This window comes from Homalodisca vitripennis, chromosome 6 (assembly GCF_021130785.1).
Source record: "Homalodisca vitripennis isolate AUS2020 chromosome 6, UT_GWSS_2.1, whole genome shotgun sequence".
In the NCBI taxonomy this organism is placed as follows: domain Eukaryota; kingdom Metazoa; phylum Arthropoda; class Insecta; order Hemiptera; family Cicadellidae; genus Homalodisca; species Homalodisca vitripennis.
Window position 1 is genome coordinate 129,928,012 of NC_060212.1, and position 72,089 is coordinate 130,000,100.

Here is a 72,089-nt window from a genome sequence, read left to right on the forward strand (position 1 = left end):
TAATAGGTGCTCTCTTTGTTTTTATGAAGTAGTATGACACCATTTAGATTATAAACATTTAAGATATAATATATAAATATATTAATAGTATCAAAGTTCACAATCAATCATGTTATTGAAAAGCTCATTTAATAAATAAACGTATTATTTTATATTTTTTATACTTTTGGTTTTCAGTTTTATGTATTTCAGGAATATTAAAACATTTTCTCCAAAAACTAGATGTGTTTATGCACTAAACGATAGTTTCATCCGTTTTGATAAGCTGTATATATTTATGCAAGCGGAAAGAATAGATTACGTTTTTAATCGTTCTTGTGATGGTGAGGTAGTCCTATACCAAGTGGGAGGTCTACTCACAAGATGATGAATGGGAGGGATATTCGGGTGGGTGTAGTGGTAGAATTGTGAAATGCGCACCCGCCACTGCCACTCGGTTCAGTCGCGTCCGTTACTCCACCGGCGCGTGAATGCCGACAATTTTCTCTCTTAGATCGATTTTTTAAATATAATTCATTGTATGATCATTTTAAATCAATGTTATTTTTATATTAATATAGTACACATTTTAGTAGTGATTTTCTTCTAAATTAAAGCATGGATCCTTTGAAGGTTTTGTGGGTGCTTACTAACAGCACATATCTAGGTTAGTACATTTGTTAAGTTTTACTAAGTTAATACATTTAAAGTAATTAGAGTAAACATTCATGTTAATATTGTATCATAATTTCCGTAGCTTATTCGTGTGCTAATTAACATGAATAGAAGGGGGGCATAAGTTTGTAACTATTTCTATGACTATAAATAAATATTTTGTTATTTTGTTAGTTTTAGCAACCGTCATCATTGTTTGGTTTACATCAGTTGTTACCTAAAAGATAAAACTTGCATAACTATGTACATATAAGTAAATATGAAAAATGGGAAGTTTTAAAAATATTTCTTTTGAAATACTTTTCTGTAATTATACTCGTAGTCAAGATTTTATAGTATAATGTTGCTCTTGAATAATATAATAATAATATAATAAACAAGCGCAAACATATGAGAAAAATCTATTATTCAATAGAAGATATATCAAAATTACAACTAACACGTCTCAAACATTTCAACCCAAAATACAGAAAAAGTTTTAATTTTATGTATATATTAGTTTTTGTTTGACATTATTTTAGTCGCCCCGTAGCAAAATGTAAAAACATTATGGGTTAGTTTTTCAGGATTTGCATTTTGTCGGTATACTTTAATTCAAACTTATTATAGTTTATTAATAGTTCTATAAAATTGCTTATTGCTAAATGTTAAAAACAAAAACAGATAAATAATTCAGTTTTTTAGATTAATGACAATTTAAAAATATTAATAGTTGAAAATTAGTTATTTTTTACTTTAAAAGAATATTTATACATCTTACATGACAAGGGAAACTTAATATACGAGTAAAAGGCGTGATTTATTCAAATAAATACTCAAATCAGTTCGTCTGTCAACAAAGAAGACGTAAAGGAAGGAACAAACAACTGCTGAATGAACAATCACTTAGCTAACCCACTAGAGTGGGTTTGGATGCATTTACTTTCGTGATTGAACCCCATTTACGTCAATCATAATGCATAGCTATATTTCTCTCTCTCCTCACACACACTCTCTCTCTCTCTTCCTCCCTCTTGTAGTGCACTTGTCCGATTGATTTGGCACAATATTCATATGTACGAGTACTTTTAACTGAATATCACAAAATTCAATAGTTTTATATCGTCTCATTTCGCACGTAGCGATTTATTCAATTAATTTTATTATTATTAATTGTTTGTTTATATATCAATCAAATATTTATTGATTTTTGACCTATTTAAGTTATTGAATTCTGAGTGAAATAATTATAAACTTCTTATTAAATCGGGTAGTTGACTTTCCTATAAATGTTTACAGAAGTGTTCTTCAAACATTACAATTATTAGTATATACACTCAATGTGGTCTCAGGAGGAACTCTATTGATTTTCAGTTAAAAAGGTCAAAGGTCATAAAAGTTATCCTTTCACACTTTTACTTTCATTACACGCTGCCAAGTCTTTCATGATTAAATTAATAAAGTCTAACATTAAACATCAAAAACAGCAATATTGTATTCTATAGTGATATATTAAACAAGATAAATATTAATAATTTAAAACCATTTAATAACTTATATTACTTACGTATATTATTAAATAACAAGTTCGTCTTAACTCGTGAAACAATTTTTAATATTTTAGTTGTAAATTATTTACAATTTCATGTACGATCATTATTTTATTAAAATTTAAAACTTACAACTCGATACATAATAAAAACCAGATGAGCATACTATTAATTATTTTTGCTACGATATATTTTATCGTGCTCTGAAAGAAAAATATACAAATATTTCATGTTGGTATATATCTTATGAATAGATGAATAGTACACTTTAAGAAAACTGTTTCGGATCTTTTAGTATACAATGCGTATGTTTAGCAAAGTAGTACCTGTGTGATCATAAATAAATATTATGGAAGCTCGTATAATTACATTTGCTTTTAATCGATTGAGAATACGTTTTTTTTGTCATTTGTCACATTATATTGTAACACGACATTTATTAAAATTGTTTCTCGTTTCAGTGCATGGTCTTATTGGTTGTTTATTAAACTGATATTTGTTAAAAAGTCAATGTATCCAATAACTAGAACAAAAAGATATTACAGATGAATATGCATAATTAATTGCCTTTCTAACATAACTTATGTAATTCTTTACAATAAGCTCTATTTTGTTTTGATGGTACACTCATAAACTAATAAATAGTATTTTAGGACTTACTATACTACAAAACATACTTACTATACTTACATTAATTTACTACAAAATTTAAGACGACATGTTCTTAATAAACGGGTTTTTTGGTGACAAGTATTAATTAAACTATTGGTGTTTTCATGTTTTACATTATCACTTACATTGAGTTGAAAGCGGATTTTATGTAATGGAAAAAATAATCTAGTCTAATATCCTCAAATGTGGGCCTTTCCTACTAACTCTTAAAGCAATTTGTATGAAGAAAAAGCTCAAGTATATTAAAACCAGTATTCGTAACTCTCGTAACTCATTGACTGACAAGGGATTGTGATTAATTTATCCAGAATTCGTAAAGTACATTCTTCATGGCATTACTAAATTCACACCTACTTGGCCATTCATATCAATACTATTCATAACCTAATGGTTCTTATTTATATTTATACTTACTGAATTTTATTAGCATTAATCAAAATGAATTAATCTCGTACTAAGCTTACGTAATTGTGTCGTGATTTTAGAAATATTTTTATAAACCAATACTAACAAAATAGTTCAATTAGATACAACAATAATTTTAGATACAGTATATTATTTTCCCTTATTAAACACTTCTTCTACTATTCATTTTATAAAGTTTTATCTTGTATTCTATTTAACAAGAGAATAATATGTCTAACGTAATTGATCATGATTGTGGAAATGTATTTTAATTGAGTAAGTGTAAGTGTTAATAAGTAGTTTTACAATTTCGCTATTATTTTCTTTTAAAGTTTTTTATCAATTCAAGTTTTTCATTATCATATTAAAAGCCTTTACATAATGTGAATGAAGAGATTAACTCCAGCTCACCTTCCTCTTAGTGCAACATCTGGCATATGATGAGTCCTAGAATCGAGTCATGTTCTTCATAATAGATCAAAATAGACAAAAACATTCGGCGACGAAAACCGCCGAACTGATTATATCAATTTTAACATCAGAGACACCGATCAAATATTATATGGCACAAATAATTATAGTTATATGTAATCAGGGTTAAGGGTATTTTTTTATTATCTCGTGAGATGCACAATTTACCTCATTATAATATTTCTGACATGATCTCTAAGCACAGTGGAGCAACCGAGTTGTGTAAACAAAGTTTACTTAATGTTAAGAAATGTTGCTTCACGTGAATGTTAAATCTAGCTCCAGTTCACATGTCACTTAGTGCAGCATCTGGAATCTGATGCTGTCACAGACTCAGTTATTTCTAGAACGATGATTCCAGCAGATATTTTCACGATACCTTTCTCTATGGAATTGTTTTATTCAAACTCCTACGGTTATTCATTAGCAGTATATTATTTTATTATTTCCACACAAAATATTTTCTATCCCTCAACAACGGTTTTCTACTAATAAAAATACTATTTCATGTTACTTTCTCTCAATGTGATATTTTAACTAGAACTCAAGAATTCGGGAATAATTTTGAAAACGTTCAATATTCTTTTATGTTCTTTATATATTTTTACTAAAGGTCGGGCAGAGGCAGTATTATAAGTTCATTGCTAGTCCTAATAAAAAATACATTTTCACTATTGCAGTTATTTGCATTTCTGAAAAATTTTAAATCAATTATTTCATAGGACTAATCAGATTTAAAACTTTTTATTGAAATAAAATTTATATGTAATTCAAACCAACATTTCTATTTATTTCGATATAAATTTTAAGATTTCAATATGGTGTCTGTTAAAAAACATAGAATTATACAATTGAACCGTTACAAGTGATGTGTTTTGAAATTAATTTCGAATTATATGTTACTTAATAAAATCCACGTTTTTACTTAAATAGTATAGAGGTAACCAAATTCTTTCTAATAAGGTTTAGAGATTATAGACCTGCTAAATGAATGAAAGTTGTACTATTGTATTAACACTGAGGGTAATTTCCCATACATGTTTTGTGAATGGTACATATGAACCAATAATGAATCTTCAGTTTGGTATTCCAAGATGACCTATATTAAAATCTATCTTTCTTCTGACTGAGCCAGAAGAAATGTTTACTTTTAAAACTAGTACTAAACTGATAAATTAATGACTCAATTATGGTGCCGGTATGAAATGTTATTCACTAAAGTATTTAGTTTCAACTGTCATTTTTATCAGAGCAGTATTATACTTATGAACTATTTATAATATTGTTCTGAAGAAAACTCAATACTCAATTGATTTTAATGTATATCAACAACTTTGCGCAAGTTTTTACCTTAATATTTATTGGTCATAAGGTACCATATTGTGACACATTTATTAGGGCACTATAAATATACGGATATATTAAGCGTTTTCCTTAATATTTTTATATCATGTACACAATTTTTTAATAAGTTTTTGTGTTTTAAACACTGGTTCTTATAAATTATGTAACCGTTTGTATATAAAGACAAACAAGATAAAGAGTATTTTATACAATTTGATGGTCAGACCTCTTAAGAATCATATATTTGTTTAAGTGTAATTTATTCGTGTGTTTTGCGTTGAACATAAAGAAAGGTCAGTTTCAGTTGTTTAGACGAGTTACCAGGTCAGTGCTGGTTTCCAAGTAAAACGTTCAACTTTATTTGCACGGCGTGAGTGAATTTCTAATTGCGCAGATTCTACTCTACTAAATTTTATTTAATCAGCAGATTCTTTTCCTTTTGAATTCCTGCAGAGCTTGAAAAACATTTTTCCATTACCTTTTTTCAAAAATTCTTTATAGTTATTTTGTAACAAAACGAACCACTTATATTACCATTATTGATCAGTAATTTGTGTAAATAATAAAAACAGTATTCATGTCATAAAACCTAATTCAATTTAATTCTTGTCTTCTTTTAATATACAACATACCTTTTACTTCAATGCTTTAGGGAAAAAGCTTAAATGCTCAACTTTGTGATTAACTACACAATTTTCATTTACATAAGTAAGATTTGTGTTGATAAAAACACGAAAATACTATATGAAAATATTTACTAGGGACATATATCGTTATTTATTTCATTCTGAAGACATATATCTTTGAATAGATTCTTGTTTTTCTCAGACTAAAATAGTAGCATACCATAATTATATAAACATTATTTAATATCTTAATAAATTATACGCTCCATGGGCCACTATTGCGTTATATAATTTCTTTCATATGAAAATTCTTTGTATAGCCCAACTTGTTAAAAAACTAAATTCATTTGTAAATTGAAAATTTAATAAGACGATGTATTACATTCATGTAACAAATATGCTGATAGAAGGGAAAAAAGATAAAACAATATATTTAATCATGAATAGAACAGGTAGACTCGTAAAACTGTTGAAGGAATCCTTGTTTCAGAGTTGTTTGTTGCATAACATATTTTTGCGAGAGAGCATTTATTGAAGGGCACATTATTTACCAGCTGACAGGACACCACCCTTTGACAGCAGACTGCCTATTAGAGAGGTTGTGGCCTTTGGGCAATAACAAAGGTCTCTGTGTAGAAAACTAAGCCTAACTTTTTCAATTGGTCTACTATATTAAAAGTGAGCGATGTATATTAATTATTTTCGGTAGTAAAACTATAATAGAAGGTCTTCGAATTAATATACATTTCACTGTTTTATTTTATTTTTAATTTGTTTAAGGTTTTTAATACATAGGCATTATTGGTTAACATACATACTTACTATGAAATGCAAAATTAATAACATATATATATATATATATATATATATATATATATATATATATAGGTATGTAAGAAAAACAAAAAAACATGTTTCTTCAACTTGAAAAGCTTAATATTTCGTTACTTTTCAGTAACATTATCAAAAGCCTGTATACAATAAAATATAAACAAATATAAAAATGAAGGTTATAAAAACATTGGAAACAACAAAACAAAACATATGGTATCAAAGAAGAAAATTAAACATGTAACCTTTCCTAAACACAGAGATAGATAAAAAGTTTGAATAATAAATTTAAATTAGCTGTGTCTCAAATTTAATCCAACTGGTGATTTTGATTGAAGAGCCATTATGTTTGCTTGTTCATATCTTCTTAGTAATAATTTTGTGTATTCTTTATTGTCATAATTTTGAAACTTCTTGATGCCAATTAGAGAGAAACAATTTTCAAAGGTTTTGTTGTGTTGGACAGCGTGTGCAGATACGGGTCTAAGTAAATTTTGATGTCGAACATCGGCACGATGATTGTTCATCCTCAGCCTAAGTGACGTAGATGTTTCTCCAATGTAGTCTTTAGGGCAATGTTGACAGGATAATTTATAGAACTACATTTTCACTGTTACATGTGATATCTTCTGCAATAGAATATTTTTTGTGCGTAACGCAACTTTTGTAACAGTTTTTGTAGATTGCATCATATTGCATATTCCACAGCGTGGTTTATTGCATGGATGGCATTTGTGTTTGAAATTTTGACTGTTGTCTTTATCTTTAATGTATTTTGGATGAACTAATAGATTTTTTCAGATTTGTTGGTCTTTTGAAAATAATTCTAGGAGGTCTATTAAAAAGATCCTTTGTTTCTGGTGAGATTGTTCCAATATTTTGTAGGCGGTCTTCATAATTCCATTTACTTTGTATAATCCAGGATGGTACTGAGTTACAAATTTGGCATCTTTTTTCCACGACATTTTAAAACATGGTTTGTGTTTTTAGGCTTAGCTATTTCACTGTTAATTAATTTTGCAGGGTATCCTCTGTTGATTAATGAATTTGATAATGTTGTTACATAATTTTGGAAGTCAGTGTCATCTGTACATAGATTCTTAGCTCTTAGAGCAAGACCCTTGGGTATAGATTTCTTTACATACTGTGGATGGCAGCTATCATAATGTAAATATTGCATACTATTTGTGTCCTTGACATGAATTTTAGTTTTTAAAACGACCGCTGTTTAATAAAAACGTCTACATCAAGGAAGGTCACAGAATTTGGCGATGTTTTCCAGGTGAAATTTAGTGATGAAAAAATCGTTTAATTCTTCTAGGAATTGTTTCAAATGTTCCATTCCATTATTCCAAACAAGAAATATATCATCAATATAACGAAACCAAGCCAAGGGTTGAAATTTTTGGGTTGATTAAAAAGTTTTTCTCGAGTAAACCCCATAAAAAGATTGGGCGTATGAAGGAGCCATTTTTGTCCCCATCGCTGTGCCCCTTTATTTGAAGAAAGGTTTTGTCTAGAAAACTTAAAATTGTTCATAGTCAAGATCATTAGTAATTAAATGAGTGATAAAATTAGAAGTGGGTAAATTGTTTTTCGGTCTTTCATCTAAAAATTTCCCAATTGCTTCGACGCCTCATCATGTGGAATTATTGGTGTAGAGTGATTCTACGTCAACTGTAGCTAATATTATTTCACCAGATAATGGTTGAGGAATTTCCGATAGTCTTTCTAAGAAAATGATTGGTATTTTTGATATATGAGGGCAACTCTCTAACAAAAGGTTGTAGAATGTCATCTACGTAAGCAGAAATTTTTTCTGTAGGAGCTCCAATACTTGCAACAATAGGCCGGCCTGGAGGAGGTCTTACTAGTTTGTGTGTTTTAGGTACATGTAAAAATACAGGTGACTTTGGTTGTGTTGGGATTAAAGTTTTAAGTATATTATCACAAATATTTTTGCTTGCGGCCATTTTCTAAGAGATATTCTTTGATTTCTGCACTAAAAAATCGTTAGTTAGGTCTTTTTCCAGAGTCATGTACACAGTAGAAATCTTGTAATTGCCTGTTATATAATCACTCCTATTCAAGATTACTGTAGAATTCCCCTTATCGGAAGGTAAAATTACGATATTTTTTGTTATATTTTAAAGACTTAATGGCTTTTTCTTCCTTAGATGTTATATTTTTTAATTGTGGCAAGTTTTCAATAAATTTTTGATCAGATACATTGGCTAATATTACATTTAGAAAATGCTCAATAGGATGGTCATTGGGCAGGGGGTGGGGGCTGCCATCCAGACTTTGGTTGAAATTTTTTAAGGGAAAGCGGCAATGGCTCATTGACATTGTTCTTATTTTCATGTTTACTGAAATAAAATTTGATTCTAGTATCTCGTGCAAATTCCAATGCGTCAGCAATCAAATTAATATGGTTGAACCTTGGGGTAGGGGAAAAAAAGTTAATCCTTTTGTTAAAATTGAAATTTCATTGATATTAGGTGTATAATTCTCAACTTTTACAGAAAGGTTTGTTGTGTGGTAATAGATTATCTCTCTGTTCTAAAACTGTACCTTGCTGTAATGTTTTATTATTGGATGGTTCTTGATGTGGTGAAATAAGGTTTAAATTGAAAATTTCTTCTGAAGGTTGAGACTTAGAGAGAAATGCATGAAATTATTGTATCCTGGCAAGTCATTTCCTGTATATTGTATACACAATTTTGATAACTTTTTAAGTAAACCTCTTAGATTTTTTAGCCATAAACAGTTCAGTTTGTATCATTATTTTATTTATATTCATGATTATATTAGGAAAGAGCGAAGTCATATCCTCAAACAATATTTTCAGTTCCCTTCCATGTTGCTGTGACAATAGCTGATAGGATATGGCAACCAATATTGAAAGGTCAAAACTAGTTTTTTTTACCTAAAGCAATTACATCGTCGTGAAGGGCAGGTGGGAGCCCCGAACAATGGAAACTTAGGTTGAAGCCCTTTAGGAGTAAATCCAAGGGACAAACAAGAACATATGAAAAGAATACTGCAGTTGAGATTAGCGATTTTTCTACAATGATACTTAAATTTGATCAAACTCTGTTTTCTTGATAAGATGCTTCTAGATGTATTGTGTATTCTTTATTGTCATAATTTTGAAACTTCTTGATGCCAATTAGAGAGAAACAATTTTTCAAAGGTTTTGTTGTGTTGGACAGCGTGTGCAGATACGGGTCTAAGTAAATTTTGATGTCGAACATCGGCACGATGATTGTTCATCCTCAGCCTAAGTGACGTAGATGTTTCTCCAATGTAGTCTTTAGGGCAATGTTGACAGGATAATTTATAGACTACATTTTCACTGTTACATGTGATATCTTCTGCAATAGAAATATTTTTTTGTGCGTAACGCAACTTTTGTAACAGTTTGTAGATTGCATCATAATTGCATATATATAGCATTTATATCAATTTATGAGATTATTCAAAATGTTTTATTATATTATAGGCAATATTTAAGGTTTACACTACGATTGATTCTCACATGTTAAATGTGTTTAAAATTTTTTTCTCTACACTTCTCATGTACAATTATTTATTCGGAACGGATGTTTAATTGTATTATAAATTTTAAAGAGATTATAACAAATTGTTTTAAATATGAGGCAGGTTTTAATCATTACAAGAGTATTATTTATATTAAATTAGTTATATATATTATATTATTCAATAAAAACTTTTGATAATATATATTCTAATACCTATAAACAATTTATGACTATGAAATAAACGTGTCTTAATAGTGCTATTGTTGACATAAATGTTTTGTCAACAAAAATTTTGACAAAAATTTCCCAGACTATCCACTATGTTTTTACAATGTCTTATATATAATTTTATTACTAACGATGTAAATTGTCAGAGTATTGGAAAGGCGGTTGACAGGGCCATGTACGGTCAACAAATGTGATGGTCATAAATATAATATACGCTGATTAACAAAAAAAAAAAAAAAAAAAAAACCTTTTACAAATAAGCTCTGTTACCATAGTTCATACAATAATCAAACCTAAGAAATTTCACTGGTTCAATATCGTATAAATTAAAAGCAAATTATGACCATACATATTATATGTTCATAACCTCTTTAATATCAAACATTCTATCCTTTTTTGAACACGACTTCAATTTTGTGAATTGTAACATCTAATAAAGTTAAAATAATTTCTGTGATTTTTAAATATTTTAGATACAATGGTGGGATTTATTATGTTCATATTTTTTAAAACCCGTTAAGAAAAGCTGAGCTTTTAGCACAAACATTTTATTATGAGTTTTTCAAGTTACATTTATTATATTTTGTTTTAAATATTTTTTTTTTAATATGGAGTTCCTGAAAATCCTAAAAAAAATATCTAACTTTATGGTTTTAGAAAATTCCTTACCCTTAAGTAACAGTACTGTACATTGAGTAATTGCGTAAGGGGTTTCAATATGAAATGCTTTTTAACTTTTTCTCCGCAATAGTTAGACATTTTGTAATAATAAAATATTAAAATTAATTTATATATAAATAGTAATAAATTGCACGTAGTCCTATAAGAACCAAAGCGCTGGTTCCGGAGTGACCATCCTGTGTAGGGTTAAGGGTAGGGGCCGCCTCCTATCGAGATACATGAGTAAGAATTAGGGCATTAAACTCAAAGTCATGTTCCCCCGGAAGAATGGGAGGTCACCTTTGAACCAGCCTCTCCTTTTAAAGCAGGTAAGGGGTGGCACACCCATGTTCAGGCTAGCAAGAACCCCTGATATAGAACGAACCCCACCAAACTCCATCCGTCATCTCCCGCAGTAGACTAGACCTATCGAACTGGCCCTTGCACCCCACAATCTCGATATTCGCGGTTAGTGATGTGCCGCTCCTTTACATCCATAGGGATTCCCAGTTTTAAGTGACACATTGGTTTTTGCTGTGCCACGTAGTGGGTGCAACTGGACGGTATAAACCAGCCAGAAGTGAACCCTGCTGGGTGCAATAATATATTGCTTAAACAGTAATAATGTTTGTTGTCTAATGTTTAATGTTGTTGAGTAACATCAAATGTCAGTTACTTCTACATGGACCAGGATTAAAATCTTATAATTTCATCAAATTATAAGTTCATATTACTGTATTTAATGAATTGCTTTAATAACTGACTGTAATATATTTTATTATTTATCCATCTATACTTTTGCAATAAAACATCATTCATGATGATTTTACATGGAAACTGAGTCTTTTGGCTGGAATAATAATAGCATTGATTTGTTGTTACAGTGAGCAAGTACATTAAGGGAAGTTCTGACAAGGACGAGACCACACCTTTCTTCGAACAATCTCTGTACGAGGCGGAGGTTGAGGAAACTGCCAAACCTCACTACACCGTCGTGCGAGTAACAGCAGAGAAACATGAGAAATGTGAGTTTCTAAATAGTTGTTTCTTTGGAATCAATAATAATTATTTCTTTTTATCTAAGTATCACATATATGTATCAAAACCTGTTTACACTTGGTAAAAATCCTGTCCGAATACATTCCCCAGTGAAGCATTTGTCAAAAACGTGATATACATTACATAACACTTCATCTAAATTACCTATTTTACCTTTCACCGAAATAGAAACTATTCCTCCTCCAAGCCGACCCCTTCCAGTAAAAGATAACCATTAAGTTATTCATACACTAAGAGCTGTTAAAAGGAAAAGTCGTAAGAAAATTTAATAAAGATGTTGGGTGATATACATCTTTTCCGCGAGGTAAGCTTTAATTTAGTCGTAAGTTTTCCCTATGACGAAATGTATTTGCATCAATAAGCATATAATTTTAATTTAATGAAAAGCCTCTTGAAGTTCAAAGAAGTGAAAAAGAAATCTACGTTTTAGCAGAAAGTATATCATGAATCTTTATTACTGGCAACAGCGTAGCTCTTCACAAAAGAATTTATTAAGCCTGAAGTTCAGTTGCCAGCAAGAAAATTCAATTGAGCTGAATTCTGGATAAAGTCCACAGTATTATGATTTAATATGCTGAAGATCTTTTCAAATTAGACATGCACGTGTAATACTGTAACCTTAATTATATATTTTAGTGTATTGGAAGAAATATGTATTTAGAGAGTAATAATATAACTAATATACCACCGTAATTATCAAGCATATATCTAAATGTAAGTGTTTTTATAATAAATTGGTACAACTTAAATATTTAAATAAATCAACTGAAGCTGTAACTTGAGATTGCTTTTATATTTAAAGTTGTAAAGCATTGGAAAAACTTTTCGCAATTCTTGCCGAGAATGATGAGAAGAGAAAAGTGAATTGATAATGAATTGAAAAACTGTTTGTTGCTTAAGTAAAGGTAATCGTTTTCTAGTTTATTCATATATGTTATTCCCGTTTTTTCTCATTATAAATAGGATTAAACTACAACCCATTAATTAAAAGAATTAATATAACACTTAAGTGTTTGAGATAGAAAATTGTACAAGTATTATTGTCTATAACGTAAATAAAAATATACGTAACTTAATATGTTTACAACACAAATCTATTATCAACATTGTTTACCAAACTATTCTAGTAACTACATTCTTAATTAACAAATTCTTCATGTATTTAAACAAAGTGCACCTTCGTTGTAATTGCGTTGCTTCTTCCTCATCTTTTCGGTGTTGAACATAGCGTAAAATTTTAAAACTGTTTATATTACATAGTTTTTGTATTAACTTGTTTAGAAGATAAACTCCATAAAAATTTAAAAATAACTACTTATTAAAGCATGAATGTGTAATACAAATACCTAATTTTAGTAGTCTATCAGTATCATGCCTGACACGTAAACCTTACTTTAATAGATAGATCTCAGTCATAAGAATACTAAGGTGTGATGCAAAGCATTTTGCTAATGTATTCACAAAAAACAGAATTGTACTATCAGCATAATTATTTCTTCAACTTCCAATACATACTGTCCCCAAAAAAGTCAATATTTTATTAAAAGTGTGGAGTTTTGTTACGCTTTGCATATTTTCTTAACTAGACTTCGTATTCTCATATATTTAGAAGTATGTGATTTTCTTAATATAAACGTACATGATTTTCCTGAGTCAGATTTTACATTGGTTCAAGTGTTCAAATAAAATAGTTCAGCGTGAAATGCAATTAAAACGGTAGGGCCCCATGTGAAAAATTTTAAGTGCTGTGACAAGTTAAATTCCCATTGTTGCCTTGAAACCCGAACAGAGTAGTAAAGTTTATTTGTGAAGTTTCAGACTATTCACTGGTTAATATTGCAATAAACACATAAGTAAGGCTCCATGTGTAAAATGTTAAGTGCCGTAACAATTAAAATTCATGTTGTTGCCCTGAACCCAGAACAGAGGGGTAAAGTTTATTTGTGAAGGTTTAAGACGACTCACTGTTTAATATTGCAATAAACATACAATTAGGTTTCCATGTGTAAAATATTAAGTGCTGTGACAAGTTAAATTTACGTTGTTGCCTTGAAACCCGAACAGATTAGTAACATGTATTTGTAAAGGTATAAGACGACTCACTGTTTAATATTGCAATAAACATACAAATAGGTCTCCATGTGTACAATGTTAAGTGCCGTAACAATTAAAATTCGTATTGTTGCCTTTAAACCCGAACAGAGAATTAAAGTGTATATGTGAAGGTTTAAGACGACTCACTGTTTAATATTGCAATAAACACACAAGTAGGGCTCCATGTGTACAATATTAAGTGCTGTGACAAGTTAAATTTACATTGTTGCCTTGAAACCCGAACAGAGTGGGAAAGTGTATTTGTAAAGGTTTAAGACGACTCACTGTTTAATATTTCTATAAACACAAATGTAGGTCTCCATTTGTACAATGTTAAATGCCGTAACAATTAAAATTCATATTGTTGCTCTAAAACCCGAACAGAGAGGTAAAGATTATTTGTGAAGGTATAAGACGACTTACTGTTTAATATTTCTTTAAACACAAAAGTAGGTCTCCATTTGTACAATGTTAAGTGCCGTAACAATTAAAATTAATATTGTTGCCTAGAAACCCGAATATAGTAGTAAAATGTATTTTTTAAGGTATAAGACTACTCACTGTTTAATATTGCAATAAACACACAAGTAGGGCTGCATGTATAAAATGTTAAGTGCCCTAACTATTAAAATTCATATTGTTGCCTTCAAACACGAACAGAGAATTAAAGTGTATTTGTAAAGGTTTAAGACGACTCACTGTTTAATATTGCAATAAACATACAATTAGGTTTCCATGTGTAAAATATTAAGTGCTGTGACAAGTTAAATTTACGTTGTTGCCTTGAAACCCGAACAGATTAGTAATATGTATTTGTAAAGGTATAAGACGACTCACTGTTTAATATTGCAATAAACATACAAATAGGTCTCCATGTGTACAATGTTAAGTGCCCGTAACAATTAAAATTCGTATTGTTGCCTTGAAAACCCGAACAGAGAATTAAAGTGTATATGTGAAGGTTTAAGACGACTCACTGTTTAATATTGCAATAAACACACAAGTAGGGCTCCATGTGTAAAATATTAAGTGCTGTGACAAGTTAAATTTACATTGTTGCCTTGAAACCCGAACAGAGTGGGAAAGTGTATTTGTAAAGGTTTAAGACGACTCACTGTTTAATATTGCAATAAACACACAAGTAGGTCTCCATGTGTACAATGTTAAGTGCCGTAACAATTAAAATTCATATTGTTGCCTTGAAACCCGAACAGAGAATTAAAGTGTATTTGTGAAGGTTTAAGACGACTCACTGTTTAATATTGCAATAAACATACAAGTAGGGCTCCATGTGTACAATATTAAGTGCTGTGACAAGTTAAATTTACATTGTTGCCTTGAAACCCGAACAGAGTGGGAAAGTGTATTTGTAAAGGTTTAAGACGACTCACTGTTTAATATTTCTATAAACACAAATGTAGGTCTCCATTTGTACAATGTTAAATGCCGTAACAATTAAAATTCATATTGTTGCTCTAAACCCGAACAGAGAGGTAAAGTTTATTTGTGAAGGTATAAGACGACTTACTGTTTAATATTGCAATAAACACAAAAGTAGGTCTCCATTTGTAAAATGTTAAGTGCCGTAACAATTAAAATTCATATTGTTGCCCTGAAACCCGAACAGAGAGGTAAAGTTTATTTGTGAAGGTTTAAGACGACTCACTGTTTAATATTGCAATAAACACACAAGTAGGTCTCCATGTATAAAATGTTAAGTGCCCTAACTATTAAAATTCATATTGTTGCCTTCAAACCCGAACAGAGAATTAAAGTGTATTTGTAAAGGTATAAGACGACTCACTGTTTAATATTGCAATAAACACACAAGTAGGTCTCCATGTATAAAATGTTAAGTGCCCTAACTATTAAAATTCATATTGTTGCCTTCAAACCCGAACAGAGAATTAAAGTGTATTTGTAAAGGTATAAGAGGACTCACTGTTTAATATTACAATAAACACACAAGTCGGGCTCCATGTATAAAATTTTAAGTGCCCTAACTATTAAAATTCATATTGTTGCCTAGAAACCCGAATATAGTAGTAAAATGTATTTGTAAAGGTATAAGACGACTCACTGTTTAATATTGCAATAAACACACAAGTAGGGCTGCATGTATAAAATGTTAAGTGCCCTAACTATTAAAATTCATATTGTTGCCTTGAAACACGAATATAGTAGTAAAATGTATTTGTAAAGGTATAAGACGACTCACTGTTTAATATTGCAATAAACACACAAGTAGGGCTGCATGTATAAAATGTTAAGTGCCCTAACTATTAAAATTCATATTGTTGCCTTGAAACACGAACAGAGAGTTAAAGTGTATTTGTGAAGGTTTAAGACGACTTATTGTTTAATATTGCAATAAACATACAAGTAGGTCTCCATGTGTAAAATATTAAGTGCTGTGGCAAGTTAAATTTACATTGTTGCCTTGAAACCCGAACAGAGTAGAAAAGTGGATTTGTGAAGGTTTAAAGCGACTTACTGTTTGATATTGCTATAAACAAAAAGTAGGTCTCCATTTGTACAATGTTAAGTGCCGTAACAATTAAAATTCATATTGTTGCCCAGAAACCCGAACTTAGTTGTACAGTTTATTTGTAAAGGTATAAGACGACTCACGGTTTAATATTGCAATAAACACAAAAGTATGTCTCCATGTGTACAATATTAAGTGCTGTGGCACACAGGTGTATAAATGCTTCTCACACGGTTACCGTGACACACAACCGATCTAAGTTTATTTGTTCCAAACGTGAGACGACTCTCTAACTTCATATTGCAAATTAATTGCAGCTGTCTGAACGATATAAATCTTGTTTTAGATCAACCTAGATTTTTTTTATAATGATAGAAGGATTACTCCTGATCATCTTTTAGATATATTTTCTAATACAAACTTTTCTTAGTTCGAACAAGTACAACCAATCGTCATTCACAAAACTAATGTTATATTACTCTCCTAACGTTTTTGTCCATCATATAGTCTTCTTAAGATTTGCTAGCAATGATTCAAATTATGTTTGATGGTGTGAGAAAATAAATATCTTCATATTTTTAACTAAGTTGATCCGGGTTCGCGTTCCTGTGAATTAACTTTATTTTCGGTTTTAATCTTAATGCAAATACACTATTCTATTGGAAATTATAAACATATAGTCAAAATTAAAAACTATTTTACGGGTATTTAGTATTTTGATATCATGATAGTTTGCTTATATAAAAACACTGTGAAAAGGAAACTTCAGATAAGTGATTTGCTTTGAGTGATAGCTCCAAATTAGCTGTTAGCATTCTTGCTTGACATATGACATTCCCGTGATCATTGCGTATCATGCACTTTTTGTAATTTTATTCTTATTAATATGAGGTTCTTCCATCATTAGAAAAGCCATTAACAGATTATCAAAGTTAAGTAATAACATAACAATTTATGAATATTTTACATATTTTCGTTTCACAACACTCTAAAACGGAAAAGTGAATCCAATTTTATGTGTTGTGTGATACAGTGAAAAATAATTAATTTGCTTATCTAATCGTCCTGGGTGAAAGGACTAACTTATATGTACTCTGATTCTGATTTTAATACCATGAGGGTCGCATTTATAACAATAATGTGTTATTCCATCCGCCTGTATGTCACAAAATCACTGCATAGAAAAGTTTGAGACGTTGTAGTTATCCTGATCTTATTTCATGAAGAACCCTGTTCATTCTTTCTATCCTTCGATACACTGTTGTATTGCTTTACCCTCTGCAGGCATGCTTAGTGAAATAAAAACAAAATTAAAAATTAAAGAAATCAGGTATTTTCATTAAAATTATGTTTAACATAACATTTAAATTTAAAGATTTTCTGTGTAAGAGTTTGCAGGCATTTTGAATTTTTGAAATTTTTTTTCTAGATACTGCACTTTTCTGGTTAGGTGAATGAAAGTAGAAATTGTAGTTATTAGCATTACATTTTCTCCAATATGTTTTATAAATATTAAAATTTCAGATTGTTTGTTAAGTCTAGATCTGTGGGTTTTTTGTTGTCACTTTTAATTTTGAAGTCTTTTTAATGTATAAAGCAACTGCTATGTGTACTTCGGCAAAAAAAATGTTTAGTAAGTATATTGATTCACCAAATTAAGAATGAATGGTCTCTTCGGGCGGATAAACAATATTTTTTTTAAAGCTCAATTTATCGTATCCTAATAGTGCTCCTAGGATTAGGCGAGTGAAGAAGATATCTCATTGCCTAATTATTCTACATTTGGTTGTCTATTGTTCGTAGTAACCTTTTACAAAACTCAGTTCTAGAATACTCAAGTAAAAAACTACTATTATTATCTGTAATTTATTATTATCTCAAAACAGCGTTTTAAAATTACTGTAATTCTGTAATATTCGTGTACTAAGTAACAAACACCTTTATGTATTAAATTACTTTAAAAACAGTAACGTATTTTATTAATGTTATTTATCAAATAGTAGCATTGGCACAACAGCATTGGTATATTTGTGCCGTGTAGTGGGTAAAGCGGTTATAGCAAGATAACTGGATCAAGAAACGTCTAGCGTGGCTATGCTCGGATGAGTGATCGCTGAGCCATCCTGTCCTTGTAAGGAGCCCGCCTGCCCAGCTGTTGTTGGTGGTTCGGGTGTCACATTTAAGCCGTTGGTCTCTACGTTAAGTGCTAGAAAGGGCTTCTTCGCCCTAACTTAAAATAAGGCACTTTGACTTTAGTTTAGTATTTTATTTTTGAAATCCTAATGATTATTTTTTAGTTTCAGATATAAAGTACGAAATATCTGGTGGAAATTTGGGCGTAGCTTTTGCAGTTGATGTGAGATCCGGTGACATTTACGTAGAAAACCCACTAGACTATGAAACCCGACAGAAAGTAAGTATAATGTAGTTAAACATATCTAAGAATACTGATACCATATGTAGCAAAACAATGTTTTTCATAAATGCCAAACTTCATAATATTGTTTACTTGTCCAGTTCGAATTGATCTACTCTGCTTCAGTGAAGGAGGCGACTAGTTACACCAACGTCGTGATCCGTGTCAGAGATATGAACGACAACCCTCCTGTCTTTGACAAGTCACTCTACACAGCTGAGATCACGGAAGAGGATGACAGGAATCTTCCCAAAAAGATATTACAGGTAGACATATATAATGAGTTTAGTAATACAATTAAATTATTGCTATGAATGAATATTTTTAAATTTATTTATATAAATGAAAAGTATTAAAATTTTAAGATGCATTACAATTTAATTACGTAACTAAGTACTTTAATACAAAGGACCCTACAATAAGTAACTAAATAGTGATAGCAGAACCAGGTGGATTGTTGTTTGACATTTTAATCCTAAAATAAGTCAAATTCTTCCTTATACTAATAGGATCCTGTGTGCCAAGTCTTAAGCCAAAATAACCATAAAGAGTAATCACATAGACGTGGAGATGAAAAGACGGACAGACAAGGGCATTAAAAATGCCCAATCGGATCTAAAGTACTCATTCCACAATAAGGGTTAAATGAGTTATACTATATCAAGCTATATTTTATGATACAACTCCGCACTGTTTCGGTTACAAGACAATGTCAACAGTATGTAATACTGTTGATATTCAGTATGTAATATATGTCTACAGTATATAATGGAATATTATTATTATATTTACTAAGCTTTAAAATATCTCATTTTCTCTACCAATTAAACTACAAACATATTAGGAATATTTTTATTTACGTATATATTCAACATTTGTTTAAATGTATTACTTAAAATAACTTATTAATAACTACCGTTTTAAATTCAGTACTTGAAAGTAGTCTAGATGCCTAAAAAGATAGAAATACAAGAATACTCTGATATGTAGTTTACCGTTTTTCTAATTATTTAAAGATATGAAATTTTATTTTTTTTATTGAAACTATGGAGGTTGAAGCAACGGATGGAGATAAGTTCCAGCCTGTTGACATTGTCTACTTCCTGGCCGGCCAAGGCATTGACACTGACGATCCTGCCACCGGAAACTTTGCCATCGACAAGACCTCTGGCGAAATATTCGTCCTCAAGGTAGGTACGTCAAAATCAATGTTTCTCCAAGCTGCAATCTGTGTTTTAAGAAACTTGTAACCGAAACGTAACTTGTTTTAATGTTCTTCCGGTAGCCTCTTGACCGAGATCCGCCCCTTGGAAAGGCCCAGTGGAGGTTTACCGTTTTTGCTCAAGATGAAGGAGGTAAAGGACTTGTTGGATTTGCCGACGTCCAAGTAAACCTGAAGGATATAAATGATAATGCGCCTCAATTCTCACAAAAGGATTATGTGGGGAACGTCACAGAAAATGGTCCTAAAGGTAACCTTTTGTGTACACCTGAACGAATTATACAATATTTAAACTATCACTCGAAGATCTCCAATGTCCTTAAGGCAATGCATTAGGAAGAATATGACCTGGAGTTATACTTACCATTCACTTTAATTTTTTTTCTTCATTATTATATTAATAATCTTTTTAGGAATGTTGGTTATCACATTGGATGCCGAGGATAGCGATGATCCTGCAGAAAATGGGAACGCCAAGGTTAAATACTCCATAGAAAAAAATGCAATTGAAGAAGGCAGTGGTTTGCCAATATTTGAAATTCACCCGAGCACTGGGGAGATAAAGACCCTTATCTGTTGTCTGGACCGAGAGCGCACGCCAGACTACTCTATTCAGGTTATTGCAATGGACGGAGCTGGTCTGAAGGGTAAGTAAACATACCTCAATAATCTGAGCACTTTAGATTTCATAGTTTGGCTTTCTAAGCATATATTTCCACGTAATTCAAAGAGATTTTACTACTACGTATTGGAAATATATTTCAAACATTTTTATTCATCCTAGACTTGAGTTTAGAAATATTTCTCGATTTTTAGTATATATATATATATATATATATATATATATATATATATATATATATATATATATATATATATACATTGAAATTGAATATCAACATTTGTAAAAACTTGTTACATTTTTAGATGTCGATATGTTTTTATAATATATAATGCAATATTTACACTATTCAAGCTGCTATCTTGGTTTCGATAAAAAACCTATTTCAAAAAGTCTAACTGTTAGAGCAAAAAGATTGTTCTAATAAATCTGATTATGACTATCACACTCAAAAACTTAAACGAGATTTTAGAAATAGAGGATATCTTATAAAAGTTGGAGATTATAGCATACAAAAAGCGTCAGTGTTATTACCTAGTCGCAACAATGTATAACATAATGTGACGTCGAGGTAATTAAAATAATTTGCTCGCACCCTCATTCAATGGTATTTACTTTTACACGTGAATAAAGTTTCTTAGATTACATAACGTTTGTATCGAAATATGCCTCTAATTTATAAGTTAGAGTAAGATATCAGTTGTGTAAATTGTTTAATAAACTATAACAAGGTCTCATTTCAAGCTAATTAAACTTATCATTTGGTTGAACACACGTTGACTGGTCTTTAATATTAGAAATAGTTTTCCTCTAACGTCGGAACGATATTTTGACAGCGAACACTGTCAAATTCATTAATTCATCAGTGGCCAAAAATCACTGTCTTATGGTATACTCAATATTTTATCTCATGTATAAACTACTGTTGGAATATCATAAAGAGATTAGATATGTATATTTATAACAATAATTTTATATATATATATATATATATATATATATATATATATATATAAATCTAGTCCAAAGTAAGATGACATAGACATGAAATAACGACATTTATAACCACATTTTCCTATTATTACAAAGACCTCATATATAGTGTGCACCCCTTTAAATTACTTTTTATCCGACTGTAGTAAAAGAAATGGGTTTGTTTCTTAATCGTTTGTTTGATTTTTAACTACTTCACTTTAAAGTTGTAATATGGTTAGTTATAATAAGAAAGTATTCTGTATAATATTGTAAAGAGAGGGAACACCAAACGTTTAGTACAGTATAGTATATAGTTATCACAATCAGTACACAACCAGGTACTGCAAGAACACAAATCTCTACCATCACCTGAATTTACGACACCCACAAGGTTTACACTATACTTGGAGGTAGAGGAATAGAATCAAGCCACGAGCTTAATCTCAAACAGTTAACAGCTGCGGAGCGTAAGCTGAGATCTTCCACAAACAGCTATTGTTAGGCTAGCTGGCGTAATTAAAACTGACACCAAGGCACAGCGCTTAACGTCATTTAACATTAATGAAATGAACCTCATTTAAACACACCATATACTTGTATAAATCATATGTACTTACATTTAAAATTTGCGATTTAGTTCTAGAATGTAAAATTTATATCAACTTTAAGAAAAAGTCAATTTCATAAATAAATAAAATTTTCAGTGTGACTTAGATCAGTAAATAACTCGTATATCGACTTGTCATTTTAAGGTTACTTTCGTGAGCAGTTCATTCGTGTAAAATGGGATTGTGGGAGGTGGAAAGAAATACTAACATTTAAGATATATTTTTCTGTTTTGTGTTACGGAGCAATTACTTTGTCTTGTTTTAGCTCAGAATTATCTTACAACTAGTGCATATTAAAAGATGAGTCATATTGCAATGTAACTTTTTATAAGGTGGTTTGAGTAACATTCTAAATATTATATTTGGGAAGTCAATTTACTGTTACTGTAACGACGAGTAAAGTCAGAGAACATGCCAATAAATATAAACAAATTTTAAGCCTGCTTTTTTTTACTAAACTGTATTTTTCATATATTTGAATACATATTAAGTGAATTTATAATAACTTCATGCAGTGGGATTTTTGCATTATTATTTCATCGATTTAAAAGTACTAAAAGTAATTTTTTAATCAAGTTTAAACTCATAAACTCTTTTATTTGAAATGAGTAAAAAGTGAAGACTTTTTGCTGGATATAAAAAGCTCTAAATATCATTGTAATTTGTAATTCGTGGATGAATAACAATGTTATTTGCATTACTTCCTGCTTATCAAGAGAAGGATATCATCAGATAATCTTAAACAATTTTATGTAATACTTTCGTATAATTCTTACAAATTCCGATTTGAAATTAGTTTTATTCGTTTAATGTTTGGTCTAACAGGACATTCCATTAGAAGTTTTAATTGTGTGTTTATGAATGAAAAATATAGTAATCAAATATAATCCAAATATCGTGATTGGCTCAAATATTAAGTGTTTATTCAAAAGAATTATTTCATTCTCAATGACGATATATTTTATCGAATTGGGTGTTATAATAAACGTTGTTTAAAATATTTTCAACTAAAATAACTTAGCTTTACAAGTAGTGAAGATGCTAATACATTTAAATGTCCTAGGTACAGGCACAGTTACAATTCGAGTTTTGGACATCAACGACTCTGTGCCGGTATTTACAAAAGACGAGTGGGTAACGGAAGTTGAGGAGACTTCCGGCGACGTTGTCCCGGAAACACCGGTGCTCACCGTGGCTGTCCGGGACAGCGACGAAAACAACCGCTTCATATATAGTGTAATATGGGAGTATATCAGTTGATTATTACATTAAAGCACAAGTATATGCTGTTACACTGTAGTAATAGTGTTAAACAAATAGAGTAACAACGGAATAAAGGCAGATACTGAATGATCTGATAACAGTACTACACTAGCTTGTTTGCAGTGTAGTGTACAATTGAATGGCTGCTTACACAGGATTTCTAGCAAATACTGAGTTCAGTTAGAACAGTTTGTACATCGGGTGGTATAAAATAGGATCATGTCTTATAGCTTTCATTTATAATACTTAAATCATTATTTAGCTTATAATTATTATAAACTTTTAATGCAATATATTATGTGATAGTTCTGAATTAGAAACATTGTTATTTCTTTTAATTTCCTTAAAAGTAATTAACTCATGAATAAGCCGTAATTTAGAATTAATTACGGAAATGAGTTATTTGATTTAAAGAATGCGTTATTACATAATTTACTAATAAATATCAATCATTTTAGAAATTTCTTTTATTTATATAATGTATAATTTATATGTTGTAAAGTTTCTTAAACAGTTACATTATTTATCTTTTACGTTGATAATAATAAAATCTCAATCTTTCACATAATTCCTTTTTGGTACGTGTGTCTAGCTAAGAAAGATACCAGTAGATTTATTCGTTGTTGCGGCTTTTCAAGTAATGCTTAGGATTTGCCTGTGGCATTATAACGAAGCTGTATAAGAGTATAAGTTTGATCTCGAACATGTTGAAGTCCTAAGGGGCCAATAAAACTGCCAAAAATGTTGAAAAAAATTTAACATTCTTTAATTGAAGTTAGTTACGATAGATGGATTGTGATGGAAACAGGACATTTCAGGACATTTCTCACCGCTTAGTAATACAAAAATCAGTATCATTACGTTTCTAGATCTGCAATCTTTTCACTCTTCTACAGGTAAATAACTAACCTAATATATAATTAAAATCTTGGTTAAAATATAAAAATTATAAAAAAGCGTTGTGGCACCCAAACCAAGTATTTGGTCACCACCTTTTCTGATGTGACGATTGCCATTTAATATAGGCCTCTGATCAGTCGAAGGTGGTTTTTCGCTGGATGCAGACATATTGTGACCTGTCTGTAAGTCAGTTATAATAATTAGTATTGTTTTGTTTTTATTAAGGGCATTCTTTAGAGTTAGTGCAGTGACACACAACATGGTGGTTGTGATTCCTGACTGAAGTGTGTAAAAACGTTCTATTTTGATTTCTTTATTTTAACCTAGATTTTAATTATGCGTTATTTTAATGATTTATCGGAAGAAGAGATCAGATTGAAGATCTCGAAAAGTATTTTTACTTATTTTTTCTATCATTCAACGATGACAAATACCTGTAGTATTTATATTTTCTTCATAATGATAAACTTACATTTTATATTAACAATAATTTAATAATATAACAAGATACGTATTTTGGGGGTTCCTGCAAATGTTATTATTCATAGTAATTTATTAAGTGAAAAAGTTATATGCGGGAATTCTTTAATGTTGGTATTGGTTTCCTATGTAAAAAACGCTATAATGAGTATGTATTATCTATGATCCAGGTAGTGGAGAAGAGCGGTTACGGAGCAGACCGGTTCTCGATGGTCACCAACGTCGATGGTACCGGTTCCTTGCTTGTCACCCAACCTCTTGACTACGAGGATCCTCTCCAGAGGAACGGGTTCAGATTTCAAATACAAGTCGTTGATGAGGTGAGTCTCTTACATTTAACTACAGATGTTTAAAACATTTCTTACTCAGATAATATTTATGTTGGACAGTTTTGTAATAAACGGAAAATGTTCTCATTATTGTCAATCGTGCATTGTATATTCATAATTTATATAGCCTACTTACTTAAGTAAGTTATTAATATACATGGAGCAATCTACACAAAGTTGTAAAATCTCTGTTGTGTTAAAAGATTAATTAATGGAGGAAAAAAATAAAAAAGAGATCTTAGGAACAAGTTATAAACCTTATTTAATATTGTTTAAGAATTCTTACAACATCAACTGTTTAAGCCTTATTTTTCGTAATGTAACATGTCCATTCAAACCATAACATTACTCATATAAAAGTTTAAAAGTTATTTATTTTTTTAGATAATTAATAATAAAATATATTATTTTTATAAAGAAGGTTGTGTTTATTGTGTAAAGAAAATAACACTAAACCATCCATATATATCACAATGATAGATAATATACCGAAGTGTGTAAGTTTTCTTCCAGCAGGCTTGACGTAAACGTACCTTACAACTCGTTAAAACGTCCACTTAACAAGGAGTTAAGTTGAAACTTTAACAAAAGCCGTTCCGAACTTTTTAAGATCGCGGTAAAACGTGTAGTGCTGAAACATTTCAAATTAATGGTGTCGCAGTCTCTTCAGAAACTTTAGGGTCATTAACAATGAAATTGCTTTTGATCGTTTTGCTAGTATTAAACGGAATTGTAAGAGAAAAGTAATTAATGAAATTTTAAAAATCTTTCTCTAAGCTGTTAGAATAATAAATACTTGTTGAGAATACAAGTGATTTTTAGATGAATAAATATATTTAGCTATAAAGGCTTAACATCTACTTAAAAATGTTTCATTAATAACACTAAATATTAACAATAATATTAAAACATAATTCATGATGTAAAACTTTTATCTTTTATGACCTTACAGCGACAACAAAATAATATTTAAATAGTGCTATAAAACTTTTTCCAAACATTAGGAAGTACAGTAATAAAAATTGATTTTACTACCCAGGCTAAGCAATAACCATTTGTTAAAGATCAGTAACTTTGAAGTGATCCTGGTATGGCAATAATTGCCTTAATACGAATCTAAACATAAAATCATAAAATGTTATAAGTCAGCGCTCTAAAAGCAAAAAAGTCAAGCATTGATTTTACAGCATTCAAAACTCATAGGTTACTTTGAAAAGTCATAACATTCTTATAATATTTACGTGGAAGTCTTATAAGAGGCATGATATTTAATATTAAAGTGTAAAATATATTTTGGTTTCAATGAAATATTACACAGATTTATACCAATTGGTTATTTATCACTGCCATATTTATTTCTAAACTATGTGTATATGTCCTTAAGATACAGTCTTTTTATAGAAATATATTTTTGTTATGAATATGGAAACCTTTTAATTCGTCATATTTTTCATGATGTTACACTTTTTACAACACTGTTTTACTGATGGGTAATCGGGTTTTTAGATGTTCTTAAATATATTTTAGTTGGCTCTTATTTTCAATAATATCAAACTATGAAAAAACCTATCAATACACAAAAGGAGTATAATTTTATTTATAGTGGTGTAATTAAGTAAGTTCAAGAACAATAAATTTTAAATAAAAATACTAATAAATATCTATAAAAAGTGTTTATTATTATTCCTTACAGTAAACTTTACCTGAAATTGTGGCAAATACACTAATGTAATAGGCTAATTATGACACCATTAAGTAAGAACAAGTAAATTAGAACACGTTAGTAACGCCAACAAGGTAGTTGCCGAATCGTGCTATCAAAGTTTCCCTGTGCCACTTCAGCTGAGTAAAGATAGATCAGGGTATGAATGTATATAATGTACACAGCTTAATTACCAAATCGTGTTATCGACGAATAAATCTGGCAATGTAATTCAGTACAGAGCAGAGCAGGGTACGCATGCATCGCGATAAAATAATTGCAAAATGTTGCTTTAAAACAGTATCTGTGGCACTGCATTTGTGTATACACAGATCAGGGTACGTTTGCCATCCCATTAACGTAATTCCCAAATTACGATATTAGCGACTATAGTCGAATAGATATAACTTCCGTATTGGAAGGGTGTGGAGGGGCAGCGAGCAGTGGGGAGACTGATGCCGCGGTGTTGCCGCGTTGGTGCGGGCACTGCCGTGAGCGGTCACTTTCTCACCGAACACTGAGAAGAGAACATCAGACCTTTACCAACAAACAACGCGTCAGTGTGTTGTCTTTTGATTGTTTACACTAGTAATCAGAAACGAAATTTCTCTAATTTAACACAAATATGTGTGATATTAACATGTTACCATTATACTATATAATAATCTACAACTACTAAATAATTCGGATATCGTGAAGGACAAATAATTTGGGTACTCTGAAAACCTAGTATTACATTCACAGCACGAATATATTTATTGCGGGGGCTGTCAAAATACTTCAAACACCGCCCCCCAGGTCCGCGCTTTTTTGTTACCTTGCGTTGGGGCCTTATCTAAAATCTTGGAGTGGTATGGGGCGTTGTCACTGTGTTATAACTGTGTCACTGAAATTAAGTACAAGCAGATCAAGGTACGTTGGTCTCAGATGATACCTGAGTCTATAATACTTGTGACATGAAAGACACATTTGCTTCATTCTTAAATTGTAAAAGTTCATTGACCTACATGATTTTATACAGTTTGAAGCTGATCTCCTTACCATCGGTTTTTCGTATTTTAAATATGTGACTTTCTTAACCTATTGCATTTGAAGAGCAAACGGAAAAATATCACTGTATAATTGTAATGTAAGGATACATTTTTCTTCTGTGGTTAAAATTAAAATGTAAAAGACATACAAAAACGACTGTGTTTCTGAAGCTTTGAATCTGTATAGCGTTATTGTTTTACTAACCCGTCATAAACTGTGCTAATAATTTTGTTGTGTTCTAATTTAATCCCAAAATACCGTATTTTTTTCTGTAAGTAAGCAAAGTTAATTATTAGTGATAAAAATTAGAACAATTAACTAGTGGTTTCCTTATTTGTTAAATTATGCAATCAGCTGCATATAAATAAGCAGTAAAGCATCATTATTAACTAAAATATTATATTTTTTGTTAGGGGTGGCGCTCATTAAGACGTAAATATTGTTGTACATTTTTCAACGAAATATGCAGTTATAGCGAGATGCTCTATTGGTATAGGAAACTGATAGCGGCACGCTTATAAATTTCAAATTACTCTACTTCTTAAGTCCTTAATGATAAAATCCCCGTTATATTTTATTTATATTTTAAAAGCTCCATAAGTTCTAAAAACCTAATAAGAACAAAATTAAAATAAAAACATTTATCTCGGCATTCTTAATCATCTCAAAAATAACAACTCTTTGTAAAAAGTTAATTATATCGTAATTACCAACCCTATTTGCTTTACGTAGTGACACTTCTGATGTGATATAAATTTAGTTGCTTGTAAGAAGCTTTTATACAAACGTGGATTGTATTTATTTCAACTCGTTTAAACTTAAAAAAATCATTTCACGCTCATACGAATTAGATAAAATCACACGTTAGGTAATTGTAGCCTTTCTTTAGCGTGAAATAACGTAATTGGGTCAATTGTGTATTATAATTAGAACCTGGTGAGTCAAATCATATGGAACTAGTTTCGGTTGTGGATATTACAGCAATTATCGACTGAACATGTGCCAGTCACCATCACGAGCAGTCTCTGTAAGTGATTGACACATCAGAACTAAACTTTTAACAAGCCAGGTTCTGGAGCTGCTTCAATTGTTCCCAAACCGTTCCAGCAAAACTGTGCAGTAACAGAGTGATTGTAGGTTATCAGGAGTGAAGATGGTTTTGGTTCCGTGAACACAATGTTTCAGGATGAATTTTCGCCGGAAGAGACGAGTCATGTTGCTTACTCCTGGGTGGTGGTAAAGCTCATAGACGTGAACGACAACGCTCCCCAATTTGAGAACCCACATCCCACGATGACCGTGTATGAAGATGTTCCAGTAGGTCGAGTGTTGGACCAGCTCCGGGTGAGAGACACTGACAATGGCGGCCGCAGCAGTGTACGGTTCAGTATCGACCGTATGTCAGACCGGAAACGTCAGTTCCATATCAGTCAGGAGGGGAAGTTGTCAGTCCATCGCTCTCTAGACCGTGAGACAACCCCTAGACACCAGGTCAGTATGTGCTTAAATCTTTTCTGATTTCTAATCTTAAGAGCATAGTATTACTGCGGTTTGTCAAAATCACAAGCCTGATTCACAACTTCTCCATTACAAAAAAGCTAATTTTTAACCCATTCTTAAGTAAAAAAGTGAGACGAAGACCCTCCTTCAGTACCCCCAATGGGTCATTGATCTGCTTCGATCTGGAGATAAACCCATTGGAAATTAGCTTGCACAGAAGATTGTGTATTTTTAGGGGTTCATTAAATTATAGATTGTATAAAATGTGGCGTATACAGTACAATCCACGATTTTGTGTATTTCTTCCGTAATTTGTGATTTATTTAATCCAGATTTACTACAGAGAAATTACTCATATATTGTTTGGATCAGTTCCTAACAAATCTAAATGTTTATTATGACTCCTGACTGCTATAGCTTTTATTCACCGAAAGGTACATAGGTGTAGATTTAAAAAAGTTAATTTTAAACAAATTTAATATTTCACATGTTTCAATATCCCTTGCTTTATCTGTGACTAGTTCATGTGTATTAAACGTAGTAACTTTTATTGAGTAGTCTTATTTATTTTATCTGAGGGAGGGTAAAATAAACACTCGAAGTGGTAAATACGAACTCAAGGAATACGTTACGACTACACAGTTTTATTTAGTATAATACTAAATATCTCCTGTCTTAATACACTAAAATTCAATAGGAGAATAGTAAGTAATTTTTTACACGTCGTTATAATCAAACGATATGCTCCAGGATAAACTTTCTAGTTATTTAAGTCGATTTTAGATTTACTGATTACGAATTATACAAATTTAACAATGAAGTTTTGTTCCAGATAAAGGTTTTAGCGGTGGACGATGGCTATCCACCACAAACTGGGTCAGTTACTGTGACCGTCATTGTAGGTGATGTGAACGACAACGCTCCTCAGTTCCTAGAAGATTATAGGCCAGTCGTTCCCGAAAACGGAAAACCTCGGGAAATTTTGAAAGTCTTTGCAATGGATCCTGATGATCCTGGGAAAGGAAATGGCCCTCCCTTCTCATTCTTCATGGACCCTAGAGCTGATAACTCAACAAAATCGTCATTTAGGGTTGAACAGGAAGAAGGTAATGTATGTTTATAACTGGCTGTTTAGTAAAATTAATAATACTGTTAAAATTTGATGTAATGTTATGGCAAAGTTCAACAGCAAGAAAATTACATGAGAAAGATACTTTTGATTGATCGTTGTTAAATTGTAAATTCAAGTTCCTTGAAGTCATAAATAAGAAGTCAACTATGAATATCAAATGTATTTTTAATCTTTAACAGCCATAGTAGCTTTAGAAAAGCATTTACGCATGCCAAATAATTTAATAATCAACTCTAAATGTACCTATTTTGAAAAACTTTTTTAAGATTAGCTGGATTTACTTTGTTTATGAAATTTTTGCTATTATTATTATGAATTCCGGAAGAGGTTTTTAATGTATTCTATATTCAATACAATATTAATCAAACACTGTCTAAAATTACTTTTTTAATCTACATTTAGAGTAGTTTCTAACAAAATCCTCATTAAATCAATATATTTTATGTTTTGTTAATTCTTAGTCAGTTTAATTACATATGTATGTTAGAATATAAAGCAAGAAACTACATAATTATGAAGTACTACATCACACATGTAAATGTGTAGGATTAAATTAAACTAATCATGAAAATACACTGACATGTTTTAAGTTATATTTTAACCTATTATATGTATTTTTACGGAAAATATCTCTTAATTTAGTGTACAACACCAGAAAAAAAGAAAATTAATCGTTTAATCCAAGATACTATATTAATCATAGAAGACAGGCTGGAATTGGCAGCTTTGAAGGTGTGTGTGTATGTGTAGTGGATATGGTTTATATTATATAATCCTTCCGGACACAGGTCGCTGGAGAGTGTACTTCTGTAAATATAAATATATTTTTTGCCTTTGTAACCGCTTTGTACATATCCATCCTTTAAAATGGGCCAATTTAACGTCAGTTTGGTAAAAATATGTAGTACTTTAAAATGGTAAACAGTTATATATTTTAGTGTCCGTAATAAGTCCTGTATAGCGCTATAGAACTAATTCCTTTTACTGATATAATGCAGTTGTACAATTTGTATTCTAGGCGAGGAGGTTGCAGCCAGAGTAGTTTCTTTGGTTTCATTTGACCGGGAAAAGCAAAAGGAATTTTTAGTGCCTATCGTAATTGGTGACTCAGGACAGCCGCCAAAGAGCAGCACAAACACACTGACAGTAGTTGTTGGTGACGTCAACGACAATCTAATGAGACCAGGTTCAATGGATGTCCTTGCATACATTTACAGAGTGAGTACTCTCCATAATGTTAAGAAGAGTTTGATAAAACAACACTAGTGAAATCGTTAATTTTCTTATTGTAAATTTTATCACTTAGGTGCAAAACATAGATATACCGATTGGAAGAGTCTACGTGGAGGACCTTGACGACTGGGATCTTCCTGACAAGAATTTCCAGTGGGAGTCCAGAGACCACCAAAGGTTCAGGCTAGACGAGGAGACTGGAGATCTAATCATGAAGTCCGGTACTCCAAGGGGACTTTACGACCTCCATTTCAGAGTCCATGACCGCAGACACAACCAGCACAATGTGAAGGCTCACGTCAGAGTAAGAGTGAAGGACATGTCCTACAATACCATCACCAACTCGGGGTCCTTGAGGCTCTCCGGAATATCGGCGGTGGACTTAGTGGTGTGTATAAAAATGCATAATAGGTTAGATAATGTTTTAGTCAAACACATTTACTGACATCCATTGAAAAATAAAACAGTTATGCAGTTAAAAAAATTATTAAAATGTACGGATAGCTATTTATTCGAGTTTAATGTATAACACACAATGTTTATTTCATTACTCTTAAATGTTGTAATGCAACTGTTTAAGAAAACAATTATTAAGGATAATATTTCAGTTTAAAATTATACACTTCTATCTTACAATACAAAGTTACGTATACACTTCGCCTCTCACATTAACTTTGACGATCATAACGACCCAAGCATATATATTTTGGAAACAACTATTTTATGTATATCTAAAAATGCCTTAACGGGGGGCCAAGACATGCACAAGTATGATACTGGAGGCAGCGTAAACTACCAAATTAGGAGACTAAGAACAGTGTTAATGAACACTTACCATTAGAGTTGGTGGTTCACTGTATTAGCAGATATTCAAACTCAATAAAGAATGTCCCAACGCTCAAGGGGTGAGACCTCGTCTAAAACGATGTTGTTTTTCCATGTATTTTATTTAAAATTTGTGGAGTGCCTAATCTGTCACAACCCAGACAAATACAGTTATATATCAATGTTCTATGTACATACTCGCGTACCTATCTGACCATATGGTTACACTAGGCTGTAACGGTTGGATGTAACATGGTTAGATAACCATACAGAAAATGTTAAGTTATTTAATTCGTTATAGTTAGTTCATCTATAACTCTTTACGTTTACAACATTTCATTGAGTCCAAATTTATGTTTGTGTCCTTTTATGTATTAGTTTTAAGACTAATTTATTAATATTAATTTTGGAGGTTTCAAAAACGAGAACAATTTTATCATACGTATAAGGGCTTATGGAAATTCATAATATTGACTGTTTGGGTACTGCAATTTCTTTCAGATTAATCCATGTAAGCCTATTGACAGCATTATAAAGCATGCATTCTTTATTTCGGTCCTAAATCTGCTTTGTATAACAAACATAACTATAACAGTATGTTCTTTAAAAAGGTTCGGAGTCATAAATCTATTTAGATATTCCTGGTAGCTAGAGTTGAATGAAAATTTCTCCAATGTTTTGCGTGAGGAAACTTCAACAAACACAAAGAAATTCCATTACGAGAAGTCAAACATGAAGCGAAGTAAGTAAAGTTAAAAGTGCAAACAGAAACTCCTGTCGCTATAAATCTTGTTTGCCAGCAGATGAGGAGTGGTGGAAGCAGCAAACTTTGGTTGCTACAGTCAAAATTGGCGGAAGTCCTGGATGTGAACGAGGATCACGTTGCTATCTTCAGTGTGCAACAGGTTCTCGCCCACCCACCGCTGACGGACGTCCGGTTCTCAGTCACCAACTATAAGCGGGAAGTTCTCGATGGCCTACTAGCACTACATTCCAATAAGGCAAGTTTCGGTGTTTCCTTTCAAACAGGTTGCAAAATATTTAAGTTAAATCTTACATCAAGGCGTAGCTATTCTTGAATTAATGTAAAAATAAAACTTTATTTACTTTTTGAATATATTGTAAAAATAATATAATATGTGAATTTATCCCACATTAAATGAAGATTAAAACTTCATAAAAATAAAATATTCGATTACATGAATATTTATTTATTTCTATTGTATGAGAGTTGTATGATTACCACCATGTAAGGTTTGGCACCATTCGTAGGCTATAAAATATTTAGGATAACTAACTATTGTGAGAGGATTTATAGTACTTTCGATTGGCAATACAATACACTCACCTGGATCAACACATATTTTATTTATTACAAAATTAAATTAATTGTGGTTGTTTTAAAAATGATCAAAAATCTAAAATAATCACTTTACAGATATAAATTTTTATATTAAGATGAATAAAATGTGATATGTTTTAAATTAGAAGTTAGGATTCGTTGAATATAAAGACAAGCTTTATACTTAAACATTACTATGTTCCAAATTGTTATATTTAAGCTAAATTCCATTTACAAACCAAGCAAGAAGGAAGCTTTCTACTTAAATATTGTATAATTATATAATTGTTTCCGTAATTAATTAACTTATGAAGTTTCTTATAAAAATGAAGAACAATGTAGGCCTACCTATTTTATATAAAATTTATAAACATATTTTTCAATAATAAACTATTTATTTTATACCAGCACATGATGAAAAATTTGATTGCTTTTAGGTACAGTTACCTTACAAAAATTTAAATTAAATATTAAAAAGATAGATAAACCGTGATATTACCTAATGCTACTTTCTTATAAATAAATAAATACAAACTATCTTAAATTAAATATTTTTACGGGGCACTGACACAAGTGACTATAACGCCTACTAGTATTTTTTCCCACACATAAACACACGCATGCGCACACCCGATTTGTCGTTATCTTCTTCGACTTTTTGAGTACTGCCTCGTTCACCGTTGGAGGGTTATGTATGTAGACGTTTTCCTGCCATATCCCATTGACCACGCCTTTTTTCAATCCAAACTGACGATTAGTGTGTACCAATATTGTTTGGTATCAGCATTATTGTTTAGAAATTGTTGAAATCGGTGTGTTATAATATCCTGTCGTTTAGAAACAACATGTGGACGGAAAGATCATATTTTAGATTATTAGATCTTTTTGTCGGTTTATTTTACTATACTTCCTTTCGAACTGTGGGAAGGTGGTTTGTTTTCAGTCATGAATTTTTGTTTTGCTAATAATTTAATTTCCCTTACACTCTATATTTAAGACGTAGGCTACATGTATGTGTTGAATGTGATTCCTGTGTTTCCAAACATGACTTTTCTGTATGAGTATTCAGTAGAATATCCAATAAATGTATACTGTGTATATGATATTGAGTTTCATATTTTTCACTGAAAAATTTCGTACGGTATACATTTTGTGATGAGAAAAGATAATAATAAATTATTCAGCTTGGTTATACACGTGCAGAATAGCAGACAACCTACATTTGGCCAAAAAGAAAAGCTAATTATCATCTAGCTAAATATCAATTAGTTAAAAATCCCAAATATGTCAACAGGCCATGTAGCCTTGCCACTTCCGTTGTACAGGCATTACTGATGAGATGACCTTTTTTAAATGAATGCCCACGAGCTTGGCATTATTTTTTTGATAAAGTATTATACTATCAACAATATTTAAGTATGATTGTAACATTTATATGTTGTTATGACCATTTTAAGAGGTTCATAAAATTATAATTAGTATATTTACTCTGAAGTTAGAATAATTCATGTTTCACGGTATTTAAATTGAATGCCAAGTTAACATTACACCGCTCTATTTATCTATTATTGAAAAAAACCACAAACATCCCGAGATGTATGAATTTAAAAAGTGAAGTTTCACATTCACTGCCTAGTTAATTGTAATTATTGAGTATCATTGAGTGTCTTCAACAGAAACACTAATTAAACAGCACATGCATGTGTTCTCAATTAAATACTACCAAACAGTTCATTACAGAAACACATTTACTATCTGTAGATTAAGCCAAATTGGAAGTTAATGCGTCAGTGGGTTGTAGTCTACACAGATTAAAAAAATATGAGTAGGCCTATATACTGACCAGAGAGCCTTAGAATACCCATGAAAAGTTACTGTACAATCGATCTAATAGTTTTTATGTAATTGAGTAACAAGAATAAACACTCATATAAACATCAATGAATTTTTATAACTAAGCCAATAAAGCCAATTTACAATAATTCAATATAAATATATAATTTGTTTACATTTATTGAACGTATATATACATAAAGCAATTGATATCAATACTTTTAAACCAACATATTCATACACTAAAAATGCTCGTACTTCTCAAATGCTGTTTTCCTTTGGACTTGATTTGATAATGACTACTTAAAATGTATATAATTTATGAAAGAATGATTAAAAACATCTTTTCTGTTTCCAAGGAAGGTAGTTAAAAATATTGTAACTATAAAATGTCGAGAATTCACTCGATCAAAGTTAGACTATATTATCTTATCTTTAAAAATTACAATAGTATTTTGTCTACATCAATTTCTTAGGATATTTTCAGGATCTAATAGGGTTTGATAGGATACTATGAAGTTTTCGATATAAATACATGACAAATAATAGATAATACTTTGTCAATAAGAAACAAAGTTATCTGTCGTCACGTAATTGCCGTTGTTGTCCAGGTCGAGGAGGCGATTGGAGCCAATGTGACGATGGTGGGAGTGGACGAGTGTCTGGAGGAGCGACATCACTGTGAAGGCAGCTGCACCTCCCGACTGGAAGTGGGGGGTACGCCTACCTTGGTGAACGCCAACACCACGGCCTTAGTGGGAGTCAGGGTGGCCGTGGTTGCAGAGTGTCTCTGTGGGGCCTTAGACTACAGTCGACCCGAGACTTGTAGGACCAGGCCTTGCTACAATGGCGGCCGTTGTGTTGAGGGCAAATTTGGAATCAGGTAAAAATTCAAAAACTAGGACTAGAAGCTTTCATAATTGTATATTTAAATAGGTTTAATGTACTACTCGTAGAATTTGGATTTTTTTTAAATAAAAATTGGTTTGATTAATAATCAGTGTAAAATACTGGTTCTATAATATACATAGGTTATTAAAAAACAAAGCAACTACTGAGAGTGTTGGGTTAAATTAACTATCCACCATAGTATCCTGCTTTTTAATTTTTAATCGGTGTTATCAATCCATATTTTAAAATGTTAATTCCATCTTGAGGTAACAGTTTTTCTTACGTCTGGAAAAACAATTATTAAAAGTTTTACAAATTTCAACCCTAATTTAATTCAACGTCAAGAAAAACATAAAATGCTGACTGTGGATTTACAATCTCCTAGATGATTTATATTGCTAAGTCTCTAAACTTCTCAGCGCTTTTCATGCAAGTTCTGACAGCAAAGTTCTTCTTAGGTCGAGTTGAATTTCAGATTTGGCATAAGGTTAAGATCAGCTGAAATTGTTTGCTCCACGATTAAATAATTTTATTTATCTTTGGTATAGCTTTCCTTGTAACCTATTTCCTTTTACCTAACATTTATCCGCTGTGTTTGCTATAATATTGTTTGATTGTTGTGGGTTTGCTAACTAAATCTTTATATTTGGCTATCATATTAACTGTCACTAGTACACCTATTGGTTATTACTGTATTAGTACTCTAAAAGGCACAAATGTAAGAATATTGTATTGGTTTTTCCCATTTCCATTTTCAAATAAAACTTGGGCTGCGACAAATAACAGCAATGTTAAAAATTTAAGTATTTCAATAGGCCTATTGTAGGTTTGGTTTAATATCTTTAAAAACGTTTCTCTAAGTAAGCTTCTAAACTAAAATTTTTATGTTTTTTTTAATTTTTGGTGTATTAGTAACAATATTCTAAGAAAAATGTCGTTGAAAATGTACAATTCCACTGGAATGAAATTTTATATATCATAAATGAAAATAATACTTCAATCCTAAAGCTCGTATACACACACACACACACACACACACACACACACACACACACACACACACACACACACACACACACACACACACACACACACACACACACGTATATGTATATATATATATAATTTCAATAAATATTGAATCACAAAAAGTACTTGCTCCGCCGGGACTCGAACCCGGATCTCTCACTTGCCGGGTGAATGTGCTACCATTACACCACAGAGCGCTTACTTTTTCCGATTCAATTATTTTGTATTTGGCCTTATCTGTCACATATGCGTTTTAAATAAGCAAACTAACATATGATCGGAAGACCAAATACCTGTCAAACGACTTTTATTTACATTAAACTGTATAAATGGCAATAGCCTTATTTAATTTCAATAAATATTGAATCACAAAAAGTACTTGCTCCGCCGGGACTCGAACCCGGATCTCTCACTTGCCGGGTGAATGTGCTACCATTACACCACAGAGCGCTTACTTTTTCCGATTCAATTATTTTGTATTTGGCCTTATCTGTCACATATGCGTTTAAATAAGCAAACTAACATATGATCGGAAGACCAAATACCTGTCAAACGACTTTTATTTTACATTAAACTGTATAAATGGCAATAGCCTTATTTAATTTCAATAAATATTGAATCACAAAAAGTACTTGCTCCGCCGGGACTCGAACCCGGATCTCTCACTTGCCGGGTGAATGTGCTACCATTACACCATTAAATATATATATAAATAAATATATATATATATATTTATTTATAACTATTATTATGTATTATTTTATAAAAACAAGTAATTGTATTATTTGGTTTGTTTTTTTCGTTATTTAAAACGTTTAAGATTTTCACGGAAATATTATTTTGTTCCAGTTCGTTTCTTAGTATATATATTTTTTATATTTGACATGGACTCAATGGCATTAAAAATACGAAGGAATAAAACCTTTTTAGTATTAGGATATAACAGAATTGAAACAAATATTTCTGTAATCCACGTTTTGAGGATTTTCATGTACATTATTTACAATGGCACATGTCAAACGTCGTCAATAATGACATTTAAATGAATATTTGTTGTCAACAGCTGCTCATGCCCCAGTGGTTTCAAGGGGCCTCGGTGTCAGAAGACCTCCCGTAGTTTCTCCGGCCAAGGATGGGCGTGGTTCCCTCCTCTACAGATGTGTGAAAGTTCTCACCTAAGCTTCGAGTTCCTGGCGAGGAAATCGAATGGACAGCTGGTATACAACGGGCCAGTTGGTCCTCCTAAACCAGGGGGAATTTCAAACTCAGGTATACACATAGTTTACGTACTATGCGACGCACTAAGTAAAGTTGTTATAAAATTATTTTCTTTTACACAAGTGTGGCGGTGATTCCGATCACGGTAAATAGGATTGGGTTTTAACTTTTTTGGTGCAAAAACCTGTTTCTTTGATTGATATACTAAGTAATTCAAAACTTGCCTATGTGTTAAGATAATGCATATATAATTTGGAGTATAGGGAATTTTCTCATAATCCTTTAATATACCTGCACATTAGTCATTAAATTTAATTAAATTTAAATATGCTGTTGAATTGATAGGGCGGATGATACAATATTTGTATATTAAATTTTTTTTATTATTTTTTGCGTAAATATATTTCATATTGTTGGAACTGTTTAACCCTCAATATATATTTTTTCTATAATAGATTTCATATTCTTGGAACTGGTTTTGCTACTATATATATTTTTGCAATAATAGATTTCATATCCCTGGAAGTGGTTGTGCTACAATATATATATATATATATATATTTTTTTTGCTTAAATATCTTTCATATCGTTAGAACTGGTTGTGCTACAATATATATTTTTGCTTAAATATTTTCATATCGTTATAACTGGTTGTGCTACAATATCTATTTTTTTCTTAAATATTTTCATATCGTTAGAACTGGTTGTGCTACAATATATATTTTTTCTTAAATATTTTCATATCGTTAGAACTGGTTGTGCTACAATATATATTTTTTCTTAAATATTTTCATATCGTTAGAACTGGTTGTGCTACAATATATATTTTTGCTATAATAGATTTCATATCCCTGGAACTGGTAGAGGGGTACCCAAGGTTACTGATTGACTATGGATCTGGAACCCTGGAGCTATCGGTTACTACAGAGACGAGGCTCAATGATAGCTCATGGCATCGCCTTGATGTCCTGTGGAACACTGAGGTATGTTGTTACGTCATTACGAAATCAAAGCGCTTCTAGACGAGTTAATGTCTCTCTGATATACTAAGTACCATCGCCACTTAATTATAATGGAGCCTATGTATTACCATTAGAAATCTTATTCACCTTACACAAATAACAAAATGTACATATGTGAAAGACATATGTTTCTTGTAGAATACAAAGAGCAGTATTCATTATATCCGCTGCATAATGCAATTAACTGAGCTGAAAAAATGTACATACTGTTACTCCAATTTTTAAGGAATACAGGAACCAGACTGCAATACAGAAGTTATACAGGGGAAAAGGATTTACATGTGCTTGTTAATACATTTCAGCAACCAACTTTGATGTTATTTAGATGTTAAAACCTTGTCCCTGAGATCTTTTGATTTAGTTTTTCCGAGCATTATACTTTTCCCTTTAATTTGTTCATAAACTTATTTTTGTTTGTATTTATTTTTTCTTTCTCTTCTTTCCTTTTCGAATCAGAGCGGTATTGTACCACAAATTGCTACTAAATATATTTTTAAACACAGCAAAATAATTAATCAATAGCTTTTGCTTGATTTATATCAATATCGCTGAGAAATTTACGAAAGTACATAATTCTTCTCTTTTGTTATTATCGTGTATGAAAAAATAATGAGAGACGAAAAGTATCATAAGGCGGGCCTCCAGCAAAACTTTTTTCAACAATATATACGTCGAACAGACCAAGCGCTATATTTTTAAAGTTTTCTCCGCCCAGAGTTGTGTCTCTTTACTTGCCTTAAAATACATTGCAGAAGATAAATTTCATTTGTATAAATATAAATAGTAATTCAGTTCATCTTGTCCAATTTGCGTCTGGTAGATAAAAGAATACAATTCCAGTGATACCTTAGTTCATACCGATCAGACGCTGTGATCAGTTACTGATAGATGCTGTAAAATAGGAAATATTATGTAACACATAGTTATCTGGATTCTGCGAAAATAAGATTACCTAGGCAGCACACAAAACATAAAGCATCAAATATGTAATATAATGAAAGTAATATAATGTAAGTTTCTATAAGTTTGTGTCTCCTTTTAAATTTATATACTGATTTTCCAACTTAACTTTTGTAGATTAGGTCCTAAGCAAGTAAGTTAAAATGATAATTGGTTATTAGCAGGAAAATGTAAAACTCTGATAATACTTGTAATGATTATTGATTTAATAGGTTATATATCTATTTATTTATATATTACATATAGCCTACATATATAATTTTTTATATAATCTGTATAATTTATATTTAATTAGAAAAAAATATAAAAAAACACCTTGTGCCATGGCTTCGTGAAATAAATAACTACACATTATGCTATAAAATAAATAAAACTCAAATCCTTACTGCAAACATCTTTTTCTTATTAAAAAATAATTTTATTTTTGCCAACTGCAGATACTTAAACAAATACAGTTGTAGTTTATACAGGTAAATATTAAACTTATCCCATTTACTTGCATGCTCAGACAGTGGAACTTGTCGTTGACTCTTGCCTTGGGGTGGAGGGGTTGAGCCCACCAACATCCTGCCACGCCAGGGGCTCCGTGCCCCCCTTCAGTGAGCAACTGAACCTCCACACGCCTCTGCAGCTAGGGGGTAGAAACATACGACCCTTCCAACCGGCCCACTACCGCTGGACAGCTGTGCCTTACGGGCAGCCCTTCGATGGTTGCATCAAGAATCTCTTCTACAATAGTAAAGTAACAGTTCATTCCAATTTTCCAATTCCTTTATTACTAGTATTACATATTTAAAATATTATTAAGAGGGGTTATACACATCCGCTACATCAAACCCACATATTAGCGCTGGACAGTAGTGTTTTATGAGTAGCCTTTTGAAGATTCTAGCTTCTAGAATTCGTTCTACAATATTGAAGTACCAGCTAATTCCAATACTTCCTTTCTTAATTAGTATTACAAATTTAATATTAATGCGAGGCTACAAATTATAAGCTAAGGAAAAGATAATTGTTGTTTCATTAATTAATAACTGTACAGATTAATATAATCTATTAATCTAAGCATTGATTGACATGAATTATTCAAACCTCACTGGACTGTTAAGAATACAAATATTCCGTACATATAAATAATATTCAAATATCTACAAAAGTTTTAAAAAGCATTTTAGCCTTTGTATACTTTTTAATTTTACAGGGCAAAAACTGTTATGTTAAACTAATGCTTGAAATTTTGGAATATTAAAATTAAATTTGTTAATACAAAAATGTGAATGTTAATTTTCAGGAAATTATTTATAACTAATATTAACCCCATTATATCATTATTTTATTCAATATGAGCATTCATTGTGTCCCGATTGAATGAGATATTCAGGTGTCCCTCGTAAGTTTCTGGAGGCCAGAAAGGGCTTTTAGAATGTAGAAATAATATTTTTATATGATAAATACACGTAATAATTTACACTGGACTTTTACAAAAAAGCATGATTTTAAAAGAAGCTGTATTATATGATATTGCATGAAAAAATATGATTAAAGTTTTAAATGACATGCGCCAGTCATAAATAACTTTTGTACATACAAAAGTTGAAAATTTCTGTCGTTTGGACATTTTTTATTTAGAAAAATTAAGTAATTATCTTAGAAAACCGCATAAAAAGTTATTTAGTTGACTAGTAATAAACGGAAATCGTAATATTTGTATGCACATATGAAACAATTAGCGCAGCACGTCAGGCTTAGCGACAGACTGGTTCATGTTCGTAAATACTTTGGCAATCGTTTCGATTAGTTCGTATAACCGTTGTAATTGTAACTTTACGTAAAAAATTATTTTATTCAGTTGGTGTATGTTAGAATCTCTAAAGTGTTCTTAATATTTCTTACACTTGCTCATATTCAGACGAGGTGATTAATAATTAGACGCAACATATATTTGTACGCAGCTCTTTTATGAAAACTCCTTAGGAGTATTTACTTTTGATCTTCGCATTAATTTTAATTATTATATGCATAATTGTATCAATAAATATGAAAGCCTAAGACCTAAAGATAGATCTTATAAAGAACGTGTAAATTACTATAACATAGTTATTATTCGTTGTCTAAATAGGACCACAAAACAGATAAATGTTTTATTTTCCATATGCTTTATTTCAATTTACAAATAATACGTTAATAATAATATGTGTGATATGTTCGTTATTCATTTTAAAATGTTGTATAATATAACATGAAGGAAACATGACTTTTAATAATTCACGTAGATATGTAGAAAACATATAAAATTAAAATAGTTCATTTATTTATATTATTTTTTTAATATCCAAAAGCTATAGAAAAAAAACTGTTTCCATTAACAAATATTATATTTAAATATTCAATATTAAGATATTGTTTATGTAATACCAAGATCTAATATTTTTTTCTATATACTAAAATCTTGTTTCATTTGCAAAAAAAGAAATGTATGACTATATTCTGACTAAGATTGTAAAGAATATTGAACATAATTAATATTGAGATTGTAATTTATCAGCCCTTGCACTTAATACTAATAACGTAATTCTGTTCAAATTCGTTTAATATAGAAATATTTATTTACATTTGGTATCAGTTTATAAAACTGCAGTTATATCTTTGACTATTGTGTCCATGTCACCAGGTGTATGACCTGGCGGGCAGTGGGCTATCAGAGGACAGCGAGCCTGGGTGCCCAGGGGCGTGCCCACGCTCAGATACCGAGGTACGCTGTGAGGATCACGGGGAGTGTGTGGGGAGTGCCCGAGAGCCTAGGTGTCGTTGCCTCCCCGGACGTCATGGTCCCAAGTGTGCCCTCGCAACGACCCCTGTTACATTGCATCCCCACAGTTACGTCAAGTACTCTCTCAACTTTGACCCGGATCACTACAGCACGCTGGTACAGTTGAGGTTCCGCACGAGGGAGGAGACCGGCGAGCTCTTCCGCATGGGAGACCTGCGCAGTCGGCAGTACGCCATATTAGAGGTGCCAGTTATAACAGTTTTCTGATAATTTAGTATTTTTAATAAGCAACTTATTTTTTTTTATTTTTACCAATTTAATTACAAAATTTTTATTATATTGCAATTTACCGTATATTTCAGATTGTGGATAGTCATATAAGATTCCGTTACAAGTTGAGCGATTCAGAGAAAACTGACCTTCGTATCTCCATGGTGCAAATAAACGACGGACAATGGCACTATATACAGGTAACAACAACAGCGCAGTTATCCATTCAGTAATAGAGTAAAACAACTCAAATTACCTCTTAGTAAATGAAACAATTAACTCTGCACAGATTTAGGAGTAAGAGTGAGTTAAAACAATACTTTTAATAAAGTATGTTAAGTATGGTGCAGGTTTTCCGAGTAGGGTCGACAGTGAGTCTAGAGCTGGATGGAGGGGAGGGCAGGAGAGGAAACAGGACCACAGACTTCAGCTCAAGGGAACAACTGACCATAGACACGGAGGAGGGCTTGTACTTGGGTGGCAAACCGGAGTACACCGAGATCGGGATAATTGCGGTCGAACACGACTACCAGGAGGGTAAGGTCCTCCCATAACATTATACATTATAAGATCAAGTATAGCTAGAAGATCGCGGTTCTAAATAGTTATTCAAAATAAAAAAGAAATCAATCGCTTAAAACAATATTTAATTAGTACTATGCAAATACCAATTACCCGCAGGTTCAACCGTAATTTCGTAGGTTTTGCACCTTCTGGTATGGCCACTTCTGGTGGAAGTAAATTATATTCAATGCAAATTTTGAGTTTGCTTTGTTGCCACGATCAATAAAATATGTCAAGTTTTTAGTTATAGCCATTGCAATGTACTTAGTTATGTTTTGTTCTATTATTGAATTTTTTTGTTTCCCGACCAAGAAAATATATACCAAAGATTACAAAAGGCTACTTCTGTCAAGAGAGAATTAATTTTATACGCGTCTTTAAATTTATTAAAACTTTTTTATTATTACATGAAATTTAGAGCTCGATTTGGTAGAATAGTTTACAAGAACAGTTCAGAGAACTTTCATATAACAAATTTGTTGGCAACTGCTGCAAAGGGAGTCAAATTCCTACCATAGTATGTTTTACGACATTTTCTAAGGTATATTAGTGCTTAACTAATCACTGAAATTTACAATATCGTAAAATATTATAGTTACTCTTCAGACAATTTATTTACTACGAGTATAAATGTAAACAAATTGAAAATAATAAACAATAATTACACAGTTCGGTTTGATTACATTCGACAGGCTCCTTTAATGAACATTACACAAATTTAGAAACCAATATAGTAACTTTTGCAAATTTAAAAACCATTGGGTGTAGCCCGGAGAATTTTCGATATAAAAACAAGCATATATTCTTACCAAGAAGCGCAAGAAGGTACATGTAAAATTTCAGTACAATAGGTTAATTAGATTACGCCTGAAAACAAAACAAACAAACAAAGGCACTTTCACGTTTAAAATATTATTAGGATGTGATATACAAAACATAGAAAATCATATTATTAAGGCACTCATATTTATGGGAAACATTAGAAAGTCAGATTTTGTCATCTCATTAATAATTATATCTCGGTAGAATAAGTTAGAATTAGTCTTCCGGCCATTCCGTTCTCATGAATGAGTAGTCCGGTTGTCTGATTGCACTTTCCTTTTAAAAGTAGGATTCATAATTTACAAACTGAGCATTTTTGATCTTGAGATGTAACGAAACAAAAATTTACACGCATCAAATATGGGATATGCATTACTTTGTATATACAGGGTGTTTTATAAGAAGTTTGCAGAATAATTTTAAAAATAATTGTAGACACTAAAACATGCAAAACGTTAATATGAATTAACATATAATATCTTACTTCGTTTCGTGCCTATATAAACATATGGTTTTATTATTTTTTTAAACATTTAAGGGAAATAACGAGCAACAAGACATGTATGCAATTAAAGACCATAATTAATAATATTTATTTTATAAAAAAAAACACTTTGGTTTGAGAGTGGTGGTATTTAAAATTGTTCAAATTACATGTTTTGAAAACTGTAAATCTTAGATAAAATTTTCAATAATTACCTTTATATAAAATATATAATAAATAGAATGTATTTGTCAATATGTATCCATACTCATAAAACGTTTTATGTTATATATAATTTTAGTAGGCATGTATTTTACTCTTTATTATTTGATTTATATTTTATTAATCTTTGATTTAGGCTGTATAGATGACGTGCGCTTAAATGACCGGCCTCTGCCTCTACCCCCTGTCACCAACAGTACGGCCTGGGCACAGGCAATCATTGGCCAGAACCTGGAGTTGGGTTGTCCGACAGACAAACTCTGCAACAACGGTTTGTGTCATGGCGCCTTCCAGTGTTCCGACCCGTGGAACACCCACCGGTGTTTGTAAGTTGCTTTAAATAAATTCATATTTTTTGGATACCTTTTATCCTCTAATCATGGATCATGAAATATTTCTCAATTAATTATTGAACTATCCTATCTGAAATATTCTTGAGTAGTTAACGAATGTTTCTGCAATGTTTATATTTCGTCAACAGTTGTGGCGAAGGCAGGATCCTGACGGCTGATGGAAAATTGTGCATTAAAAGTGACGATTGCTTCGTGAAGCCCTGTGTAAACGGTGGAGTCTGCATGGAACTGGAGTCCCGCCAACAATACCGGTGCGTTTGTCCTGAAGGATTCTGGGGAGAGCAGTGCGAGATGACGCGCGACAAGCAGACCATGAGGCTAGGTCTAGGCGCCTTCGCTACTGTGCTGGGATGCATACTTATTATACTACTAGGTAATTGTTTTCTTTATTTTACAATTACTTGTTAAATAATTTTAACACATTATTAACAAATTCGTCAGTGTCATAACGAGCAACTAAGTGTTCCAGTTGTCACACCGTCGAAACTATGCTTACAGAATTGTATTTTTAAAATAGTTAAGTCCTTATGTGTGCTGTTGTGTTCAGTAAGCGGAACTTAATCGGAAAAGTCTGATGAATCTACATAGTTCTCCGAAGAGACGATAAAATAATTCAAGAATTCAACTTTGTGAGCAATATATCGACGTGGTGTACACCACAATACGTAGATATTAGACATGACTCATGTTTAACTATTTAATGTAAATCATTTTTTTATGAGTTTGTGCGAAAAAACCTTTAATTCGTTCATTTAACTCTTAGAAAGGAAAAAGATTCATTTAATTCATTTATTTGTATAGTGTACTTACTTGTGAGAAAAAACAATACATACTATCAATCATTATTAGTCGAATAAGAAAGAAATCATTGAAAATTATCGAGGGAATAATTTAAGTTTGTGGTATGAATAAATCTTGTACTTATGTGTTAATCGTACTTTTATCTATTACGTATCACACTTTGAGTTCTATGAGTAATGCATGATAATATTTTGTGTATTCTTATGTTTAGTTTGAAATCAATTTAAATATTTATCCAGATGAGAAAAAACTTTGCTGGAAGGAAAATTAAATATGAAAAAGTGACATCAAGTTTCACGATAGAAAGATAATTATTAGTCCTTGTATCAACAGTTCAGTGATATTATTCATAAAGCCAAATAGGTAGTACAATATACCATATCAAAATCAAAATATTATTAGAAATGTGTTTCATTAAATTTTTTGAAGCGGCTATATTGTCTTGATGGTTTAAAAGAACCTAAAGACAAAGAGAACTCAAGTAATAAACCCTTAGCTATAAATAGCTGTAATAGTTTTTTAATAAAACAAAAACTACGTTTTAAAACGAGCAAATGTTAAAATAATCCTAGTGTTAGTAAATCTCTGCGTGCCCTGTATGAGCTACTTCTTAAAATAAGTTGCAAAAGCGTTCAAGGCTTACAAGAGTCTAATATATTTTCTAATTTGAGGTAAAATGATGTAAAATAAATAAAGCATAAGTTTTTACATATATTTTTTTACATTTTAATACGGTGAATATCGTAATAAATATAATTTATAATTATAATAAGATTATAAATTATAATTTAACTATAAATTATATTATAATAATGAATAAATATTTACTAAAAATATAATTTATAAAACTGACGTAATCTTAAAAACGTAACATTCAAACGTTAAACATAAACAAAAGAACAATTTAATTTCAGATTGAAAATTATAGAAATCAAGTGTTAATATATTTGTTTGATGTTCTAAGTCATTGCGGTTTTATCTGCATTAGTAAAAATGTTCTCAGAACATCTGACGAAACCACACATAAAAACAAATCCAATCACATTGTGTTTGACCATTTCGTTAGCAGACATAAACATTACGCTGCTGATACAAATAGTTTCTTACATCACGCAATAATGCCATTAAAATATCGTTTACTGTAATTTCAAAATTTGTAAAATTCCTCTATCGGATGTAGGGCATCTAAATACACCTAGTACTGTATAGAATACTGTTCTATATAATCAAACTTTATTATTATTGTCTATGTATGTTATTAAATTAATGTTTTTCTCTGCAAAGGAGCCATAGCTTAAAGAAATGGCAGTATGCACAAAAACAAATAAATCGGACATTGGGAGTACTTCTTCTACATTGTATCAACAGGAGAGGGTACTTAGCTTGGCAATTACAGCGAAAAGGTCCATCGCCGACAAATATACAGAAGTCCAAGACGAAACCAAAATAAAATAATATTTTATTTGTGTTCAGAATGTTTTCTCTTCTGCTCGGTTTTCATGAACTTTTACATTAAAACCATTTATTTCGAACTTTTTGAGTAGCCTATAGATTTTCTTAGCGGAAAGTAACATCCTGAAAAAATAGACAGAAACGTGCAAAATTTAAAAGACAACATAAACAACGTAAGTACTTAGTACAGACAGATACGCACTAAAAATGACATAGACCACATAGTTATACAAATGCTTTTGTTTATGTTCACCTAGTTAAGCATGTCCCGTAATATTAATTTAAACAAACTCTCCAATAATATAAAGTTTTTATTTTTGTGAGGCCTTTCGTACTCAATGAGAACATCTTGGAAGTCACACAACTGAATAAAAGTAATAATAACAATAGTAACATAAACAATTTTGTACTAAATAAAAACATATGTCATTAAAAATACAAAGAGATAATGTTCTATGACATAACAGTATGTTATATGTATATATAAAAACATTAAGTTGATATTTAGTTAAATCAAATAAAGTAACGGTGATTTTTAAAAATTTATTTTTTTATATATACATATAACATACTGTGCTGTCATAGAAAATTATCTCTTTGTATTTTTAATGACATATGTTTTTATTTAGTACAAAATTGTTTATGTTACTATTGTTATTATTATTTTTATTCAGTTGTACGAGTCCGAAGATGTTCTCATTGAGTACGAAAGGCCTCACAAAAATAAAAAAATTATATTATTGAAGAGTTTGTTTAAATTAATATATAATTTCCAATAAGAAAAGAGCTTCAAGAATGTATGTCCCATAATATTTTTCTACTTTTTGAAACATCATGTAAAACCAACAAAGGTTTAAAAATATTTGTAACAAGTTTCAGTTCTAATGAGCCCTTTGCCTTTGTGAGTCAAGGGACATCGCCGCTGTACTAGTTTCTCGATTAAATGTCGATTAAAGTAAATTTAATTGACGTTATTGGCAGGCTCCACTAATGTGCTTCAATTAGGCTACGGAACGTAAGTGCTTCCTACATTATCTTGACGGCCAAATCATTCCAATGCATAGTTAACCAGCTACTACCGTAATATCTCACTTAGGGCGTGGTGATCTAACTTTAATGTTTATTTAATTAGTCCGGTAAATAATAGATTTATCATTTGCATAATACAAATTTTACTCGAAGAATAGATTACTTTAGTCATTTAAATCGACTTAAGACTATATAAAGTAAGAGATATATGGGTGAAAATAATCTATGATTTGTAAAAATGAAATGTATTTAACACGAACAAACTAATACAATTGTACATTTTAAGACTGAATACCTTAATGTTTTAATAGATTCTGCAGTGGTAAATTTTGGTTTGCATTAACAATAAGTCTAACATAAGGATAACTCAACAAGGATGAAGGTTTTTCTAATTGTAAATATTACAACTTAATGTAAATTATGGTTATAAATAAATTTATAAACAACATATTTGTGTTAAATACGTTAATGTTAAATTATAAATAACATATTAGTTTTACTGTATTAAACCTTTCCCGTAAACTCTAAATCATAAGTAGCGACTATTCTTGTGAGATGTACAGGGTGATTGACTTAATCACAATCTTATTAATTGTGAAGATGGGAAACTAGCAATACATGTTAAAGTAACCACAGTTTTAAGCAACAATGACGTTAATTGTTTTAAACTCTCCATTAAAGTTTAAAAGTGATAAATGATTTTCGACACATATTAGGACCCTTTTACCTATGCAACATTGTTGTTTGTATTTATAATTTAATATTAGTTGTTAACTCAAAATAGGTCTTACTAATATAGCTCTTGGATTAAAACTGTTTTTTTCATTTTTATTATGAATATATTAATATTTTAGAATTATTTTACTATGCTCTGCTACTAATGAATAACCTTATAATTATGTGTTGATTTGTGACTAAAAGAAAATTAAAAATATATGATTAGACATCATAGGTAAAATAAACATTTTAGTGACGTATATAGTTTTTATGTAATTAAACATGTAATGAATTATTTCATGTTATGAGTTATTCATGTAATTGCAAATTTTTTTCATTTTATTAAGTAATCAAAAGAATACAAATCATTGCTTTGATACTAATTATTACACAATCAAAACCATATTACATAATCATAAAAATTTGGTCCAAAAATTATTGGTTTTCAGAAAATGACATTGAATGTTGATGTTCATTGTAACTTAATGCTCTCTGATTTTAATTATATCGCATACTATTTTGAGTAAATAATATATAAGCCTATAACTAAAGTGGTATGAAAAATATGCAATTTCTACATGTCTTACAACTTCTGTTTCAGTATTACTGCTGATGCTGGTGATATATAATAGGCGCCGAGACAGTTCCGACAAAAAGGACATGGAATGTGATGTGAGAGAGAATATTATAAAGTACAACGACGACGGTGGCGGTCTCGACGACATGACGGCGGTGACAGTAACTATGTCAGCGGTTGGAGAGCTGTCGTGCCCCACTCTAGCGGATGATACAGGTACTAACCACAACGCTGACACCTCATATCCTCTACATTCTGTAATTAAAGGGGGAAGTAAAAGTTTTCCTTGTAAAGTGTGGCTTCGACTCGACATTAGTGGAATGTAATGAAATATGTTATTTGCCCATATTATATCGTTTATGTTATGTTGCTAATAATACTCATAGCGTAGGGTATAATTGTAGATTTTATTGGCTGATCATTAGTAAGGCCTATTACTCGTCAAGCTAGAAAGATTTCATTCTGACTGTATGTGTGCCTGTCAAAGTGTCTGTGTGGCAGTCTTTGTATCAGCCTGTCTGTCCGGACCACCTACGTGTCGAAAACCAACGACATTTACTTGAAACTTAACGTAAAAATTTAATCATACAAAAGTAACTTAGTGTTTAATGGTGCATGTCATTCCGTAAGCTTACCGTTACAGAATTATTTTTATATTAATCTCATAGTAAACCATGATAGAAGCGAGGAAATTGCGAAATAAATAAAACTTTAAACAAACAAAGAAAACAGTATGAGATTTTAGCATGTGAAATTTGGATTCATAGATTACAAAGAAAAGAAGATGTGAAAGTGAACGTTAAAGCCAGAGACAGTTATATCACTCACACAGAGTCAGCACAAGCTTGCGATACACTCCCTAGCTTCCCAAAATTCTTTTATTTAAACAATGCTTTATGACCTAACCTAAAGAGAAAAATATGAATGTCATATGGCAACACATCCCGAGGAAGCTTTTGTCTGTAGAGTTAATATTATGCATAAATATTTATTTGTATGTTGACAAGTTTTGCACATTGGTGTATGTATAATCATTTATTTTGGCTGAGCGTCATTGAATCCTATGACACATTTGATGAATAAATTTCTCCTTTTTCTACCAAATGGAATGTTAAAATTTATTTGCCATATTGTTGTATATTTATTAAACAGACATCTCAAAAAAGAAATAAGCTACTTATGTAAGACTTTGCTTCTGACCTCAGAGAATCCTGCTATGCAACATGAGGTATGTCGTACTCCTACCTTGTTATAAATGATTGATTCATTTTCATAGGCCAAAAAAGACCTGGATTTACAGCTGACACCTTTCGATTGTTGACTCTAAGTAATAGGATTATTAACGAAATAAAAATTATTATATTTAATCTTTTTAATATTTTACGACTGTTGTGGGATGAAAATTCGTAAAGAAAACTATTGTTTTCTTTAAAACGGTCCCTAAAGATTGGGAATTTAATTTATGTGAAAAACTACAAGTTTGCAAAAACAATTAAGCATACTTGTTTACCAAATTAAAAACATGTGTGATGATATATAATTTACATTCGTATTTTGCTCTTTAAATTCATGATCGTGAAAATATTACTGTTGTATAAAATTATTTAGGTATTTCTATGGACTACGGTATAAAGATACAATAAGCTGTCGATAATGTTTACAATTAAAATATGTATCTGCACATTAATTAGTTGTCTACTGCACATACTGAATAGTCTCTACATTTTCAATGATACATCATAATAAATGGTAAACATAGAGGGGTTTTAGTACCAAACACATTGCCCCAATGAAGTCCGGTACTATTAACACTGTTAAACATTAATAGGTTATGGAACCGAGGTTATTGAACATATAATGTATCACTCGAACCATAAAAAGTTAAAGCTGTAAAAATATAACTTTTACGCTTTTTATACCGCCAAAAATTATGATAAATATTTTAAAATGAGGAGCTTTCTCAAATTAACAATCTGATAAATATTATAAATCATACATTGGAAAGAAATCTCAATGTTTAAAACATAAAATTTGTTATAAAAAAGATTTAGTTATCAAGATTATGTTATTAAGTTTCAGAGACGTCACTCATCGACCTGACGAAACGAAACTTGTCGGACGACAAAATGAATAATATGGCGCTATCACCAAGCCGTGACGAGGTGCACATATACACGTTCGAGGGAGGAGGCAGCAGCAGGAGTTCTCTGTCGTCACTATCTCTTGGTACCGTATATATGTTTAATTATTGCACTCCCTTTTATATCATACATTATTAGAAAGAATTTAAGTATGTATTGAATGTGTCGTTTCATTATTTATTCGTATTCGTTGTTTTATTGTGTGTACTACTTAATATAATTTAATTCACATTGATTATTCACTATTAATACTTTATCCGCATTATTAATAAATAGTTATTAATATTTTGTATGTTAAAAACAATTGTAATCTATTTTATATATTTATTTACCTTTCTAAATTATTTATTTAAACTGTAAACATTGAATTTCTGTTACAATTTAAAATAAAATAAATTAAAATGAAATATGGGATGTGTGAATTTTTCTATTAAAATAAATAGGACTTTATAGTATTACTTACTTATGCTATATAGCTTAAAATTTACTAGGGTAAATGAAATTAAGAATGGTTCTGTAAATGTTTTTGAATACAATCATTACTATTGGGAAATAAACTAATTTGCAACTAATAACAAATGAAATAGCCCTAAATTAAGTTCGATACAATCTTCTAAGACCGTTTTATGAAATTGTATTTACAGACTAAAAAAATTTTTGAAAGGTTCTTATGTATGTAATATGAATATGAACTTATATTATATATAAGAATGTATTTGTGTATTTTTCCAAATACATTTAAGACTCAACCTTAATCTTGGTTTACATAAATATTTAAATAAACATGTGAAGATAACCACAAAAGTTTTTGAAATTTAGAAGGGAAAATAAAAATAAATTTTAGTATACAATCTCATTTTTTCCTAAACTGTAAGTTTTAAATTCCTTAATATTGAATAAGTTACATGTAAACAACTATTTGCACTACTAAAGTGAAATTTTAAAGTGTTTACTGCTTTATTGACAGGTTAATATTGTTATGTACAATCTTTTATCAGGAATAGATTTTCCATATCAAGGTCTCAGTTCTCCACAACTACCCTTAATGCACCAAACCTAACCGAAAGTCATTATAGAGACGCTTTATAGCTTTTTACACAAAAAATTCAAGAATAAAATCCATATATTGCGCCCGTATACATTCAGTGTCTATTAGGAACATGTCTGACAAGCAGTACGTAGACTATGTGGTCAGTTTTCTGGTGTAGTAATATATAGATACCGGAAAAGCTTAAGAGTCAACAGGATATTTTTCGATCAGTATTAGCTACGGTTCTTACTACTATGGATGTGGATAGAGGTGATTTTAATTTCGTTTCTTGTTAAAAAATAACTGTTCAATATGTTAGATAAGTATATGGTGTGTAATATTGTATGGAAAGATAGTTACAGTTAAAAATCAAAGTTTCATCCTAGGCGAGTATTGAGTTTGCGTAAGTAAAGATTTGTGTGTGTATAATTCGATGCAATGGTGTACTATTCTCTGAGCTCCCAAACTAGAACCAATCCGTTTTTCAGGACGGAGGTTTACTCTGACCTTCTGACATTTTTAAGCTCATTCATTCACACATTTGATGGCAAATAAAGACAATATTAAGTGTTAAGTGATGGTGGTGGACGAATTGACACTATCTGTACATTGACCGGTCTGGAGCGCCCCGGTTTATGTTTCTAAGAGACTTAATATAACATATCAATATATATATATATATATATATATATATCAATATATATATATATATATATATATATATATATATATATATAAAACATATATATATATAAAACATATATATATATATATAAAACACTCTAACTTGAAATTATGTTTAGTAAATAAACAGTTTAAAATTTTTCTAACTCTCCTTAAAAGACGGTTTACAATTTTCGGAGGTAAAAGAGCAAGGCATTCAACCTTGTTTCATACATCAAGCAGGATTTTACTTAAAATAAGTGGTTCTTATATTAACTAAGTAAAAAATTTACATTAAAAATTACTTTAAGGGGAGATGTACGCCCTATACCAGCTCATGTTAATTTTCAAATATTTATGTTCCTTTTTCTCAAGAACTATGATACCTAACGAATTGAAATTTTTTTAGCACTTCTAAAAACATACTATTACACACAAGCCCCTGCCACTTTTAAAGATTTCCAATCAATATTTTTGGCTTTAGAAATTTTTTAAAGATACTCAATATTTTTTTCAATTTATTTGTTTAAAAAAAAAAATTTTTTTTTTTTTAAATTTTGACCTAGACTTATGAAAGTGGCAGGGCTTGTATGAATAGGTAACGTTATATATATGGTATAAATTTCATGAAGATTGGACAACTAGTTCCTGAAAAAAGGAACATTAATGTCAAAAAAGTAAATTTTTCGGTAATTCACAAAACACTTTTATGTATACAAAAAATATGATTGAAAAGTACCTTTTAAAAACATTCCTGCTTCATAGTCTTGTTCCTTGGCCTTATCATCATCAATTAGTTTCTTCCTCACCATTCTTGCCAGTTTCCTAGCTTGCTTTGTCTCTTCTTCACCAGCCTTTTTCGGCTTTTCCTCACTCGGTCTTCATCAATCTGACGTAGGGTATAAACACAGTTTTGGCCTAGCTTTATACCTAGATCATTAAGCACTTTTATTCTGCCTTGACTTCCTTCATTAAAAAGTAATAATACTGTCAAAAACACCAAATCTTAGTGTTTGCAGGCCTACAAAATTTAATTTAGGTATTACGCGTCCACAACACAGAATTAAAACTTTCGTTTACATTCTGTGTTTGACCATGGAGACATTTTTTTAAGCAGGTCTGGTGAAGCCAATGCTTGGAAAGTTGGTTTGATGGCATCCATCACAGCTTTATCTAATGAATTTTTATGCTCATAAGTTTCATTTTCTTTTATGCATTTCTTATATTTACACCACGAGTCATCGCAGAGATTATGTTGTGGATTCTCGTCAGTTGACAATTTGTGAAAGTATATGGCCCATATATCTTTTTTCATCTTCTCTAAAATTGTCTGTATTTCTTCTTATTGCTAGGCCATAATAATTTTGGAGGGAGTCTATAGCTGCATCAGTCAATCTTCCTTTCTTTCCACCAATTTTCAATCCATCACTCAATACTTTCCCCTTCATTTCTCTCCGTAACTTTCTAAGTCGACCCCCCATTCTTTTCTGAACGTGCCCAACACATTCCAGTTTTTCAATATGAAAATTTGGGCCATATGGTTCAGAATTTACTACTGTTTGAAACCCTTTGGAATCACCATCTCCCAGGTAATATTTTGTATCTTACTTTTCTAGTCATTTCTGAACGAGCAAACACAGCCTTAGCTCCTGCAACTTCCATAGCTCCACTTGACCCGTCAAAATTCTTATCACAAAAATGAGGTTTTGGGTTTTTTGATTGATTTGCATGTATGGCAGTATTTTGGTAAGTACTTCTGTATCTAAAATTTTACTAGAGTCAAAACTTTGAAACCGAACATACACCGTTCAAAGACGAAAAACCACGTCTTTGCCATGTACCGTCTAAACCAACACTTATGTCTCTGCTCACACTACCATCTTTCAGACTCATTCAATGCCACTGCCTCTTCTGTAGCATCAATCATTGATTGTGTTGCTACTTTCTCTACTGACCTAATAAACAAAGGATTGTAGCGTTCAAATCTCTTAGGAGGGTTAGGTAAATCAAAGGATACCGAAAAGTGGTTTTCCGGATATTGATCCTTTCCCTATTGATCTCAGACCATATACTGATCTGACGTTCACGTCATTAAAAGCCATTAGTTTTTTCTGATGACCAAAAATAATACTTATTATTACAGTTACTACATTCAACAAACAGTTTTGCAAGCTAGGCCTTCTCTTGCAGCTTCGTCTTCTTTCAAGCTCAAAGAATTTTCTACTTTACAATATTTACACACAGTAGCATGAACCAAAGCTTGACACAAAATTATTCATACTTACAATTACATTATTGTGACCAACTGTGTCTAAAGTGTTTTGGTAATATACCGGTACTTATTTTCCTTCTTGAGGCAGAAAAAGGAGTAGGACAAGGCACTTCCAAACACATCACTTTCACGTAATTCACTAACTGCAGCTGAACTATTTACATTACCCGACGATATCCGAGCATACTGATTACCCCGGAAATGTTTTTTCTTTGTTATCTTAGTTGATCGAGGCATATTTTGTTATTCTAAAACACAAATGGTATCAATTAACTGAGATCTATTTCAAATGTAAAACAAACACTAAACAAAACAAATACCAGCTGACAAAACACACTAAAGGTTACAAACAACTAACAAGCTACCCAAAGCCAACAAATATAAGAAGTAAACTAAACCAAAAGAGTAAAAAGAAAAAAGAGTAATATTAAAAAGTGCAAGTTATGTATATTAAAATGCTCAAAACAATATCCTATCGTTCAGAACGTTTTCGATACGTCTGACCACGGATCCGTGCGCCCGACTAGCATGGTTTACAATTTTTTTTTAGCATATAAATATAACCCAAATATATATGTGTTATATATCACTGAACTCAGAAAAAATCTATACTTTAAGATAAAAATATAAAAAAAATATTGATTTTTTTTTTACAATATAGGCGTACACTTAATAAACTGTATCACTATTAATATGTTAGTTATTGTGTTACAGATGAATGAAGAACTAATATTATTTTAGCAACAAAACCGAATAATTATGACCATCACTATTGATTGAACTACAATGCTACAATGAAGGGTTTGAGCGAAGATGTGATAAAATTATTATAACAATAATTAATATTAAACGCATTGTGTTCTAGTTAACAGGGTAATGGATGGATACAAACCTAACCTTTTCAGTGTTAATTTGCTCCAGTTTGTTCCATAGTTTGTAAGTTCATTTAATATTATTATTTTCAATTACTGTTAATATAAATCTTGTTAAATTATAATGTCATGTTATTGATAGTCAAATTGTTATTTATAATTGTTTGATGTTACTTCCTTTCATAAATTTTAAATATGAAATAGAATTTAAGGTTATTCTTTGTAAAGGATTTAGTGGACGTGAGAATGTTTGATTCTTTACACTGAATTTTCAAGTGTAAACTATAAAAAGATGTACATTGTATATATTGTCAGAATGAAATAACTTTTATAGTGTTTAAATAAATGTACTAAAAAATAAAGTTGTATAAAAGTAGTCATGTGTTCTTATGTACTAAACCCTCTTTATAGAAGATGAAAACTGAAATAGTATGATTTCTGTAAGTTCTGACTTAGGGAATAGGTTTAATAATTTCCTATTAAGCTTTTATGAAGCAAATAATTAAGAAATATTTGATTCTATTTCAATTAAAATATAATCAACGTAGTTTTCGAACGAGTTAGATATATTGTAATACACATGGGGAACAATACATATAATCATAAAACTTATCCTAGACATAGGAGTATATTACAAGTATGAATTGATTCAACGAACTTTTTATTTAAGTACTTTTACCTATATATAATAAGACCTCACAGAAGTTGGGGGAATTTCAAGACTTAAACATTAACAGAACATTTTTATCTATTAATTAAATGATATGCTATATAGTCTTTAAAAAGACAGAAAAAGATTTCTGGAGTGTGTAATTAAAATAGCTAATAATGTACCGTGGTAGACATTATTTTATATATTTCACCACGGTTCATTATTATATAAGAATTATTACTCGTATCTAAATTTTCTCCAAAATATTTGCTGCGCCTTGTCTATAAAATATTAATACTTTTACATGATCTCGAATAGTATACATTCATAATTAAGTTATAACTAAATGAAATATACCTAAATTTCTGAAAACCATAAGAAAATACTAACATATCATTTTACTATTACGTTATACTGTACTACAAAACAGTTACTAAACTTCGTTATTTCCTTTCGTATGAGACCAGAACTCTATTCGTATAACAAATCTTAGTTAAATTTACGTGTTGATTTAAAGGTACAATTAGATTAATTTTAATTTTAATTCCTTTTGGTTTTTATAGCTAAGACGTTAAAAATTTTAAAATATAAAACTGTATTATGTGTTATTACTGTCACAAAATATTATATACTGTTAATTACATATTAAACTCTTTATTTCTAACATTGAAGGGCAAAATATAATGATTTTAGTATGCTATTATTTAGCATATGTATATAAAATTAATATGCTATTATTATTTCTTTGTTATACCATTAAAAAAGTATTACCATTTTGGATTGTAACGCAATGAAGTGCTTCAAAGTACATCTGCGAAGATACCTGAAATATCTTTTTGTAACATGTCATTTTTTACAGGGAGATTAAATAACGCATTTTTTATTTGGAGAGGAAAATATTTTTTAGTTTAATGACATGTTATGATTTTTATTTCTTCCCCCTACAATTATACTCCGGTAGCCCAACATAAACGCAGGAGACGTCAGCTGGCGGGGTCCGGCTCGACCGGGTAAGACACGGAGTTTCAGGATAAATCCGCCGGAGTTCGCTTCAAGGGATGAAGCGCCTTACAGCGGACGGCTCAGGTACTACAGTACGTAAGTACGCTGTACAGGACTGACTCGCTCTCTCGGTTGGTGTCTCTCAGTCGGAGTCGTCGTCGAGTCGTAGTCGTCGAATCGGAGTCACCGCCCCTATATACGACATGATAAGGTGCAAGTATGTCCTAGCCGTAGTAGGTACTTATTTACCTGCCAAAACACGTTTTTACCTGCACTTGCCCAGTCACTAACGATACGATAATTTCATGATATTACGTACTTAAGCTGCTAATAGAATATAATTTTAGATATAAAGTATAGCAAGGAAATATATCGGTACGAATAGGATTAGATTCTATTACTAATAACGAGGAGTTTGAATTTAGCTTTTATTTAGGTTATCGTTTCGTTTCGAGGCCACTGGGTTGCTTGAGGTACGTTGGCACTATCGTTCCTGAGCTTCGGGCTAGGCCCGATTTAATTTAGTTTTACTCAGTTTATCGTTTCGTTTCGAGGCCGCTGGGTTACTTGACGTACGTTAGCACCAGTGTTCCTTAGTTTTGAGCTCTAGTCGAGCTAGGCGCGGATTTGGAGCAAACTAGTGATTGCATTTAGTTTTTATTTAGTTTATCGTTTCTTTTCGAGGCCGCTGGGTTGCTTGACGTACGTTGGCACCAGCGTTCCTCGTTTTCGAGGTTCAGTTGAACTAGCAACTCTCGTATTAGGGAACGTTTAGGTAGAAGAACAGTAATCCTAAAGAAAATGCTGACGCCTTCCCTTTATTTGCTTTCGTTTCCAATTCGGCGATAATGAAAGCCTGTTAATCCGTTGATCATCGGTGCTGTATTTGCTTCGGCTTTTGGTTTTACATTAATTCGGGTCTGAGCTGAACTTGGAAACTACCTCTCCCTCTCTAACCCTGGATTTTACCCTTCTCGACTGTTCTATCCGGTGTCTTAGGGTTATATATTTTTATAAAATATCCCTGACCCAATTAAACGTTATATTGTTACGTTAGTTAATATATGGAGGAACATTCTGAACATTAATAAACAACGTAATTAAATCTCTTTTATATCAAGTCTTATAAAATAAATGTATTTTTATTAGTGGATGTAATAAGGTTTACATATACAGAAGCTGAGAGTACCTTTTTAACTTTTTTACAATGTTTATCGCTACTTGTACACCAAGATAGGTAACGTTTGAAGATGAAAGTGGCCACTTCTACAACGTGGCCAGGCGTCGCATCGCGCCTTAGTAGACGATCTATTACTGCACTCAGTGAAATGGGTTCTGTAAGTTCTACACTTCCACCAAATAACTCTTTACCTGAAACATTTGCAGATCCTTCTAAAACCTTCACTAATATGGAAAACTGTAATTCCTGTATTGGATAAATTGAACATCGAAAGTCAATGATGATAATTTAGTAAAAATATTGTTCCTCTTGTAAAACATTTAAAATTCAATTCGTGAAATATTTAGATATATTTCTGTAAAGAGTGTGTGGTAATTAACACCAATATTGTTCATAATGGCAAGTAAATAAAAATAAATAATACTGCATAGCATGACTATTAATTTATATGAACTGAGTGAATGAATAAATATCATAATGTGTCATTAATTCGCTGGGTGTATATGTGTATATATATATATATATATATATATGTGTGTGTGTGTGTGTGTGTGTGTGTGTGTGTGTGTGTGTGTGTGTGTGTGTGTGTGTGTGTGTGTGTGTGTGTGTGTGTGTGTGTGTGTGTGTGTGTGTGTGTGTGTGTGTGTGTGTGTGTGTGTGTGTGTGTGTGTGTGTGTGTATATAAACATTGAATCACAAAAAGTACCTGCTCCACCGGGACTCGAAACCTGATCTCTCACTTGCCGGTGAATGTGCTACCATTATACCACAGAGCCCTTACTTTTTTCGGTTCAATTATTTTGTATTTGGCCGTATCTGTCACAAATGCGTTTAAACACCAAATACGTGTCAAACGACTTTTACTTCAATAAACATTGAATCAAAAAGTATTTTTTGAATATGACTCCAAATTACAATCAATCCAATTTGCAATCTATCCTAGCAGGATAATTAGTTTTTCTTCAGAAATCTCTCTCTTTATCTCATTTTCACTCTCTCCTTTCAGTCAATCTCCCTCTCACTCCCTTTTACACATCACTCACACTCTCCTCCCACTTTCTCACTCATTCTCTCTCATACCAACCCAGTCGCTCTCGAACACACACACACACACACACACACACACACACACACACACACACACACACACACACACACACACACACACACACCACTCTTTAGGAATATATAGAAACAATAAACCGTTCAACACCTTCTCTACGCACTTCAACTAACCATTTGTTTACTAATTTTTGTAACTATTTATTCTTAGGACATCCTTATTAATTTTAAGGTGTGCTGGTAAATTTATTTAGTTATTTAATAAAACTAGATATCAAATTAATTTTAAAATATATTAAAGCACTAAACTATAATTACTGGTGAGCAAACAGAGTTTGTGCAGATTGCTGTTAGCATATAAATAATAAAAAAGGATGATTGGCTCTAAAGTATATCTAAAATAAGACTATGATTGATGAAATTAAGTAACAAAATATAATAAAGATTAAAACTGCTAAACGTAATGTATAATTGTAATCTAGCAGTAGACAAACATCAATATCCATAGATGACTGTGTATATTGACTGTGTAGGGCTCATATAGAGATCAAAGAGGGTAAACTGTTATATTGTGTTGATTAACTGCAAGGTAGGAGTACACTACATTATGTGTCGTATTACATGCTTTCCTCTGGTTATATGAAAGTGTAAGGTATGTAGTGCATTTAATTTAATTACATATGTTATTACGTGATAGGTTAAAATGGTACAGGATCGTGTATATATTTCTCGTTGCCACCATGGTTACTTGTAAGACTTATGTATTCATTTTCGTTAACGCTTAGCTAAATATAACTGAGTGACATGCAGCACCATAGAATTCCATATTGCTTTTACAGAAATAATGCCTCATACTAAGTTATAAGTATGTAGTTTGTTTGTTCTCGAATTATCGTAGAAGTAGGCAGACAGATAGACGGACGGACGGAAATTAATCTTTTCTCCTCTTCGAATGATACGCTTCGTTAACGCTAAGACAATGGTGACGATGAGTACGTCAAGCGACCCAGCGGCCTCGAAAAGAAACGATAAGCTAAATAAAAACTAAATGCGAACACTAGTTCGCTCGTAGTCACGCCTAGCTCGACTCGAGCTAGAAAGTAAGGAAAGCTGATGCCAAGATAAATCCAAGGAGGCAAAAAGCTCACGTACTTTCATAAAGAGCGTATTAAAAGTATGGATACACCATATTACATTTTTAAAGACTTCATGTAAAAAAATTAAACTCCGTATACATCGGTAGGGTAAATGATTGCATTTTCCAGTTCAAATCATTGGGGCCCATCGTAATCGTAAAAAGTAAGGGCTCTGTGGTGTAATAGTAGCACATTCACCCGGCAAGTGAGAGATCCGGGTTCGAGTCCCGGCGGACCAGGTACTTTTTGTGATTCAATGTTTATTGAAATTAAATTCGGCTATTCCCATCATGCTAACTGAATTTATGTATATATATATATATATATACAAAAAATTTATAAAACTGGAATATAATCGATTTAATAAAACGAAATAATTTTTAACCATGTTTAGGCCAAATAAATTTCAAGAGTATGTCGTACTTTTCACAAGTGAGCATAACCCTCTTTACTAAAATAATAGATTAAAATAAAGTTTGCTTTACTGAAAATATTAAACTATATTATTCCAGGTATTATCAAAGTCAGTGAATTTATTTTCACGCAGTAAAACTCGCGAAATGGTAGGCCTACCATTTTAAATATGATCATTGTCAAGAGACAGTTCCAGATCAAGATAGATTCATGTTCTTATGCAATAAAATATATAGAGCCTGGAGGTGGTTAATTATAGAGTATACTACTGAAAAATCATGTATTACATAAATAATATATATATATATATATATATATATATATATATATATATATATATATAATTTATATTGAATATCAATATAAATTAGTCTTCTGCAGACTAATATAAACTTATAACAAATATGTATTTTAATCTATAGACTTTCAAGTGTCTACTAGGATGGTTGAAGAGACTGATCTTTCTTATAGGAATAAAATAAGTAAATTTTATTTAATTGTAATGGAAAGTTTTTTACAAAAGTCAAATCAAAGAAAAGAGCTTTAGATAAAACTTTGCTTCAAATTGAAAACTTCTTAATAACTTCCACTGAACCGCAAAATTAAGTTAGCCTTAGATACTACTTTTAAAGTCAACTGATGAGATCTTTCTCAGAATTTCTCGCCACATGGTGTATTCCATATTTATTCATTAAGCTCAAAACTAAGTTTTCCGCTGAGCTTTGAAGGATCATAGTAGGCAAGAGGGCCCTGAAATCAAATCTTATTTCCGACTTTTATTGAGTTTCTACGATACTTTTTTCTTTTTACTCTATAAATAAAAATGTATTTGTAATCTTATTTGATTATAACCTATTTCATTCAAAAAAATGATCTAAAAAATTTATTACTGATTCTCAACAAACAAACTGCAACTAAATGTGTTTTTTATTCCTAATTACAAATATAAGAGCCACTTGAAAAAAAAACAAAGAAGAATGTAAAATATAGTATAATTAATTTGTCCTTCATCGAAATCATACAACTCATCTGTTAACACAGCCGGTGTGTGTACGCTACGCACTAAGTAGACATTAATCGATTAAACTAGGAAATATAATAAACTATAAAATATTATGTAGAAGTCAGATTGAGATAAATCAGCAGTGAAAAGTGGTTCGTAGAGTATGAACGTAGGTTGCATGTGATATGTGAGTGAAGAAGTTGTATCTCATGAGACCGAGGGAGTTTGGTCTGACATTTGCCATTAGAATGACTCATCTCCGGCCACCACCAACTTGTCTTAGGCTTGCGATTTTCTAGGTTTCACGTCGCGTTAACATATGCTGCATCTATTGGGTATATGTACTCTATGGTTCCGTGTCACAGCTCTACAATTTGACATTGATTTATGTCAAAGGCAGACAAAATGAATCTAAGGAATATCATCACAGTGAAAAGCATTACTGTGCGTTCATATGCTTATTGCAGAAGAACTGGTTCTAAAATTAGCTTTCTACTGTTTTTTGGTAAAGGAAAGGAGAAAACTTACTCACCTGGACTATGCTAATCACCTTAGGTGTAGGGTTATATTTCTTAGCTTGATAATTTCAACAATAGAACACGTGCTGCATTCAAAAAGTTATGATTTGATAAGTTTATATATACCCATTATAAAAAATATAGTTATCCGTTTAAGCTAAGACATTTTAATGAGGAGAGCACAAAGTTTTTAGATAATTATGATTTTTAATTCAATATAATACTAAAAGTCTAAAGTTAACATTTTACTACTAAGAAATTAATAATAAATTATAATACAATTTACCAGTGTTTCAGGTAAAACAAAATTGGTAATATATTGTTTACGACATTAAGCATGAATATATACAGTACTTAAATTTGATTATCTTTTATTTCTAACCTATTTATTGATTTTTATTTGTAGGTGTCAGCTATTTTGGTATTATTTTGACGTGTATGTAAGAAAATACATACTTTTAATACTATAACTCATTGAAGTAAAATATATGTATGTGTAACGAGTAAATTATTCAATCTACAATTGTGAAGGAAACAGGATTTTCCGGACATTTTTCATCGCTTAGTCATATGAAATTTAAGTACCACTTTATTTCAAGATGCACAGTATCCTTTCATCGTCAAAAAGCAAACTTCGAACAAATGAACTAAAATTGTTTTGTTTCATATCCTAGGTATACTGTTTCACTCTGATACTTGAAAGTATAATATTATGTAACTAAACTAATCTATACAAAAGGTTATTGACAAATGAATATGTTCACCAAAGTTATTTATTGATTTAACAAATAGGTAGAAGTTTTGAAATTCTGAAGAAAATTTAAATATAATCAGTTATATTTAAATTTTATTGATTATATTTAAATTTATTTAAAATTGTATTTTCAGAAATACAATTTTAATTCTTGGAAAAAGGACTCATCGGAGCTCTAATTAAAACATTTACTCAACAAAACAACTAAATTTGAATAACTTTTTCTTTGATTTCTCTGCAATGTATTGTATTTTATAGCGTGAACTAATGAGACATAATTATCTAGTATACAATATAACTACCTTAAAATTTCAATTATTTTAGTTGCGGTAGTTTTTCAGAACTTTCAGTTTTGCTTCTTTGTACTCAAAATTCCAGGAGAACAGGCCGAGACATTGTCAGATTTCAAATGATGTAGGAACAGGAATGTGAAATAATGCTATATTTATTATTATTATTGCCTTATATATTTAAGATATGTTTAACTATTTAAAAATGTTTAAGTACTTTTTAAAATATACTTCTTCGCATTCTTATTATGCCACTGTTCAAGATTGTTCCCTCTACCTATTATTCATAGTCTCTACATAATACGATTCATATATAAATTTTTTTAAATTACAATTATTGAATGAATGATGGGGAAGGAGGAATGAGGAAAATATCAAACAGTTACTAGATAGTAATTTAAAATATTCAATATCCATCTCGATAAGTTTAGTACTAGATGAACGGAAAGAAGACAAATAATAGCAATTTAAGTCGTGTATGCTTGTTATTATGTTTAGACAGTAAGTAAATATGAGAGCTTGCAGGTTCCAAACTTTAGTGCTGCAGGGAATTGCCACGCTGCTAAAATTACTCTCTGCAGAAAGAGCAACTTCAGCTAGCTGTTCTGTGGTTTTGTTCAGACTACTAGTATATTTTCATTTTGCGACAGTGCGTACAGTAATGAAAATATACGACTAATTAATGATCTTTTTAAACTGTACGTACATTAACATAGTTTAAATATATGTAAATGGTGAAATATATTATATTGTAAGAATTTAATTACTTTAATCATGTACGTTCATAAACGTTGTGTCATTCTGTCCAATTATACAAAAAAACTAAAGCATATTTTTAATATAGTTTTTCCTTCTTGAAAGAGTAAAAAATACAAAATATATATAAAATAATTACGATAAATATACAAACGAACTATCAAGCTATCGTTGGAAGTTACTTTTTATCACATTACTGTAATTAGATTCATTTGCTCTACATGTAACAAATTTTCTAACTAAATATTGTACATTGGTATATTTCTGCTACCTTGAGGGTTAAGCTATTGCCATTAGCTGAATATTTGATCCTATATTCGTATTATGCTTCACCTGAAAATTACCGTATGATTGTGAATTTCACTAATTAATATAACAGGGTGACAATTAATGAAAATTATTTAAATATTACTTTTCTGTAACACAAACTTTTACTTTTACTTAGGTGAGTTTATATCCTCTTATTTGGATATCGATTTTTTTGCAACTTAAAATGCATCTTGTAAGTAATAGGATTGGTCTCAAATCCCTGAACAGGAAGTTCAGAGCTAAAAAAAATTGTTACATGCTACTCTGATATATCACATTTCAGAGCCATATGGACAGAGCTCGCGCACATTTTGCCGAGGGTAATGAGAATCCATTAGTTTGTTTAAATACAGGTCATTCATGTGTATGACGTGGTGCTGACAATCACCAATAAGTATTTGAAGGGGAAGTAAAATATAAATAACAGCCAATGTAAGAAGTTCACTAAGAGGAAGTATTATATTAGAAGAAATAGTATTGAAATGAACTTTAATATTGTGGAAATTTATGTAATTCGATTATTCAATAAATAAGCCCTCAAAGTTGCATAATTCAAGCTTACAAAGTTTTACTTGAGGGATCATAGTTAGGAGTTGAGCGGTTAGTTAACTAATCAATGCAACAGGCAATAACAGTAATGGCTCACTTTTGAATACAAGGTATGAATCAAACCTAGCATTTGAACTATTTGCTCCGCTGTCACTGTTTTCACCGATTGCGAATTTCACATATAGAGCTATCAAGCATCATTGTGTTTGGAAAGCATAACTCAATTAGTTCGAGAACATTATGTTTATCATTACTTTTAATTAGAGGCATCTGGTCTAAAGTCAGATCACATGAGTTAAAGGCAGGATCAGAATTTTCAGTGTAAATGGCAAACTTTAAGTTTTTTAGAATATTTTTTGTTAATACAAGAGCAACCATATATTTAAGAAAAAATTTTGCACGAGGGTGGCTTAATATTATTTTCATCATTACAAATAGGGCTACAAAACTTTACATGTTGTTAATGTGCAATGGGAATAAATTAATAATATAGTACTTACCCTAAAACCTGCCTATTTCTAACTGGTAAAACGGAAAGAACGTTTCAAAATAAAATTGCGAGATTGGAAATAAATCAGTACATTCATTTCAGTACTTGTGACCACAACAGACGGTTTGCAACAAACAGTTCAGTGATGAAGAGGAAAATGGCAAAACCGCAGTGATTGCACGAGGTCTAGTCATGACCACAAAGTCTTTCATTTCTCTGTTGTCACAAGCAGAATCTGGTAGTAGGAAATTTCAGACAAAAAAGAATTTTAAAAAACTTTTCTTTTAGAATTTCCAAATATAATATTCCGTTCAATATGTAATTTTTAATTTAATGAATAATGTGTTGTTTGTCAACGCACCATTCCTTAGATTTATTGGTCTTTAATTAGAGGGGGAGACTTCTGCTATAATAATAAATTCTATTTATAAAAACAAATCCAAAACCTTTACTTAAATAATTATAATAATAATCCAAATTATTTCCATTATGTAATTTAATAATTACGAGTATTACATACCAATATTGAATGTTACATTGCACTTATATTAAACATAGTGATGATAACGATTTAATATCGCTAGTATCTTCAATTTAAAAAAGTGAATGAATTATCTTCAAATTACAATAAAACTGTACCTTCTATTACTGTATAAAGCAAACAAAGACTTAGAAAACATGACCTTTTTGTAATACGTCGAATTTACAGCAGGTTTAAAGCAAGCCGAGATTCCCACAAACACTGTTTCAGCTTCTGCTATTAACTTTTTATAAAAATTCTATACTAATTGTTTAATCTTTATATTAATGGAATATTATTACTACCAAATCTCGTATAAGTTATATCAAAGATTTAGTTGAACTTGTTGTAAGGTCAATAGTAAGAGTACGATAGCAAAATAAACAATAATTAACTTTTGATGTTTTCACGTTAAGATTATTTCACTAAATATATTCTGATGTAGCAGTATTTTTGGTTTCTTATATTATCATTACAGATTTTTATGATAGTGTTTCAACTAAAGCACACAGTTAAAGACAATTTGTTCAAATAATAACAATTGCTATATAATATATGTATATTACTTGTAGTAAATGTATGTACCAATAAAATAGATTTTCTTTAATTCCCACTATATTTCGGTAAAAAAAACGTATAATATATTAGTATATATTATATTATACTAATTTATGTTATTTATAATGCATATTATTAGTGGTATTTCAATTATGAATTACTATAACAACATTTACCAGTACAGTCTTATAAAAATAAAAATAATGAAAACATAAATGTTAATACATCTAAACATTTTTTAAATGTACTGACAAATGTTATAGTAATTTATGCCTCAATAACTACTGCAACATCTGTCATGGATTCAATATTGAATATATATTTGATTTATTATATTGTTATATTTATTTTTTATCTAAAAGGATATAACTTATACGTATGTATCTCACATATCCACACACAAAGGAGCAATATTTATACAATACACAGATATTTTGCTATAAGTGGGTTATGTATTTCAGTCTTAATTTTCATCGCCTCAGCTATTGCGAAATATACCATTCGTGGGGTTTATCATCGCCAAAGTGTCAGTGACTAGTTTTGTTTAAATAAATCTTAAAACTATATTTAAAACAAATTAGGTATAACAAGTAATTAAATTAATCTGTTCATCAGCTTATAAGTAGAATTAGAACAATTTCTTAGACAGTTAGGTAAAAAATCTCAAGCTAAGGGAAACTTTTTATTAAAAATTTTGCTCCAGACAATGGCGTGACGAGCGTTTTAAAGACATAATTATTTTTCCCTCCCTACGAAAACGTTTTTGATAACACTTTTGGTTCAAGACAATGTGTACTTTCCTGTGCACCAATAGCTTTTATAGTTAAATCCATGTACAGAATAACAGACCTTCTTTACCTATAGTAAAAAAATATATATTGGATTGTGTAAAATACATGTTTCACATTTTCAACGACAAAGGGCTTTGTTGAATATACTCGCAAATGATATCTCTGTAATATTGTTTTATATTAGTTTATATGAATCCTTAGAATTGAAAAATATTTCGATTAACATATAAAACGTTACAGATTACACTCTTAAAAAACTTGTACAGATTTTCTTGTTTTCTTTGATTCTAGAAAAGTATCACATTTTTTAATTAATTCACACTTTTTTTTCTTGTACACTGGATGCAATTAAACTAACAGCTCTAATGTTAGAAAAACCATCAACATTGTTACAAATTTGGTAACTAACTGCTGATAATCCTTAACTCTGGATTCTGCTAAATTCTTACCGTTAAACGATTTCGCAATTCAAACTACCAACTATGAGAGATGGAAGGTCTATATCATTAAAACTTTACCAATCAGAGTTGTGTACAAAGTTTCTATCTCTGAACAAACGGATGATGGAAATATTATTTTATTTATCACATTGAAAACCCATTCCAATTTTGTTTAAGGCCTATACAAACCATACAGCGTCTATGTACAAGCCCCTCATCTCGAGGTTAATCTCCTCCTTGGTTCCAAAGCTGGTTATGATTCCTGTTTGTCATTTTTTATTTATGAATTTTATGTTAATGTTATGTAAAAATCATCTACATGGTAGCTATTTATTAAAAACGTTTTACTTTAAAGCTGCGTCCTTGTATCTTAAAAGAGCGTCGAGAAAATATTTCACCACATAAAGCATGTATTAAATGTTTGTCTAACATCCATACAACTATAAGGTGTTTATAATAGTTGCGTTGCTAAATCCTTTTGACTCCGAGGATCGGGCCCCTTCATTCCTCTAGAAATTAACTAATTTCCGCTTCATAAACTAATTCTATCTTGAAATTAATTTATGGAACATCAAAATTTTACATTGCTGCATTTATAATGATAAAAAAACTCGTGATTATTCATGCAAAGAGAATTGTTTATATTTAAATATTGCATAAGGTGCCAGCCTGGGACAAACAGGTGACATTGCTTGCTATTTGGTTATGTAAATAATGAATTAGTAGTATTTGAATCAATGACGACAGAGTTCTCCTATGTACACCTTAAAGGTTATGTGCACAAGTAACTTTACCAGTTTATAGAGAAGGGATGAGATGAAATGAGAAAAATACCAAACTGCAGAAAAACAGTATATGTAATACTATATAAATAACAGTAACACACTGCATATACTTATATATTGTAAATAATGTACTTTATGTAAGCCGTTATATAAATCTTCCAACATAATGACATTACATAAAGTTCGTCTTGCATTATAATCATGTAGGAGGATTTTTTTATTTCGTCAAATTTATAAAACTAAAACAACATGATGATGATCAATAATTTTGAAAGATTTAATATAAGAACATGAGATCATAGTATATCCGTCTTGATAGGAGTTGAAGATTGAGCCACATCTGCAATGTTCCCTGGTATCCAAAAAGTTATAGTTAAGTTTGAGTTATATTAGAAATGCGAAAAATACCAAACTGCAGAAAAACAGTATATGTAATACTAAATAAATAACAGTAACACATTGCATATACTTATATATTGTAAATAATATACTTTATGTAAGCCGTTATATAAATCTTCCAACATAATGACATTACATAAAGTTCGTCTTGCATTATAATCATGCAGGAGGATTTTTTTATTTCATCAAATTTATAAAACTAAAACAACATGATGATGATCAATAATTTTGAAAGATTTAATATAAGAACATGAGATCATAGTATATCCGTCTTGATGGGAGTTGAAGATTGAGCCACATCT

General features: G+C 30.9%; 1 protein-coding gene across 1 annotated transcript; it reads left to right on the forward strand.

Annotated features, from left to right (window-relative positions):
• The first annotated feature begins 456 nt into the window (after positions 1-456).
• On the forward strand, positions 457-58,555 carry LOC124364917 (neural-cadherin-like). The gene is made up of 26 exons (XM_046820724.1): positions 457-646; positions 11,850-11,990; positions 18,904-19,019; positions 19,124-19,288; positions 20,075-20,212; positions 20,308-20,494; positions 20,658-20,891; positions 23,513-23,685; positions 25,263-25,412; positions 29,341-29,646; positions 30,488-30,761; positions 31,806-32,005; positions 32,094-32,408; positions 33,649-33,846; positions 36,632-36,903; positions 39,004-39,209; positions 39,999-40,141; positions 41,649-41,882; positions 43,812-44,153; positions 44,273-44,380; positions 44,531-44,717; positions 46,409-46,598; positions 46,754-46,998; positions 51,226-51,417; positions 53,275-53,427; positions 58,022-58,555. The coding sequence occupies exons 1-26, from the start codon at positions 598-600 to the stop codon at positions 58,027-58,029; spliced, it is 4,926 nt and encodes a 1,641-aa protein (XP_046676680.1). The 5' UTR covers positions 457-597; the 3' UTR covers positions 58,030-58,555.
• The last annotated feature ends 13,534 nt before the right edge of the window (positions 58,556-72,089 follow it).

Bases quoted from the DNA above. Each gene is read 5' to 3' on its own strand.
- LOC124364917 (XM_046820724.1), top strand. From the start codon at position 598: ATGGATCCTTTGAAGGTTTTGTGGGTGCTTACTAACAGCACATATCTA. The intron at 19,020-19,123 runs GTAAGTATAATG...TTACTTGTCCAG, and splicing joins ACTATGAAACCCGACAGAAA to TTCGAATTGATCTACTCTGC. The intron at 20,495-20,657 runs GTAACCTTTTGT...TAATCTTTTTAG, and splicing joins CACAGAAAATGGTCCTAAAG to GAATGTTGGTTATCACATTG.